Source organism: Triticum aestivum, chromosome 2D, assembly GCF_018294505.1.
Source record: "Triticum aestivum cultivar Chinese Spring chromosome 2D, IWGSC CS RefSeq v2.1, whole genome shotgun sequence".
NCBI classification, from domain to species: Eukaryota; Viridiplantae; Streptophyta; class Magnoliopsida; order Poales; family Poaceae; genus Triticum; species Triticum aestivum.
The window spans coordinates 341,333,231-341,405,319 of record NC_057799.1 but is presented as its reverse complement, the minus strand read 5'-3'; positions in this window follow the sequence as shown (position 1 = coordinate 341,405,319).

The following is a 72,089-nucleotide window of genomic DNA, read 5'->3' as shown; positions in this document are numbered from 1 at the left end:
CACTCTCTAACATGGTATTTTTCTCTTCTTTCTCTTTCTTTCTTGTGTAGAGTACTTCCCTGGCTACTCTACTGCCGCCAACCAGGTCGTCGAGGCCCACCGCGAGGCGGAAAGGCAGCTAGCGCTGAGATCGCACCGAACGCTCGCGGGTTGCTTGAGGAACAGCTCCTGGCGATTCAAGCCCGCCTCCAGCCGGCTCACCGCATGCTCCGCCGGCTTCAGCGTGTTGGGGCGCAGGTGCTGGCCGCTCTCTGGCCCGGCGAGGTGATTCCCCGCACCCCCAGTCGGACTGCCGACTGGCTGGAAGGCTTCTGCGGCTCGGTCAGGCGCCAGGCAGGCGCTGGAGTTTGTCAAAGCCTGGTATCCTGAGCTGAGCTTGGACCAGCTGGCCACCTGGCGGCAGGAGGCCGACACGGAGCTGGAGCCGGCGCGGCGGGCTATCATCCAGCATGCCTCGGCGATCGCCGACTACACCGACACAAGCGCCTTTGCTCCTGAGGTGGATGATAACGGTGTTGCCCAGCCGGAGGAGTGGTTTGGGCTGAACCCAGCAGATGGCGAGGACTCGGCGGAGGAGATGGACTCCAGCGACGAGGGCGAGGAGGAGGAGGAGGAGGGTGAAGACGCCGCGCCAGATGGTGGAGCAGCCGGCCAGCCTCAGCTTGACCGTGCCTCCAGCAACAAGGCACGTGCGAGCGCACCGCCTGCAGCCGGCGATGATCAAGCCGAGACTCGCCAGCCGGCCACTCCTCCAGCCGGCGCTGCCATCTCCACCAACCAGCCCGGCTACCCTGCTGCGCCCTTGGCCTAATCTGCCGCCTTTACTTTCCTGTTTTATTACTCTTTGAACAATATTTCATTAAGTTTGCGCAGTTCCACCCACTGGGGGTGTATTCAAACTATATTGACTGCCGGCCTGCTGAAGGCCTTATGTGTAAATATAATCATGCATGTGTTTGGCTTTCCATTGTTCTTGCTTTTCATCCTTTGGATGTTTCCTTTGCCGCCCTCCCTTGGTTGCCGCCTTCCCAGCCGGGACAGATGCTCTGCAGTCTGTGGCTGGAGAAGTGCTTGGCCGGTTGGGAGGGCAAGTACTCTAGCTTTCTTGGATTGTAGCGAAGTGACTGGGAAGCCGGCCAGCCGGCTGTTTTGACAGCCGGTAGGCGTGGTTGGAGGCCGGCTTGTGTTATATAAGTTCGTTAGTCCTTAGCCGTTTTTCGTGTGGGCATCCTTTCCTGCCTTTGGCTCTTGCCAGTCGGACAGTCGGTTCTTCGAGCTGTGACTTACAACAAGAGAGGGCTCGGGTGCTGTCACACTACCTGTCTGACTTCAGGTAGAACTTTTAATATAACTCAGGGCGGCCAGTCCCCGGGCCGACTAGTCGAACCCGGTGCCAGATAGAGAATCAAATGTAATAGTACATTCATGGGTATGACACTCGTCATTCACAGATAAAGGAGGGCAGTCCCCGAGTGCGCCTCGGGGGGCCCGTTGTCTTGTACTTAATACAAAAAGGTAGCATGGTACATACTGCTTTTAACTGTAAAATCTTCTCAGGAGATTGGCATTCCATGGTCGTTCCGACTCCTTGCCGGAATCATCCCTCTTGCGTGCCCTCGGCTTCTGTGCGTCGATCAGGTAGTAGGAGTCATTGCCTAGGGCCTTGCTGATGACGAAAGGGCCTTCCCAAGGGGCTGAGAGCTTGTGCTGGCCGGCTGTTCGCTGGATCAGCCGGAGCACAAGATTGCCTTCTTGGAAGGATCTTGGCTTGACCTTCCGGTTGTGGTAACGGTGCAAACCCTGTTGGTAGATAGCAGACCGGCTGAGTGCTAACAACCGGCCTTCTTCCAGCAGGTCGACGCCATCTTCTCGCGCTTCCTTGGCATCCGCCTCCGTGTACATGGTGACCCGAGGCGAGTCAAACTCGATGTCAGTTGGGATGACAACCTCGGCACCATATACAAGGAAGAAAGGAGTGAAGCCGCTTGACTTGTTCGGGGTAGTACGCAGACTCCAGAGGACAGCCGGCAGCTCATCGAGCCAGCAGCCGGCCGAACGCTCCAGTGGTACGACCAGTCGGGGCTTGATGCCGAAGAGGATGAGGCCGTTTGCTCGCTCGACCTGGCCGTTTGACTGCGGGTGGGCAACGGACGCTAAGTCTAGTCGGATGCCCTGTGTCGCGCAGAAACGTGCCAGTGCTCCCTTGGCAAAATTCGTGCTGTTGTCGGTGATGATGCTGTGTGGTACACTATACCGAGTAGTGATGTCTGCGATGAATGTCACGGCAGTCGGCCCGTTCAGCTTCTTGATTGACTTTGCTTCAATCCACTTGGTGAATTTGTCCATGGCGACAAGCAGATGTGTCATGCCGCCGCGGGCTGTCTTGAATGGGCCCACCATGTCCAGCCCCCAAACGGCAAAGGGCCAGGCGAGGGGGATGGTCTTGAGTGCAGAAGCCGGCAGGTGTTGCTTGGAGCTGAAGACTTGGCATCCTTTGCAGCATTTGACTAATTCCTTGGTGTCTTCCAAAGCAGTCGGCCAGAAGAAACCATGGCGGAAAGCTTTGGCGACAAGTGATCTTGAGGCCGCGTGGTGGCCGCATTCGCCTTGGTGGATATCCTTGAGGATTGCTATGCCCTTCTCTGGCTCGACGCAGCACTGGAAGACTCCAGTGACGCTATGCTTAACAAGTTCTCAGTTTATTATTGTGTATGCTCCGGCTCGGCGTTGAACTAGTCTTGCGAGATCTCATCAGTCGGCAGCTCTCTGTTTACTAGGAAGTTGAGGATGGGCTGGTACCATGACGGAGCTGTGACTTCTTCTGTTGTCAGTACGGCTACTGTGACCTGGGTGGGTGGGTTGGGTGGTGGAGAGTTGGAGTCGGCCACCGCCTGTTGTGTCGTCGCAGTCCCCAGGCCGATTGCTGGAGTCCCCGGGCCGACTGCTGTAGTCCCCGGGCCGGGTTCTGAAGTCCCTGAGCCGGGTGCGACTACGGCAGTCCCCGGGCCGCTTGTCGAAGTCCCCGAGCCGCCTGCTGGGTTCCCCCAGTCGGATCCGACTGCATCAGGGGCAGGCGGTACGAAGATAGGGTCCGATTCTGGAGACGGCTTGATAGACGGTTTGAGGAGGCGCTGGAGAGAGACACCGGTTCGTATAGCTTGTCGGGTGGAGCCGATCCGTGCCAGGGCATCTGCTTGCTCGTTGTCGGCCCGTGGCACGTGGAGGAACTCACACCCTTCAAAGTATCCGCTGATTTGCTGGACGAGGAATCGATAGCTCGCCATGTTTGCGTCCTTGGCGTCCCAGTCAGCAGATGACTGCTGGACCACCAAATCCGAGTCGCCATAACACAAGATCCGGCGTATGCCGAGCTCTTCGGCTAGCCGGAGCCCGTGTATGAGCACCTCATACTCATCCACATTGTTGGAGGCGGCAAAATGGATTTGCAATGTGTATCTGAGTTGGTCGCCCTTGGGAGAGGTGAGGACGATGCCGGCTCCCAAGCCGGTGCGCATCTTGGATCCGTCGAAGTGCATCCGCCAATGAGTGGAGTCGGGAGCCGGCAATAGGTACTGGGTCTCGGCCCAGTCGACAAGGAAGTCGACCAATGCTTGGGACTTGATGGCGGTGCGGGGCTGGTAGAAGATCGTGTAAGGAGCCAGCGCAATGGCCCACTTAGCCACCCGGCTGGATGCATCCTGGCTGCCTATGATCTCGGCAAGCGGGGCGGTGCATACGACCGTGATGGGATGCTCTTGAAAATAGGGCTTCAGCTTCTTGGCGGCGAAGTACACTCCATAGCACATCTTCTGGTAATGCGGGTAGTTTTGCTTCGAGGTGGACAGTACTTCGCTTAAATAATATACCGGCCTCTGGACTAACTGAGCTTGGCCTTCTTCTGGGCGCTGGACCATGATGACTGTACTGACCACTTGGCTAGTCGCAGCAATGTAAAGGAGCATGGGCTCTTTCTCAGTCGGCGCTGCCAGGACAGGTGGTGTGGTCAGCATCTTCTTCCACTTGTGGAAAGCTTGGTCTACTTGGTCGTTCCACTCGAAGTGGGTGGACTTCTTCATGAGTTGGTACAGGGGGAGAGCCTTCTCCCCTAGCCGGCTGATAAAGCGGTTTAGGGAGGCCAAGCACCCGGTAAACTTCTGAACGTCTCGCAACTTGGTGGGAATCTCCATTCTCTCTATGGCCTTGATCTTCACTGGGTTGCACTCAATGCCGCGTTCGGAGACCAAAAAGCCTAGAAGCTGGCCGACTGGTACTCCGAACACGCATTTCTCGAGGTTGAGCTTGATCTGGAATCAGCGCAAGTTGGCAAATGTTTGTCTGAGGTGTTCCAGCAGGGTGCCGCACTTCTCCGTCTTCACCACAATATCGTCTACATAGACGTGGGCATTTCTGCCGAGTTGCTTGAGGAGGCATTTCTGCATGCAACGCTGAAAAGTGGCACCGGCATTTCTCAAGCCGAATGTCATAGTCAGGTAGCAGAAAGTTCTGAATGGTGTGATGAAGGCGGTCTTTAGGCGGTCGGCTGGGTCCAACTTGATCTGGTGGTATCATGAGTAAGCATCCAAGAAACTCAACAGCTCGCATCCGGCTGTGGAGTCTATCACTTGATCGATCCGTGGTAGGGCAAACGGATCTTTGGGGCAGGCTTTGTTGAGGTTGGTGTAATCTATACACATACGCCATTTGTTGTTATTCTTCAACACCAAGACCGGGTTGGCAAGCCACTCTGGAAAAAACACCTCCATAATGAAGCCGGCGGCCAAGAGCCAGGCTATCTCTTCTCCTACGATCCTTCTTTTCTCCTCCGACAGTCGGCGGAGAGGCTGCTTGACTGGTTTCGCGTCCGCTCGGACGTGTAGCTTGTGCTCGGCGAAATCCTTCGGAACACCCGGCATGTCCTTTGGGGACCATGAAAAGATGTCCCAATTCTCACGGAGGAAGTCGACGAGCTCGCCTTCCTATTTACTGTCCAGGTTTGCACCAATGACAGCAAACTTCTCCGGGTTCTCCGGGTCCAGAGGTATCTTCTTTGTCTCCTTGGTCGGCTGGAAGGAGCCCTAAGCATCATATTCCTTGGGGTTGGGGGATAGGGCCGGCTGCTTGCCGGCCATGGCCACGAATCAGTCCAGCATCTTCTTCTCTTCAGCAACCACGAGGGACTCGGCCAGTCGGTTGCTGGCCGCAGCGCACTCGATGGACTTCTTGTAGTCTCCGGCTATAGTGATGATCCCCTTCAAACTCGGCATCTTCATCTTGAGGTAGGCGTAGTGGGGCACAACCATGAACTTGGCCAGGGCAGGTCGGCCAAGCAAGGCGTGGTAAGGGCTCTCTAGATGCACTACTTCAAACCAGATCGCTTCTCGGCGAAAGTGATCCTTGTCTCCGAAGAGAACATCCATCTTGATCTTGCCGATTGGGGAACAGGACAGGCCGGGTACGATGCCATGGAACACAGTCCGGCTTGGCATGAGCTGCTTCGCCTTGAGGTTCAACTTCTCCATGGTGTCGCGGTATAGTATGTTGATGCTGCTTCCACCATCAATCAGCACGCGGGAGAAACGCGCAGCTCGCCTTTCTGTCGCGAGGGTGACGTCCAACACCAATGCGTAGGAGCCGGGAGACGGCATCACCTCTGGGTGATCGGCCCGGCTCCAGCTGATAGGCCTTTCAGACCAATGCATGAACTCGGGGTTGCTGGAGGGACCGCGTTGACTTCTTGGTGCTGTCGGCGCCGACTGCGCTTGTCTTCAATTTGGCTCGTGAAGACGACGTAGGCGGCGTGCTCATCTGGGAACTCATCCTGAATGGCTCCGACTGCTGGTCGAACAGCCGGCTGCTGAGGGGTTGGAGGCGGCGGGCCGGGAGGCGGAGGCGGCACCAGCCCCTCGCCCTTGGAGATCCGCGTGAGCCAATGGCACTTCCGGGTCGTGTGGTTGGACGGCTTCGCGCCACTGTGGAACTTGCAGGGGGCATCGAGAGTTTGCTCGTAGGAGAAGGCCGGCTGCCAAGCCGGCCTGCCGCCCTTCTTCTTGGGAGCGGGCCGCTCTTCTGGCTGCTCGTCTTCGACGGTGGCCACCTGCCAACTGGTGGAAGGCGGCATAGGGGCCTTGCGCTTGTGGTCGTTCTGGTAGGGGCGTGGATTGGAGTCACCAGCCGGCGTCTTGGGAGCCGGAGCGAGCACCTTTCCAGAGGCGTCCACTCGGAGTTCGATCTTCATAGAGGAGTCGGCCATGGCGTACTTGTCTGCTATGATCAGCAGCTCGTCGAGGGTAGTCGGCTCGTCGCAAAGGAGTCGGTGCTTGAGGAGGGTGCCCTCTCGGCACCCGGCGGTGAAGTATTCTATGGCTTGAACCTCGTGCACCCCCTCGCAGGAGTCGCGGAGCTCGGCCCAACGCGTCAGGTAGTCGCGAGTCGATTCGCTGGGCCCTTGGACGCATAAGGAGAGCTGGCGGGGCTTGGGAGGCCGCTTGTATGTGCTGGTGAAGTTGCGTACGAAGACTTCCGTGAAGTCTAGCCAGATGTTGACGCTGTAGGGCTTGAGGTTGTTCAGCCAGGTGCGTGTCGTGCCTTGAAGCATGAGAGGGACGTACTTCACGGCAACGCGCCTGTTGCCGTTTGCTATGCTAACTGCGGTAGAGTAGTCGATCAGCAAATCTTCCGGCTTCACTGAGCCGCTGTACTTTGGCGTGTCTCTGGGGAGTGAGAACCCTTTGGGGAAGGGCTCGTCGCAGATGCAGGGACCAAACCAAGGCGGGCCGACATCATCTTCTTCTTCTAGTGCCAGTGATCGCGCTAGGCGGTCGATCCGGTGGCGGGCATCATTCTCGCCGACTCCTTCGCGGTGGCCTAGTCGGCCACCGAGAGTCGGGCGCGTGACAGGCGACGGGGTGGGATATCTCTCCCCACGAGGCGGGGGGGAGGCGGATTGCCTTGTCGTTCCACCGCTCGGGGGCGGCCTTCTGCGTCGCGCTCAATGGTGATCCGAGTGCGGATGCGGCTAGCAGCCGGCTCCTTGTCTTTCCTAGCGCGAGCGCCGCTTGCAGTCGGCGTCTGGGATGTCGCGGCGTGTTCTCGGCGTGGGGGAGGACTCTCAGCGCGGGCGCCGGTTTCATGCCGTTCTGCGGCCGCGTCGATCAGCTGTTGGATGCATCTAGTCATGTAGGGGAGCTCATCAGCCCCCAGCCCGTTCAGCTCTTTTGCGGCCGCCTGAGCGGCACGCAGGTTCTCGAGTGGCGTGGCGTAGACTGGGCGGTCTGCTCCCAGCATGCTGGCGATGGCCGTGCCGCTTTTTGACGAGGCCGGCTCGGCTCGGCCCGCCAGGAGGCAGCGTACTAAAGGCGGCACGGTCGACTTTGCGCTGGTGAGCCTCAGTAAGGCCTCTCATGGATGCTATCTTCTGGCCCTCCGTGATGAGGGCGAGGCGGCGTGCCTCCAGAGTCTCGGCGTCGGCGTCGGCCAGGATGGGGACGGACAAGTCGTGCAGCGCCGCTTGTAGGGCGTCGTGGGCGTTCTCGCCCGAGACTACGCCATGGCTGATGACTAGCACCTCAGTGACAGCGCTGCTACCACTGTCGGCTCAAGGGAGAGGGTCGTCGATGATTACCACATCGGTGGGGAAGGCGTCAAGCGATGCCGTGTCGGAGTCGACAAGCATCGGGTTGGTGGAGCCGACCGACTCCAAGTCCACAGCAAGCTCGCTGGAGACGTGAAGCTGGTCGAGGAGGCTGACGAGGCAGCTCTCGGGGTAGTCTGTGCCCGCGTCGGACGCGGGCTCGTCGGAGATGCGAGTCTCGCCAAGAAGGTCGGCGAGGTAGCTCGCCGCGTAGGCGTCGTCAACGCCTTGCCGCGCGTCAGGGTAAGCGCCATCGGGCGTAGCGGGCTGGCTACGCTCCGCGCGTCAGGGCAAGCGCCATCGGGCGTAGCGGGCTGGCTATGCTCGCGGGGGAGGAAAAGGGTTCCCGTCCAGAACAGTTCTCCGGACGACGGTGCACCTGGCCCCACGGTGGGCGCCAAATGTCGGGTGGTAGGCGCAACATATGCCAACGGGTGGCTTATCATTGTGCGAGCCAGTAAGACATCGCCAGTGCCTGGAAACGGGATAAGGCGAAGACATGCACGCCGGCAGATCTTACCCAGGTTCGGGGCTCTCCGTGGAGATAACACCCCTAGTCCTGCTCTGCGGGGTCTCCGCATGATCACTAGATCAACACAAGTAGCTACAAGTGCTCCTTGAGCTGTGTGGCTAGGGCAAGAAGAAGGGCAAGGCTAGCTCTCCTTGTTTCTCTATGTGGTGTGTAAAACTCTATGAGATCAACCCTTTGCATGGGTGTCCCGGGGGATTTATATAGGCCTACCCCCTAGGGGTACAATGGTAATCTGGCTGGGCGCGGGTCCCAGCCGTCAGTGTCTGTGCTCGCCGGCTTCTCCGCCGGCCGTTAGGGCCCACCGACTGGTGGGTCCCGCCGGCTACCGGCTGCTTGGCCGACAGGCCGGCCCCACCGCCAGGGGGCCTTGTCGGCGGCTGGTTAATGTTGCCTCGCCCCTGATGACGAGGGCTTTGTTGAGGTAAGCGTGGCTACAGTGCCACCGCCTTGCGGGCTCTCACTGTAGCCTCACCTCGTCTTGTCTCCTTAATGATGCACATGTTTCGAGGGAGGGAGGTAGCCGGCTATTGGGAGCCGGCTACACCCCAGGCCGACTTGGGGGGGCACCTTCGAGCGTCTCTCTAGCTAAAGGGGCCCGCCGCCCACAGGCCGTACTGGCTCCTGTCGTGGGTGACGTCGAGGTCAACATGGCTACAGTGCCGCGCCGGACGGGGGATGGCTGACCCATACGGCGCCCTGTGGCCAAGCATGCTCCGGGATTCGGGGGTGGTAGGCTGTACTGCGGCCACGCCTCGTCTTATCACCGTTATGTGGGTGCAGTCTTGGCCGGCTTCTGGGGGTCGGCCATCTTCATGGCTGGCTTCTGGGAGTCGGCCATCTCGTAGCTTTCTTCAGGAAGGTTTTTGAGGCCGGGTCACCTTCTGGTAGTCGGCCCTAGGGATAGCCGGCCAGAGGAAGGCGGCCCCATGCTCTGGATGCTTGAAGGCTCGATTGGCCTGATTAATTTTCAAAGAGCCAGGGGGAGTCTGTTAGGCTACCCGTGGCCATTTACTCTGACAGCGAGCAACCACGTGGTCAACCATCTGCCATCAATAAATTTTGACCTTGTTTCTCGTCACATTGTTGATTACAACAAAATAAGTAATTGCAAATCTGTTCACACCTATCAAACTAATATGTGTTCACACTTAGCACCGGGCTATAAAAACTACCCACTCGAAAATTACTTCACAATTCCTCTCCTCATCAGCCCCAAAACTGGTTTTTTTGTCAAGTCATTCCGCCATGACCCGTAGGAGGAGTTTAGGGAGGACATATAACCAGGCAGCAAAGATCAAGGCCGCAGAAGCACTGGAGAGGTCCCGCCGTGAAGCCGCAGCCGCAACAGAGATGTCCCGGCGCGCCGCGGAGCCCTCGAATGAGCTCTCACGGGCACGCGAGGGCTCTCACAAGCGCATTCGCGGCGTCGGCCATCGCAACGAGCCGGCATTCCTGAAGTCCTTCGCCGGCGACGACGACATTCTCGCTGGCGTCAGTACGCAGCAGGAGCTGGTCGACGACTTGATGAAGCTGCTCAAGATCAGCGATGCCTCGGTTGACAAGGCGACGGTCCTCGTCGGCAACTCATGTATGACAATGCCAAGCTCCTCAAGTTGGTCGCCGAGAAGGAGGAGGAGGCCGCCGGCTGGAAGATGCTGCATGAGCAGAGTAGTGCCTCGGAGATGACGCTGAAAGCGGTCGTCGAGGAACTGATGGGTGGCTTGAGGAAGCTCCGGATCAAGCGCGAGCAGGTGGTGGAGGAATCCGTGGCTGCTTTCAAGCAAAGTCGTGAGGAATTGAAGAACGAGCTGGAGGATTTCGCCGACCGGCGATCCATCGGCGAGTAGAGACAGTAGCGCCCCAGATTGTTGTCTGCAATTTCCTTCTTCTCTTGCCCCCGTGTCTTCCGGGCTTTGCCGCATGTGGCATTTTAAATTATCCGGAATATGTAAGACAATTATTATCTACGCCATTGTAAATTTGTCATCGTATTATCCGTTGCCATTTTATTTGTGGTCGTATTATCCGTTGCCCTATGTGGCAATTTAAATTAGGGCGGAATACGAGTTGAAAACATGAACAAAGCAGCCATGGGATCACAAGCAAACACCCTCCATCCAAGTGCTTTAATTAACCCATTAATGGAGAAGTTGTGAGCGAGGCGGGCAACGGCTGGTGCATGGAGGTCAAAGAGCTCGCTTCCAGGTGAGCATCGGTGGCCTTGCTGCTCGCACATGTCTCGTCGATCCTGCGAGGTGGACAGGATGCATGCGTCCCGTCCAGCCTGCGCGGTGGACTGCTCGTACGCGTTCCGTCGAGCCTGCACGGCGGACTTCTCGCGCTCGTCCCCTCTAATCAAACAGCTGCATGCACGCCACCGAGTATGGTTAAATTTCAACACGGTAAATATAATACAACCATTTGTGTCGTGGAATTGTCACGGCAGATGTCCTCAAGCTAGGACTTAGTCGTGGAGCCATCGCAGCTAGGAAGCCTGAAGGGGTTATGCGGGACAAGGAACTCGAGGGTTTATACTGGTTCGGCCCCTTACGGTGAAGGTAAAAGCCTACGTCCAGTTTGAGGTGATATTGATTAGGGTTACGATCGCCAGGGAGCTAAACAGCTATGCCCGGCTCTCGATGAGGTTGTTGTCGCCCCCGAACCGCTGCCGGGTCGTCCCTTTATATAGGGAGGCTGACGCCCAGCAGCTCTTAGAGTCCCGGCCCGGCTCATAAGAACGTCCGGCTCGGACTCTAAACCATACTTGCCTTATACTACAAGTCTACCATAATAATGATTGTAACTACAGGCCCTAAGCCATATCCGGGTCTCAGCCCATCTCTGGCCCATCGCCTTGAAACTTAGCTCCGGGCTTCTGGCAATGACCATCCAAAGAGTAACCCGGCCCCTCCTGGCGGGTGACTCTAAGGTCTACATCCTCAACATTAGGCCCCAGATTGACTTGAGCCGGCTCGCGTCAATCTTCAACTCTGCCGAAAGAAAAAATATCCGGCTTACCATTCATATGAAAGCCATAACCCGGAATGACATCATCCTCTGGACTCCGGATAATCCGCCGTGACATCATCCTCCATTAAGTCTGTTTTTTACTCCGCCAGATCCGCAACGGATCTTTGCTTTTACTGTCATTCCGAAAATCGAGGCGCCGTGAGGGGGAGATAATCACGCCGTGGTCTCCTTGAATCTCGCGCCTACTTATGTCTCTGCCTTATAAATAGGCCGGCCCAACGCTTTCTTCTCACGCTCTCCTTCTTCCTCCTTGCGCCGTCGCTCCTCTGCCCGAGCTCCGCCACTGCCGCCGCCGTCGCGCCCCTGGTCTTCATCAACCCGGCCGCCGCATCACCCTGATTCGGACCAGATTCACGGCAGCGACCTCCGCTCTTTCCAACTCCGGTGAGTCTCCTTTGCCCTGTCAGATAGATCTACTGTAAGGTTCATCTTGTGTTCTTCGCGTTCATCACCATTGCCGCAAACCTCAGTAGCTCTTGTAGTCACTGCACTCGGTTGATCTTTAACCCCACATAGAGTCAATGCGGTAGATGTTTGAGATCCATTTCACCTGCAAAAAACCCTCTTTTTGCTGCATAAGAACCATGTTCCACCTCAAGAACTTCTCCTGCCTCTGTTTTTTAGGTCTAGAAAATTTTCATTTCACCCGACCATTTTGATCCGAAAAAGTTACTGCAATATGTGAAATCTGTTTTACCACACTTAGTAAAAACTGCAGCCCTTGAATCTTGGCGGCTTATATTTCCGACTTAAAGAAAACACGCGCCGTAGAACTTTCCGGTTTAAAGAGAACCATGCTCTGTAGAATCCTCCGGCTTAACTGCGGTAAGCTGTAGATGACCAACTTATTCTGAATGCCCCTACAGCTTAGATAACCCACCGTATCTGAATATATATCATTAGTCCCTTTCATAAGCCGCCATTGTAGTTTGAATAATAATCTCCGGCTTTACAATTAACCCTGACACTTTTCTCTTTACCATAGACCACCAACCTTCACCATGCCTCCCAAGGCTCCCATCACTTGCAACTGGATGAGATCCAACGTTACTGACGACACCCTGGCCAACTTCGTTAAGTCCGGATATCTGCCCAAGAAGGAAGTGATGTCCTACCGTGCCCCTGATCCGTCCGAAGAAAGACCACAGCCGAGGGACGGGGAGGTAGTGATCTTTGCGGACCATATGAGCCGGGGCTTCGCACCGCCCGGCTCAAAATTCTTCCAGGACGTGCTCAACTTCTTTGACCTTCGGCCTCAGGATATAGGACCCAACTCCGTATCCAACATCTGCAACTTCCAAGTCTTTTGCAAAGTGTACCTGGGAGAGGAGCCCAGTTTGCTGCTTTTCAGAGAACTGTTCTACTTAAACCGCCAAAACGAGTGTGCGAACGGGCCAAGTCTGGAATTAGGCGGCATCTCCATCCAACGGCGCAGGGACTGTCTATTCCCTTACGCAGAGCCACCAAGCCACCCCAAGGACTGGAATATGACTTGGTTCTACTGCCAAGATACGTCCCCGGCTGACGAGAACCCGCTGCCCGGCTTTCGCCCAACATGCCTAGACCCGACTCATCCACTATCCGACAAACTGACTGCCGCGGAACGCGAGCCTCTGCTTCCAACGATCAACAAGATCAAGGCCCTACTAGGCAACGGTCTGAACGGAATAGACCTGGTCCGGGTCTGGATCTCATGGCGGGTGATCCCATTGAGCCGCCGCCCCGGCTTAATGTGTGAGTACACCGGGCGAAAGGATGACCCGCAGAGGCACAGTCGCAATGATCTTCCAGAAGATGTTGCTGAAGAAGAGACCAAGGCTCTGTTAAACGAGAGCCTGGCAGACTGTGGAAGAACCGGGCTAGCCCCGTTCTGCAAGACCAATCCAGCCCCAGCGGTAAGCCGCTGACTTTAACCTTTCAACTTATTTTGCATGTCACCTTGCTCTGAACCATTTTAAGAATTCATTACTGTATTTCTCAGGCTGATGACAAATTCTGGCGGGTCAAGTATGACCATGAGGCAGCCAAGAAGGCCAGGAAGGCGAAGAAAGCCGCCCCTCGCAAAAAGGGAAGCAGACCCACTGCTTCGGAGCTACTGCAATTAAGCGACAGCTCCGAGTCAGAGGTAACCCTTAAACCTTTGAACTCTTGCCATATTTGTTGTTTGTTGCCGTCCGCCTTATCAACCTTTTGCTTATTGACAGGATGACACCGGCGCCAGTAACCCGGTGGTTGAAGAGGTAATGTCACTTTCCTCCGACTCGGAGCCTTTGCCACAGCTGAAAGTCCGAAGAGTAACCCGGAAAGTAAGCTTTTCACATCCATTAGCTCATCCGGGCCCGCAAGGACACCGACCTCTCTGCCGGGTTACCCGACGCAACAAGGAAGCGTCGCACTGAGGTTTTTTCTCACCTGTACCCTTTTCATCCGTTGGCGGGTGTCATCCGTCAGCCACTCAACTCTTCTGACTCCAATTATCAGGAGACCTCCCCCTCTTTGGGTGACTCCATGCAGTCAAGTCTGCCGGCCTTCAAGACTGCACCCGGGTAATAACAATCTCCTTACATTATCTGTCTGTACTTACTCCTTGTGCGCCTAACACTTCTGCCTTTTCAGTGCCCAGGCAAAGCTCAACAAGAGAGCAAAGAAGACCAGGTCAGCCGGAGTGTCGGACTTGCCTGAGCCGGAGGCGACGGCTCAAGAGCCGCCAGCTGCCTCCGAGGCCACCATTCCCATGGACACGGCACCTGAAGCCCCTGCCCCGGCTACCAAGACAACGACCGAAGTGTCGGTTAACCTGGAGGCCTCCGGCTCAGCCCCACCAGCTGACGACCCGGACGTGGTAATTACCCGGACGGAGTATGTTGAGCCGGGGCGGCCGACCGTGCTGGCCAAATGCTTTGCGAAGGGGGAGTTGCTGCAGCCCCACCGGGTGAATCTGGACCTCTCCAGCTACACCGACTTGAGCATTGGAGAGCTCGTCTCTGGCTACATCAACCAAGTTCACAAGAGCCGGGACGCCGAGATCGCCATGGTCAACCAGATCCAACAAAAATCTGAGGTATCCTTCTGCTGTCTTCTTATTTTCTGCATAGTGACCCTTGTCATGCTAGCCCCCAAGTCGACAACTTATACTTGAATATGTTGTAGACTTAGGCCCCGGCTTACTCAACTAAGCCGGCAGTACGTAGATAGATACGTTCAATATGCATTAGCCCCCAAGTGCCAAGTGTCTTTGCATGGAAAGCGCTTGGGACTTATAGAATGAATGTTAATAACCCGGAAATATATGCAGGCTGTTGGCAAGAAATTAGAGTCGGACCTTGCGGATCTCAAGAGCCGGCTAAAGACACAAGAGATGGAGACCCGGAAGGCAAACGCCAAGTTTGTCTCCAGCATCGCCGCTCAAGAGAAGCTGAAGACCGAATTTGATGCTGAGCGGAAGGCCTGGGCTGAGGAGAAAGCCGCACTGGTGACCCGGGCAGAACAGGCGGAGAAGGCCCTCACTGAGAAGACCGCTGAGCTCTCCGGCCTAAAGCGCCAGGTTTCCCAAATGGTGGCTGCTATCTTTGGTAAGTCGCCTCGCCGGCTTTCATCAAGTCTGTATATGTTATGATTCATCCTTGTCACCGGCTTATCTGATCTTTATTAAACAGGTCCCAGGAGTGCCAACCTCAACCAGAGCGTGGTCACCAAGTTAAAGGCCGTGTACACTCTGGTGGAACAACTCTACACCGGGTCACAGCGCGCCTTAGCTGTGGTGGCCCTATCCAACGAGGTGCCAACCCATCTGGCCGAAGTCCTGCGCCGGCTCGCTGTTCTGCCACAGCGGATCCAGGAGCTACGCCGAGCCTCCGCAAGAGCCGGAGCAATTGCCGCGCTGAGCCAGGCCAAAGCATTCCTGCCGGAGCTAGACCCGGCAGACATCGCCCTGGGTTACCCAAGCCTGAAGGAAGACGGCTCAGCCTTCGACCAGAAGGACTTCGCGGCATGTGTGAAGGCTGTACGCCCGGTGGCCACCATCATCGGGAATGACACCGACTTAACCAAGTATCAGCCGGGGTACAACGCGGAGAATCAGAGGATTCCAACCCCTCGCTATGAAGCTCTCAATCTGATTCCTCCGGCTCGTCAGCACACCTTCGCCCCGGAGATTGACCCGGCCGGGTTAATTGACGAAGAAGCCTAGTTCGAAGCTCTCAGCGGCATCAACTGGAAGTCGTCAACCTTCGAGGCCTTGGGATCAGCCGGAGCAGAAGACAGGAATGAGCCGGGGACTTCGACTCAACAAGCATCATAAAGCGGCTGGCGGTTCACCGAACAACGCTCCATCCTTGAGACTTGATGAATTTTGTAACAGAATAGGTGCAACAATTTATCTCTGCCGTGCCATCGTGCATGTAATGAATGCTGAAATCCCTTGAAGTTATCCTTTTGGTGTTCCTCCGGGTCATAATTATCCCTTTGTCCTTCTCAACCTTAAAAGGTGCCCTTAAATATCTGCATAGAAAGGCAAATCACAAGTCTCAAGGCGGCTTACCACCCTGAGAAGCAGGTGTTTGAGATGGATAACCCGGAATATGAATCAAAAAGGACTGGTCCTTAGTGACACTCTGAACATAGCCGTGATAACACACTTAACGGCCTGTAAGCATACTTCCGGATTAAATAACCCGGGTAGCACGGTTGGTATCTTAACCCTAATTGACTTGCCTTGATGATATCCATGATGCTCAATTAACAAGATAAACCCAAAATTAACCCGGCAGGTGAAACTCGGCCATGCACACTTTGTCATAATCAGAGTAAACTTGTGATAAATCAGAACTTAGGGGCTTCCAGTTCGAATACGACCAGAGACCCGGCCCAAAAGTGGTTAAGCCAAGATTCGGATACGATCATATAGCCCCCAGTGGGTGTGGCGATGCCAATCAAGAGGGTACCGACAGCTATGTTCTCTTTGGTTCGAATACGACCCATGTTTGAACAGGAAGCCCCCAAGTGATTCTTAAAATTGTTTAACGACGCTGATTCGAATAAGATCCACGTCGGTTCTCAGAGGGGTTAAACTCTGATTCAAATATGATCAAAGTTAACTTCCCAATGAGCTCGGCACTTTGCCAATCAAGTGGGTATCGACAGCTATGTTCTCTTTGGTTCGAATACGACCCATGTTTGAACAGGAAGCCCCCCAAGTGACCTTACTGCTTACGGCTAGACTCAAATACGATCATAAGCCGGATCCTCCTTTAAATCAGCATGTAAAAAATAACACACGCATAATTGGGGGAGAAAAAAGGACAGAGGCCCTGCTTTATTACTTATCATAATATATACATGTCTGAGATAAATATATACACCACGAGAGCCGGCAGCTCAAGTGTAGTAAGGCCGAAGCTGAGCTATATTCCACGGCCGACGGGTCTCCTCCTCAGATTTACGCGAATCTTTATGTTCCCGAATATCAATGAGGTAATATGACCCGTTGTGCAAGTTCTTACTGACCACAAAAGGCCCTTCCCAAGGTGGGGATAACTTGTGTGCATCTGTTTGATCCTGGATGAGCCGGAGCACAAGGTCGCCTTCCTGGAAGACCCGGGATTTGACCCGGCGGCTATGATAACGGCGCAGGTCTTGTTGGTAAATCGCTGAACGGGCTGCTGCCACCTCACGCTGTTCGTCCAACAAGTCCAAAGCATCTTGGCGCGCCTGTTCATTATCCGTCTCAACATAAGCCGCCACACGAGGTGAATCGTGACGGATGTCGCTGGGGAGGACTGCTTCTGCTCCATAAACCATGAAGAAAGGCGTGAAGCCTGTAGACCTGTTAGGAGTAGTGTTGATGCTCCATAAGACGGAGGGCAACTCCTCCACCCAACAACCCGGCGTCCGTTGCAAAGGGACCAAAAGCCGGGACTTGATGCCCTTCAGAATCTCCTGGTTAGCTCTCTCAGCTTGACCATTGGATTGGGGATGAGCCACTGAGGAAACATCAAGTCGGATATGCTCTTGTTGACAAAATTCTTCCATAGCGCCCTTGGATAAATTGGTGCCATTGTCAGTTATGATGCTGTGCAGAAAGCCGAAATAGAAAATCACCTTTTTCATAAATTGAACCGCCGTGGCTGCATCGCACTTGCTAACTGGCTCAGCCTCCACCCACTTCGTAAATTTGTCAACGGCCACCAAGAGGTGGGTCTTCTTATCCTTGGACCGTTTAAAAGGCCCAACCATATCAAGCCCCCAGACCGCAAAGGGCCAAGTGATTGGGATCATCCTCAACTCCTGAGCCGGCACATGAGCCCGTCGTGAGAACCTTTGGCAACCATCACATTTACTGACCAAGTCCTCTGCATCAGCGTGAGCCGTCAGCCAATAAAAACCATGACGGAAAGCCTTGGCCACAAGAGATTTTGAACCAGCATGATGGCCACAATCCCCTTCATGGATCTCGCGCAAGATCTCTTGACCTTCCTCAGGGGAGATTCAACGCTGAAATGTCCCTGAAACACTGCGATGATGCAACTCGCCATCGATGACGATCATTGACTTAGCCCGCCGGGTGATTTGTCTGGCCAAAGTTTCATCCTCGGGCAACTCTCCCCGGGTTATATAAGCCAGATATGGCATTGTCCAGTCTGGTATGACGTGAAGAGCCGCCACCAGTCGTGCCTCCGGGTCAAGGATAGCCAAGTCCTCCTCTGTAGGCAACCGAACCGACGGGTTATATAGGACATCCAAGAAAGTGTTAGGCGGCACCGGTCTTCGCTGGGAGCCTAGCCGGCTTAAAGTATCAGCCGCCTCGTTCTTCCTGCGATCAATGTGCTCCACTTGGTATCCCTGAAAGTGCCCAGCAACGGCATCAACCTCGCGGCGATAAGCCGCCATGAGAGGATCCTTAGAGTCCCAGGTGCCTGATACTTGTTGAGCCACCAAGTCTGAGTCACCAAAGCACCTTACCCAGCTTAAGCTCATCTCCTTAGCCACCCGAAGACCGTGGAGCAAAGCCTCGTATTCAGCCGCATTGTTAGTGTAAGGAAACATCAACCGTAGCACGTAATGGAATTTGTCACCTTTAGGGGAAGCCAATACAACACCAGCCCCCGAGCCCTCCAACTGTCTGGACCCATCAAAGTGGATAGTCCAATAAGTGTTATCCGGCTTTTGCTCAGGCACTTGTGACTCTGTCCAATCATTGATGAAATCCACCAAAGCCTGAGATTTAACAGCAGTGCGTGGCATATATTTGAGACCATGAGGTCCAAGTTCTATAGCCCACTTAGCAATTCTCCCTGTGGCCTCTCTGTTCTGGATAATATCGCCAAGAGGGGCAGAACTGACCACAGTGATGGGATGACCCTGAAAATAATGCTTAAGCTTCCGGCTCGCCATGAACACACCATACACAAGCTTCTGCCAATGCGGGTATCGCTGCTTGGATTCAATGAGCACTTCGCTGACATAATAAACCGGCCGCTGAACTGGATGCTCCTTACCCGCCTCCTTGCGCTCCACCACAATAGCCACGCTGACGGCCCGTGCGTTTGCCGCCACATACAGTAGCAAGGGCTCCTTATCAACCGGAGCAGCAAGGACGGGGGGCTCTGCCAGTTGCTTTTTCAAATCCTCAAAAGCGGTATTAGCTGCATCATTCCAGACAAAGGTATCAGTTTTCTTCATCAGCTGATATAAAGGCATAGCCTTCTCACCCAAACGGCTTATAAACCGGCTTAAAGCAGCGATGCGACCCGCCAAACGCTGAACGTCATTTATACACGCTGGCTTAGCCAGGGAAGTGATGGCCTTGATCTTCTCCGGGTTAGCCTCAATGCCTCTGTCAGAAACCAAAAAGCCCAATAGTTTGCCTGCAGGAACACCAAAAACACACTTGGCCGGGTTAAGCATCATCTTGTAGACCCGGAGATTATCGAAGGTTTCCCTTAAGTCATCTATTAGGGTTTCCTCCTTGATGGATTTAACCACAATATCGTCCACGTAAGCGTGAACATTGCGCCCGATCTGTTTATGAAGACAATTCTGTACACAACGCTGGTAAGTCGCCTGTGCACACTTGAGTCCAAAGGGCATAGACACATAGCAGAAGGCTCCGAAGGGAGTGATGAACGCCGTCTTCTCCTGGTCCTTAACTGCCATCTTAATCTGATGATACCCGGAATAAGCATCCAAGAAACTTAAGCGTGCGCAACCTGCCGTAGCATCAATGATTTGATCAATACGGGGGAGGGCAAAAGGATCAGCCGGACACGCCTTGTTCAAATCCGTGTAGTCCACACACATCCGCCAGGTGCCGTTCTTCTTGAGCACGAGCACCGGGTTAGCCAACCACTCTGGGTGAAAGACTTCAACGATAAACCCGGCCGCCAAGAGCCGGGCTACTTCTTCACCAATAGCTTTTCGCCTCTCTTCATTAAACCGCCGAAGGAACTGTCTGACCGGCTTAAATTTTGGATCAACATTGAGAGTGTGCTCAGCAAGTTCTCTTGCTACACCTGGCATGTCAGAAGGTTTCCATGCGAAGATGTCCCTATTCTCACGGATGAACTCGATGAGCGCGCTTTCCTATTTCGGGTCCAGATTTGCACTGATGCTAAACTGCTGAGACGAGTCACCTGGAACAAAATCAACAAGTTTAGTCTCGTCAGCTGACTTAAATTTCATTGCCGGTTCATTCTCCGTGGTTGGCTTTTTCAGAGAGGTCATATCTGTTGGGTCAACATTGTCTTTATAAAACTTCAACTCCTTTGTGGCGCAAACGGACTCTGCATAAGCTGCATCACCTTCCTCACACTCCAGAGCCACTTTCCGGCTGCCGTGAACCGTAATGGTCCCATTGTGACCCGGCATCTTGAGCTGTAAGTACACATAACACGGTCGTGCCATGAACTTGGCGTAAGCCGGCCGTCCAAATATAGCATGGTACGGACTTCTTATCTTGACCACCTCAAAGGTCAACTTCTCCACCCTGTAGTTGTTCTCATCACCAAAAGCCACTTCCAATTCGATCTTGCCGACCGGATAAGCCGGCTTACCGGGTACCACACCATGGAAGATAGTGTTTGACTGGCTAAGGTTCTTATCAACCAATCCCATACGGCGAAAAGTCTCATAATAGAGGATATTGATGCTGCTGCCTCCATCCATGAGTACCTTTGTGAACTTATAGCCTCCCACCTGAGGAGCCACCACTAAGGCCAAGTGGCCCGGGTTATCCACCCGGGGAGGGTGATCCTCCCTACTCCACACGATAGGCTGCTCAGACCACCGTAAGTAGCGTGGAACTGCCGGCTCAACAGCATGAACAGCTCTCTTGTGAAGCTTCTGATCCCGTTTGCACAAACTGGTGGTGAACACATGATACTGTCCACCGCTAAGCTGCTTTGGGTTGGTCTGATAACCCCCCTGCTACTGTTGATGACCCTGACCAGACTGTTGATTAAAGCCCCCTTGACCGTTCTGAGGACCGGAATTTGATCCGCCGCCTGGGCCATGAAAGCCGCCGGCTCCTGAGCCGCCGCCCGGGCCATTGTAGCTCTTAAAGGCCTTCATGATCGCGCAATCCTTCCACAGGTGAGTCGCTGGCTTCTCTCTAGAGCCGTGCCTTGGACACGGTTCATTCAACAGCTGCTCCAGCGTTGGACCTGACCCGCCGCCTCGGGGAGGGGGCCTCCCCTTGCGTCGCTGGTTATTACCTTGGGAGTTGGCGTTGGCTACAAACTCTAGGCTGCCATCGGCCTTACGCTTGCCTCCTCCTTGGTTCCCCAGGTTAAACTGAGGACCCTTGCCGTTGCCATTCTTCTTTCCCTTCCCTGCCCTTTCATCATCTGAAGGGGGATCCTTGGTACCATCGGAATCGGCGTACTTGACAAGAGCCGCCATTAGGGTACCCATATCGGTGCAGTCGCGCTTGAGCCGCCCGAGCTTCATCTTAAGGGGCACAAAGCGACAGTTCTGTTCCAACATTAAGACTGCAGAGCCGGCATCCATCTTATCTGATGAATGTATGATCTCCTTGACCCGGCGAACCCAATGGGTCGTGGACTCACCCTCCTGCTGCTTACAGTTAGTCAAATCCACAATTGACATAGATTGCCTGCAGGTATCTTTGAAGTTTTGAATGAACCGGGCTTTCAGCTCAGCCCAAGACCCAATGGAGTTCGGCGGTAACCCTTTCAACCACGTGCGGGCAGTTCCATCTAACATCATGGTGAAATATTTGGCCATGGCCGCCTCACTGACCTCCAGCAATTCCATAGCCATCTCATAACTCTCAATCCAGGCTGCAGGCTGTAAGTCCGCTGTATAGTTAGGCACCTTCCTAGGGCCCTTGAAGTCCTTAGGTAGACGTTCATTACGGATGGCTGGTACCAAACAAGGGACACCCCCGGTCCTGGTAGAAATTCCCACATCAACGGACGTCATCGGATAAGCCAGGGGGTATGATAAGCCGTCAATTGAGGCGCCTGCTCCGCCTCTTGCCGCGGTTGGTCTATTGCGTAGAAGGCTCCATTATGAGCCGGGCCATAGCCAGGGGGCGGGTCATGGCGTCGTACATTACTTGAACCGGTTGCTGAGACCATGTGCCGGCTGTAACTCGGGCTCTGGCCTGGACGAGGGGTCGAGTGGATCCTATCGTGGCTATAGGAGTACGCCTCTTGCTGCGCTAGTGCCGTCTGCAGGAGTTCCCTGACCCGGCGGGTTTCGATGGCCGCTGGAGAATCGCCGTCAACGGGGAGAGCCGCCAGCCGTGCTGCCGCAGCTACCATGTTCTCTAACGGGTTATCATAATGACCCGGGGGTATTGGCACATACTGAGGCGGGGCAGGGGGCACCTGGGGAGGCCCCATCACTCGTGGCAGAATAAGGGGTCCAGACCCGGGCGCAATGACCCCTGGCGGGTTACTAGACCCTGCACCCGGCGTGTTGAAGAGATTGCGTAGATCGTAAACCGGTGGGAGTCGAGACTGGGCCTTCTGATGCCTCCTTCTCATGACCTCGTTGGCCGCGTTCTGATCCATCGTGAGTTGGAAGGACTGTGCCTGAATCAGCTGAGTCCGGGCGTCGAGAGCCGCCCGCTCCGCAGCCAGCCTGATCCCTTCCGCTGCGAGATCCTCTTTAGCTTTTATCAGATCCAATTTTAGCTGTGCCACCTCCGCATCATGCCGAGCTTGATCCGCCGGGTCAACCGTGGCGGTTAACAGGGCCGTCATCTTGTCCGTGAGATCTATTAGCACCTGAGCCGGAGAAGGCACCGGGTTTCCCGCTCCAGCAGTAGGGTTCTGAACAGGCTGCGCACCAGCCATAAAAACTCCAACCTGACTTCGTGGCTCAAAAAGTTCCGGAATACTGTCACCGTCGGAACAACCCATGAGCCTGCCATCTTGAAGTTGGTACAATGAGTTTGACTCATCAGTGGCCGACTCGCCGTCAGAGCCGGCGGCCGCCTCATCACCTGACCCGGATGGATCAGAGGGCCCTCCATGGATGCATCCCACAAAAGCGCGCCTTAAGGCAGGCCGGGCCCGGGCGGGTTGTGCGCGCTGAGCCGTTTCAATGAGGTCAGCGTAGAGATCCGGCTCGGGGCCCGGCTCACCAATCTTGCCAATGAAGACATGAATTGCGCCAAAGGGGACCCGGTATCCGTACTCAATTGAGCCGGCATCGGGGCCCCAGTCTGCATCGTCGATGTAGAGCTTGCCGTGACGACTCTTGGTCATCCGGCCCACAGCATATCCCTTGAGCCCTTCGAAGCTGCCCTTCAAGAACTCAAATCCACCGTGCGCTGGCCCCACGGTGGGCGCCAATTGTCGTGGAATTGTCACGGCAGATGTCCTCAAGCTAGGACTTAGTCGTGGAGCCATCGCAGCTAGGAAGCCTGAAGGGGTTATGCGGGACAAGGAACTCGAGGGTTTATACTGGTTCGGCCCCTTACGGTGAAGGTAAAAGCCTATGTCCAGTTTGAGGTGATATTGATTAGGGTTACGATCGCCAGGGAGCTAAACAGCTATGCCCGGCTCTCGATGAGGTTGTTGTCGCCCCCGAACCGCTGCCGGGTCGTCCCTTTATATAGGGAGGCTGACGCCCAGCAGCTCTTAGAGTCCCGGCCCGGCTCATAAGAACGTCCGGCTCGGACTCTAAACCATATTTGCCTTATACTACAAGTCTACCATAATAATGATTGTAACTACAGGCCCTAAGCCATATCCGGGTCTCAGCCCATCTCTGGCCCATCGCCTTGAAACTTGGCTCCGGGCTTCTAGCAATGACCATCCAAAGAGTAACCAGGCCCCTCCTGGCGGGTGACTCTAAGGTCTACATCCTCAACAATTTGCGATATTAACGTGTCAGCTTTTTATTTCAAAAAGGACTTCATTGGCTACTAATGTGTGCGCCTCTTCTCAAACTGGATGATTTTTTTTACCACGGCATATATGTGCCATGTCATGAAACCATGCCAAGTTTCATGTTTTTTGGGTGACTTTTTGATTTACTAGGATTTAAAAACCGAGATTCTCATTGTTTCAGGACGATAAAATTTTGTAATTCATCCTCATTCCTTAAACGAGACCTAAACATGCACCCAATGACACATGTATGATTTCCCACCCATTTTGCTTCACTGGAGCATGTGGCTGTAGTTCAAATTTGAATTATGGACTGCATTAAATGCATAGAAAACTTAGCAATTAGTAACATATATACAATGGCCAAACGAACCCTGAACAGTTTCAAATTTCAGCCTGGCACTCCTGTTATTCTATGTTGCCTGTAGAAAACAAAGTTCAAGGCGAGAAGAAGCATTGATTATCGTTTCGCCCACAAGAGAGGCATGTTTCCCTACAGGAACCACGAGGGTTGCGATAGGCTCCGGTTTGTAAAAGGCTTGTAATATAGCTTCGCCCAAATTGGACAATTATATGTACCATGTAGTGACACCATGCCAAGTTTCATGATTTCCTGGCGAGTTTTGGATTTACAGACATTTAAAAACCAAGATTCGCAATGTTTGTGGCGAAGCCAGGACAGCGAGACGGTTCAATTCGTTCCCATTCGTTCCATGGGACCTAAACACGCACCCCAAGGAAACATGTACATTTTTTCTAGCCATTTTGGTGCACTGGAGCATGTATTTGTAGTTTGGATTTGAATGATGGACATTAAATGCCTAGAAAACTCAAATGATGAATAAAAAAGGTCAAACGAACCCTGAATAATTTCAAAGTTCAGCGCGAATCTCCAGTTGTTCTGTGTCGCGTGTAGAAGAAAATACGAGGCTAGAAGAGGGAGTGATTATCCTTTGGCCCACAAGGGGACACGTTTCCCTATTGAAACCACGAGGGTTCTTGCGACAAGCTCCGGTTTGTAAGAGGTTTGTAATAAAGCTTGGCCCAAATTGGCAATGTTTTTACCATGACATATATGTGCCATGACGTGACACCATGCCACCTTTGATGACTTTCTGGTGAGTTTAGGATTTATGGGGACTTAAAAACCGAGATTCGAAATGTTTGAGGACGAGCCAGGACACCGGTACGGTTGTAATTCGTTCCCATTCCTGGCATGAGACCTAAACATGCACCCAAGGACACATGTATAATTTTTCTAGCCATTTTGGTGAACTGGAGCATGTATTTGTAGTTCAGATTTGAATTATGGACATTAAATGCCTAGGAAACTTAATTAGTGTATAAAAAGGCCAAACGAACCCTGAATAAGTTTAAATTTCAGCACGGATATCCTATTGTTCCATGTTGCCCGTGGAAGAAAATACAAGGCGAAAAGAGTCGGTGATTACGTTTCGCCCACAAGGGGAGCACGTTTCTCTATCAGAACCACGAGGCTTCTTTGGGAGAAGCTCCAGTTTTTGTAAGAGGTTTGTAACAAAGCTTGGCCCAAATTGGACAATGTTTTTACCACGACATATATGTGACATGACGTGACACCATGCCACCTTTGATGACTTTCTGGTGAGTTTAGGATTTATGGGGACTTAAAAGCCGAGATTCAAAATGTTTGAGGACGAGCCATGACACCGGTACGGTTGTAATTCGTTCCCATTCCTGGCATGGGACCTAAACATGCACCCAAGGACACATGTATAATTTTGCTAGCCATTTTGGTGAACTGGAGCATGTATTTGTAGTTCAGATTTGAATTATGGACATTAAATGCCTAGGAAACTCAATTAATGTATAAAAAGGCCAAACGAACCCTGAATAAGTTTAAATTTCAGCACGGATATCATGTCGTTCCATGTTGCCCGTAGAAGAAAATAAAAGGCGAAAAGAGGCAGTGATTACGTTTCGCCAACAAGGGGGACATGTTTCCCTATCAGAACCACGAGGCTTCTTTGAGAGAAGCTCCAGTTTGTAAGAGGCTTGTAATAAAACTTGCGCCACAATAGACAAAAAAATTCCTCGACATATAAGTGCGATGTCGTGACACCATGGCAGGTTTCACGATCTTCAGCTTAGTTTTGGATTTACGGGGATTTAAAAACCGAGATTCTTCTCACGAAATGTTTTCAAATAGCATATGGTTCACTCATGAAAGCCGGTATTCAATGAAAACTTCGTGGAAACCATATTTTAAAGTTTCATAAAAATCTGAAAAAATGTGGGATGTTAAGAAGGTGATGTTTTATTATGACACAAAATTTCAAGTTGAAAAACATTACGAGATGTGAGCTATGAAAAAGACAAATTCTGCCCTGAATAGTGACATTACTATTCGGCACTATTCAACACTGATTTTGTCTTTTTCATAGCTCACGTCTTGTAATGTGTTTCAACTTGAAATTTTGTGTGGCAATAAAACATCATCCTCTTAACATCCCGCATTTTTTTGAAACTTCAAAACATCTTTTTCTCATGGTTTTCACCGGTTTCCACCGAATGTTGGTTTCCATATGATATCCCCCCTACCCCCGCTGCGCGCGCGATCTGAGTCCTGCGTTCTGACTGGCCAGAACCCAAACCCCACGGACCATACATGCACACTGTTGGATGCTACCAGATCGAATGGCAACCCTGAGCCCTTTTGACAGCACATGTAGTACATGGATAAGCACTGTGTGCAGGCGTCGTGTAGCTCATGCTTCCTTCTCTACTAGGTTTTCATTCAAAACAGGCTACCGTTTCTCGCCACTCCTCTCATAGGTTTCCTGCCTCTTCGCCCAGATATGCATGATGTAGATGTTCGTTTAATTCTTATAGTTCATCTCATCCAAAATCAATTGTGCATTGTAAAGGTAAAAACAAAAAGTGACAATTCATTTAGGAAAAAAGGTTTGGGCAATTAAGATATGGAAGATTCTAGAGAACAAAGGAGAAGTGCTTGTGTTTTTAGGTTTGTGCATTATGCTTAAGTTCAACCATGGAGTCTTCTATATTGTACATGTGGCAGAATCTGGTGGAATGTAGATGATATCCAAGGGCCAGTAGTGCTCAGATTTGCCATCTCTGTACCGTCGGATTGGCTTCATCCAACAAGCAACTTTCAAAGTTATTCATCCCATGCTAGACAAAATAAAGTTTGAGTGCATGCATTGGGCGACCCCCCTCCTCCCGCCGCCTCGAAGTTGGGAAACTGACAACATAGGTATTGAACCAGGCTTGGAGTCGGGTACGGTGTTAGGTTTGTAATGTAGTTGGCGTGGCCCATCGAAGTTGTGCATTTGGGATTTAAAAACATCATACACCATCGTACCCATACATATTTTTGGGCCGCATGCAGTGTATACGGGGTCTTCTGATCGACCACGTCTCCCTTGTGCGGTTTTTTGTGACAACACAGATATCTGTGGGCTCCCCAGGTGTATATATATCATCCCTTTGACCGATAATGAGGGGTATGTGTTGGCCATGAATGGATTCCTCCTAGTTCATGTTAGGGCCGGTCACCGCCAAATGTCGGTCAACCAAAGCTCGAGCTCATGCATTGTCAGGATTCCCTCCCAGATGCTCAGATTGCTGGGTTCGACCTACATCAAACCCTGCGTACGTATCTCGTCCTTAACTACCTTGCCGTCATGGTTGTTGTCTGTATCGAGAGGTAGGCACCACATATAAATTGTACATTATTCTATATTGAAAACACACATCACCCCTTCCCAACGCACATCATTTTGGGCCGTAAGCAAGAGGTGCTGGTTTTGTGGTCCCTCTCATGCGATTTTTATGATGTTTCAATCTATTGGCCTAGGCGGTTTATCGACAACAACAACTATCATTTGATCAAACGAAAGATTCATTGATCCGTCTTATGGTAGGTCATGGCGACATGCATGTATGACCAAAGTATCGATCATTACGTGCATCCGCCCCGCTGACATGAAGTGGGAGGTGGTGGGCCAAGCATCCTAGCTAGGTACGACATTATTTCATTATATATGTCCTAGCTAGGTGGTCGTTAGGGTGCTTTCGGGTTTGCGAGGCAGGTGCCACCAAAGTTATGCATTGTGTCTTTAAAGTTTTAAACATCCCCAATATTCGTACATATATTTGGCCAGTTCCAGGTGGTTCTTGACTTCTGGCCCCTCTCATCGATCTTCAATGACGCGCCCAACTGTGGGCCCGCGGGGTCAAAGTTGTGCATTGGAATTTGAACATCACGGACCACCCTTTTCACTCATATATATTTGGGCCACATGCTGGTGTAGTTGTCTTTTGACCCTCTCTAACGTTATTTTTTGCTGCAAAGACTCTGATGACCCTCAACGGACACGGGGTATAATATCTTAACCGTGTGCGGTACAAGTGCGATGTGAATCACCACAACCGCGCAAGCACGTGCAAATTAAGGTGGAGGTACTGGCTCAACCGTGTGCGATGCAAGGGCGCTGAGATCACCACGACCGTGCAAGCGAGAGCAAATTAAGGTGGAGGTACTGGCTCAACCGTGTGCGATGCAAGTGCGCTAAACTCACCACAACCGCACAAGCGCGAGCAAAGGGTGGAGGTACTGGCTCAACCGTGTGCGATGCAAGTGCGCTGAAATCACCATGACCGCGCAAGCGCGAGCAAAGGGTGGAGGTACTGGCTTAACCGTGTGCGATGCAAGTGCGCTGTAAAACCACCACCTGTGCAAGCTAAAGGCGGTTAAGTTTATTTGGAAATTAGGACAAACCGTGTGCGATAGACCAGCTAGCTAGAAATATAAAAAAAAACGAACCATCTTCCTTGAGCGTTGCAAAAATCAGCGGATCCGCGCCACTTTTCCTTATTATCATACACGCATATTATTATTGGACCGTGCGCGATCTTGGGCACTCCCGCCCCGCATCAATTCCTTTACCCAAATTTTAGTAGCCGCTGTACTTCAACCGTCGCCCACACTCCTCCAGCACCGACCTTATAGTAAAATTGCAGTAGCCGAGGCATTTGAACCGTCGCCCTCCCTCGTCCACCACCATCTCCACCCACCATTACTAAAATTTTCAGTAGCCGTGGCGTATCCTCAAACACCCCCCCTCAACAGTCCCCCACCCGCACCCTCCGCCCCTTCGAACCCTAGATCGCGGCCGCCGCCGGCGCTACCGCCAACCCTGCCGATCTGCCTGTTCCTCCTAGCTTAGATAATAAAGTTTAGGTTATCCAGCGATTCCCATACCTTCGCCCCACTCCCCTGAGTTTTTAGATGAGGCTTGCGGTGTCCCTCCCCGCCAGATCCACATCCCCTGCTCCAGAATGTCGCAGCCTAAGCTCGACCACGTATCCCGGGGAGCCCGACGAGCATTCGGCCAAGAAGAGGTTTATCATGGCCTCTCCGGCGAACATTGGCGAGGTGGCCGCCGTTCGCCCCGACTTGTTGATCCCGGAGCAACACGTCGCCGCGGAAGCCGGCGAAGACGTTGACTACGTTCCCATGCCGAAGGCTTCATGTTAGTGGGCTCGCATATTACTGTATCTTGGGAAAGCTGGCTACAACATCAAGCTCGTCCACACCGACGGCTTCACGCGGGCCACGTCACAGGTTAAGTGGTCCATCCCCAACCCCTCTGATTCAACCACCGTCGATCTCTTCGACGGCCCTGCCGCTGATCTCCTCCGCCATGCGGTCAAGGATTTTCGAGCTTTATACGCCATCGAGCCCATTTTGTCACTTCTGAAGGACATGTTCTACGGCGACGGCTTGGGATCCTCAATTGCCAAGTCAGATCTCATCGACCATGACCACGACCATGAGGAGGGCACCCACGAAGGTTCTTCCAAGGTGAAACAGCCCATCTGTGACATCAGAGAGCGCACCATGGGTCTATGCTCTTCCAACTGGAAGGATCCCGTCCATGAAATGTGAGGCAACATTCTATCAGCAAATCTTACCTTTTCTAGCTTGCCAATCCGTACCCTTTGTTGTAGTAGCATTTGCCGTGCGGTGCTTTAACTGTGTCATGTTTAATTATTTCAGTTATGCAAAAATGTATTGTTCAATAGGTCTATGTGATGTTTAAGTATGAATTGTCCACTTTAGTTTCACGAATGGCTATATTTGGTTGTTTATTGTGAGTAGATGCCTTGTTTATCTGTATTTGGTTGTTAGGTTGGTTGGAGTGAGCATTTTTCCAGTTATCGAGCAGATGCCTTGTTTATCTGTATTTGGTTCTTACTTTGGTTGCAGTGAGTATTTGTCCAGTTATCAAGCAGATGCCTTGTTTATCTGTATTTGGTTGTTAGGTTGCTTTTTTTAGTATTTGTCCAGTTATCGAGCAGATGCCTTGTTTATCTGTATTTGGTTGTTTGGTTGCTTTTTTAGCATTTGTCCAGTTATCAAGCAGATGCCTTGTTTATCTTTATCTGCTTGTTAGGTTGGTTGCAGTGAACATTTGTCCAGTTTTCAAGCATATGCCCTGTTTATCTGTATTTGCTTGTTAGGTTGGTTGCAGTGAGACTCTGTCCAGTTTTCAGTGGGTATATTTGGTAGTCATACTGGTCATTTATGCCTTGTTTATTTCAGTCATTCACAATGTGTTGTTCATTATGTGCAAGTCGGAACTGTGCCGCTCGACTACACCAATACCAGTTTGAACGGCTATATTTGGTTCCAGTTATTCCTCGTGCAGTTAACACATTCCCTTTATTTTAGTTTTACACATTTATCTAGTGTGATGTTTAAGCATTACCTACGTTCTATTCATTTTCAACAATACCAGTTTGAATTGCAATATTTGATGGCTGTTAAGCCTGCTGTCGGTAACATTGCCTTCTATTTTATATCTGCTTTAACAGCATGCTGAAACCAACACATTCAAGCTATCATTTGGAGATGATGTTGTTTACCTTTGCTATATTTGTTTGATGTTAAGATTGTTGTACTTATCATGCCTTTCCACTACTTATGCAGGACAACAACGGGAGTGGCCGCCATTTTCCGCCGAGGTTTGCTTCATCCCTCGGCTTGTACTCCCCCCGTCGTTCCATAATGTAGTGCATATAGATCCAGGCCTGGACACTAGTTAGCTTCTAATATTGACTTGTTGCTTGTAGGTAGATATGCCCTTGGCAAGGATCCACGCATCGACCCTTTTTGTGTATGGGGCAATGAGATATTGATGAACAAGCATCAAGTGAGGAAACTGATAAGGATTATTAGCAAAAAGATATGAATGGTGGCAAGAAAATTCTTTGTTTATGATCTATCCAACACAACAGTGAGCTGTAGGATGGTAACTACAAACTCTGGAGCCTTCTCTTTTTACTGCCCATAATGAGTTGTTAGACAACAATGTCTGAATCTTCTTCGTTCCCAGTGGTTCCCGAAGCAGTTCACTCAAGATTACCTCCCAAAGTACATGATTGGTGGACACGCAATGAAGGTTAAAGTATTTCATCCAGACTACAATGAGCATCGAGAAGTCCTAATGAAGACAGTAAAGGATGGGCGGGCAGCCATCACAAGGGGTTGGCCTAGAGTCCTGCGCGCCTTACGCATGGAGGAGGGCACAATATGGGCATTCCGCTTCACCTTCTCCAGCAACCAGAATGTCTTTTGCCTCTCTCTTTACAGTCTTTAGTACAACTGTGGTTCATCATTCTTTACTTGGCGCTTCTGTAGTTCTTCAGTATATGTACCTGTGCATCAAATTATGGATTCGTGGTTGAACCTATATTTGTAATAAACCTGGTTGGATATGAAATAAGTGATTGCCTACTTTAAAATTCAAAACATGTGATTTTTAAATTAGGGATTAATTGGATTAATTAGGGATTAATTGGATTAATTAGGGATTACACTGCACACGGTTTGCGAAAGCAAAACATCTGCGATATACGTGGAGATCAGAAACGTTTCTAGGATCCACTACATGTGCGATCAATCTCCACTGCACACACGACTTCCTCTTGAAAACTGTTTGCGTTAGGCCACCTTGTGCAAATGTTTACCACATAAAAAGTGTGTGTGATGGACAGCCTTTGCCACATGGTTTCTTCTATGCACCATGTGTGATGCATTCAATAAAGCAAACAATAAAATTATTAATATCGTGTGCAATGGCAACACTATCACAAACGATTTAACGGGAAAAATTGTGTGTGATGTACCTGTGCACGGAAACATTTTCCTTGGAGCGACTGTATGGGATGTACATACGAATGGAAACATTTAGCGGGGACTGACTGTGTGGGGTGTACTTGCGATCGGAAACAATTTCGCCATATAATTGTATTTTTTAGCTCTACTACACATATTTTCGTATTTGAGCGCTCGCCGGTCGCACACGACCTCATTTTGCCAAGCGTGTGTGCCAGGAGGGCATATTCCCGACGGTTTCTAGGTCGTGTGGGAAGGACCCCCCTATCGCCCACACTCACTTAGCGATGGTTCCAAATGCCGTCGCGGAAAGGGGTTAAAAACCGTTTGTTTAGGACTGACGCGCACCAGTGTCGGGATTCAGACGATGAGATGGAGGAATCTGCAAAGCCCTTCAATGAAATGTTGGAGTCTTCAAAACGTCCTCTCCACGAGCACACTGAGCTTTGTCAGCTGGATGCCATCGCACAAGTAATGGATCTGAAGGCTCAATTCAACTTGGGCAGAGAATGCTACGACGCGATGATGACAATATTTGGATGCTTTCTACCCGAAGGCCATGTAATGCATGCAAACCTGTACCAGTCGGACAAAATCCTTCAGGCACTTAAGATGCCTTATGAGAAGATAGATGCCTGTGAGAAAGGATGTGCCTTATTTAGGCTTGAGTATGCGGACTTGAACTATTGTCCCATTTGCAGGTCTTCCAGGTATGTTGTGGTAGACAACGGTATGGGTGAGAAGAGGAAGACCAAAATCCCCGTTAATGTTCTTCGATATATGCCAATCGTACCAAGACTCCAACGTCTTTTCATGGTTGAAGAGACGGCCAGACAGATGACATGGTACAAAATGGGTAAAAGAACCGAACTAGATGCAAATGGGAATCAGATGATGGTACACACATTGGATGGTTCTGCGTGGAAGCACTTCAATGCATCACATGAGAAAAAAGTGGCAGACCCAAGGCATCCTCGAGTCGCCATCAGCATGGATGGGTTTAATGTGTTTGGTCTGACAGCAACCCAATACAGTTGTTGGCCTGTGTATTTGTCATTCCACTCAATCTCCCCCTCAGACAGATTATGCAAAGAAAGAACATTTTCCTGACGCTGATAATTCCAGGGCACAACTATCCGGGGAAGAATATGAACATGCAGCCGCTTAAGGATGAATTGCAAGAAGCTTGGAATAATGGGTTCAAGAGATACAACACCGCTAGCAAAGAAAACGTCATAATGCGTGTCTAGTACATGTACTTGATGCATGACTTGCCAGCGTATGCGCTATTCGTTGGCTGGTGTGTGCATGGAAGGTTCCTGTGCCCCACATGCAAGGCAGCTCTTCAGTTTTGTTGGCTACAGGCGGGTCGCAAGTTTTCTTGCTCTGACTTGCATAGATAGTTCTTGGATCCTTGCCATAAGTTCAGAAAGACAAGAAGAACTTCATCAAAGGTAGAGTTGTCAAAAACTCTGCACCACCTGCGTTGACAGGATAACAGACCCTGGATCAGTTAAACGCTCTCAAGCCTGATCCAGAGCGTCCAGTGTATTTCAAGGGGTACAATTCAGAACACGCCTGGACTCACAAGACATGCTTGTGGGATCTGCCTTACTTCAAAGACCTCCTTTTCCCACACAACATCGACGTGATGCACACTGAAGGAATATCGCTGAGGCCCTTTTTGGTACACTGTTCGGCATAGAGGGGAAGTCAAAGGATAATACAAAGGCTAGAGTCGGTCAGGAGGCTCTATGTGATAGACCGTTACAAAACATGCAAGAACCAAAAGGAAAGCAGAACTGGACAAAGCCAAAGGCATGGTTCAATCTTGGAAGGCCAACTATGAGGGAAATTATCTTGTGGGTGAAAATGCACTTGATGTTCCCCGATGGGTACATATGGCTTGAGCGGGTAATGCCGGTGATGTTACGTGGCTTTATCCCTAAGGTTGAATGGCTAGTACTAGAAGAGCTGAGCTATTTCTTTCGTGTTCTTTTTGCGAAAGAAGTGTCGCCTGGCGTGCTAGATGAAATGGAAGAGTTGGCGCTGAAGTTGATCTGCAAGTTAGAGAAGATCTTTCCACCAGGCTTCTTTAATCCAATGCAGCATTTGATTTTGCATCTCCTGACCGAGGCCAGATTGGGGGGCGTGCAAAATCGTTGGTGCTATGCAACCAAGAGGATGCAGAAGATGCTTTGAGCAAAATGTAAAAATAAAAGTAGAATTCAAGCATCGATGGCCGAGGCATTCATTACTAAGGAGGCGGCAAACTTCGTGATAGCACACTACGAAGCCAAATATCGTCATTTGCATAATCCGAAGCCTCGGTACAACGCTGGCGACCCTAAAAAAGGTGGATCCAACCTCAGCCTGTTCAAAGGGATGCTCGCACCAGCCGGTGCTTCGAAATAAATAGCATTGGATGTCGAAGAATGGCAGACCATTTCGTTGTATATCTTCAACAACCTAACAGAAGTGCGGTCGTACATCGAGTAAGTTCTCGGTACATTGTTTCGCAACTTCTAATTCCTTTGAACTACTCTTATTCCCGGATATTTGATATAGTAGATACATCGCCAAATTCTCGGATGGAGCGGTGAACCAAAAGGATTTCATCGAAGAGTATGAGCTTCTGGCAAAGCATGGAAGCGGCTATCCCGGTTTCATCTCTTGGTTCAAACAAAAGGTAATTTCCATTAGAACATTTCATTTCTTCGTCTAATTTGCAGCAATTTCCACAATCCTTTCGTATTAAACTTGTAGGCTAATTTAGAGTCTATGGACGCCGAATTGAGACAAGTCGCTAATGGTTTTGACTATAAGGTCCATTCATTTGACAAATACGAAATCAACGGGTATCGCTTTTGTACCTTTGGCAAAGAGCTACCTATGGACGAGCAAAAGTCTCCAAATTTTTGTTTCTCTGCTATCGATGAAGGAGGTACCGAGTATTATGGAAGAGTTGAAGCAATTTCTGAGCTTCTATTCTATGGTGAAAACCCACCAAACGTCGTAGTCTTCAAATGTTATTGGTTCCAGCCGAAGGAGGCTAGAAGGACCCATGAACATTTAGGGCTAGTCGAAATCAAATAAAGCACCCATTTAGATGACCCCGATGTCTATATTACGGCTCAACAGGCGACCCAAGTTTTCTATCTACCTTGGACCTACCAAACTGATCCAAATCTGAATGGTTGGGATGTCGTTTATGAAGTGTTGATGCGTCTCCAACGCATCTATAATTTTTGATTGTTCCATGCTATTATATTATCATTCTTGGATGTTTTACAATCATTTTATAGCAACTTTATATCATTTTCTGGGACAAACCTATTGACATAGTGCCCAGTGCCACTTGCTGTTTTTTGCTTGTTTTTTACTTCGCAGGAAATCAATACCAAACGGAGTCCAAACGCAGCAAAACTTTTTGGAGAATTTTTCTAGGCCAGAATACACAAGATGGGCCAAAGAAGTCCTAAAGGGGTGCCCCGAGGGGGGCACAACCCACCTGGGCGCGCCTGGGGGCCCAGGCGCACCTGGTAGGTGTGCCCACCTTGGTGGCTTCCCGCACCGCCTCTTTGCTCTATAAATACCCCAATATTCCAAAAACCCTAGGAGAGTCGACGAAAATCAATTCCAGCCGCCGCAAGTTCCAGAACCACCAGATCCAATCTAGACACCATCAAGGAGGGGTTCATCATCCTCATTGGTGCCTCTCCGATGATGCGTGAGTAGTTCATGTAGACCTACGGGTCCGTAGTTAGTAGCTAGATGGCCTCCTCTCTCTGATTCTCAATACAATGGTCTCTTGGAGATCTATTTAATGTAACTGTTTTTGCGGTGTGTTTGTTGGGATTTGATGAACTTTGAGTTTATGATCAGATCTATCTGTTTATCCATGATTTGAGTCTTTTGATCTCTTATATGCATGATTACTTATAGCCTCATATTTGTTCTTCGAAGCTTTGGTTTAGTTAGGCCAACTAGATCGATTTTTCTTGACATGGGAAGAGGTGCTTTGTGATGGGTTCGATCTTACGGTGCTTGATCCCGGTGATAGAAGGGGAAACGACACATATGTATCATTGCTATTAAGGATAATAAGACGGGGTCAATTTCTACATATATAGATCTTGTCTACATCATGTCGTCATTCTTATTGCATTACTCCGTTACTCCATGAACTTAATACACTAGATGCATGCTGGATATCGGTCGATGTGTGGAGTAATAGTAGTAGATGCAGGCAGGAGTCGGTCTACTAATCTTGGACGTGATGCCTATATAATGATCATTCCCTGGATATCGCCATGATTATTTGAAGTTCTATCAATTGCCCAACAGTAATTTGTTTACCCATCGTATGATATTTTCTCGAGAGAAGCCACTAGTGAAATCTACGGCCCCTGGGTCTTTTCTTTATCATATTTTCTTTCGAGATTTATTTCTATTCGCTTTTATTTTCAGATCTACATTTCCAAAAACTTAAAAATAGTTTGCTTCACTTTATTTTATTTTGCGATCTATTTATCCAATCTATTATATTTTTATCCCGTCAACTCGATAATTTCTAGCACCCTTATCCGAATGGGATTGACAATCCCTTTAACATGTCGGGTTGCAAGTATTTGTTCTTTGTGTGCAGGTACCGTTTACACTGTGTTGCGTGATTCTCCTACTGGTTCGATAACCTTGGTCTCATCACTGAGGGAAATGCCTACCGTCGTTGTGCTGCATCATCCCTTCCTCTTTGGCGAAATACCAACGTACTTCAAGCCGCATCAAAAGGGATTTCTAGCGCCGTTGCCGGGGAGACATCATCAACATCTACCAAGTTCCTAATCACAAATCTCATCTCCTTGCAATTTACATTATTTTCCATTTGCCTCTCGTTTTCATCTCCCCACTTCACAAAAAAAAATCCGTTTTATTCGCCCTATTTTTCGTTCGTCGTTTTTCTCGTCAGATATGTTTTTTAATGCAATCTTGTTGCGTAGTCACAGTGACTCAAGAGAACACCAAGTTGTGTGATTTTTCCAATACCAGCAACAATGATTTTATTAGCACTCTGATTGCTCCACCCTCCACTAGTGCGGAGTCTTGTGATATTAATGCCGCTTTGTTGAATCTCGTTATGAAAGATCAATTTTCCGGTACTCCTAGTGAGGATGTGGCATCCCATCTTAACACATTCATGGAATTATGTCATATAAAAAAGAAAAAAGTTGTGGCCAATGATATTGTGAACTTGAAATTATTCCCGTTTTCTTTGCGAGATCGTGCAAAAATATGGTTTTCTTCTTTGCCTCGCGATAGTATCAATTCTTGGGATAAGTGCAAGGATGCTTTTATTACTAAGTATTTTCCGCCCGCAAAAATTATTTCTCTTAGGACACAAATCATGATTTTAAGCAACTTGAGCATGAACATGTTGCGCAATCTTGGGAACAAATGAAATTGATGCTAAGAAATTGTCCTACTCATGGTTTAAATCTTTGGATGATCATACAAATTTTTTATGCGGGATTGAATTTTGTTTCTAGAAATCTTTTAGATTCCGTTGCGGGTGGTACTTTTATGGAAATTACTTTGGGTGAAGCTACTAAATTGCTTGATAATATTATGGCAGATTATTCACAATGGCATACCGAAAGGGCTCCTACTAGTAAAAAGGTTAATTCGGTAGAAGATATAAATTCTTTGAGTGATAAAGTTGATGCTCTTATGAAGTTGGTTGCTAATAAAAATGCTCCAATTGATCTTAATGATGTGCCTTTGTCTACTTTGATTGCGCAAAATAGTGATGCCATAGATGTGTATTTTGTTTCGCGAAACAATTTTAATAACAATGCTTATAGAGGTAATTTTAATCCTAGACCTTTTCTGGGAAATTCCTCTAATAATTATGGTAATCCTTCTTATAATAATAGGAACACCTCTGATCTTGAGAATAATATTAAAGAATTTATCAATGCTCAAAAGAATTTTAATACTATGATAGAAGAAAAGTTGAGTAAGATTGATGATATGTCTAGAAGCATTGACATAATTTCTCATGATGTGGAAAATCTCAAGATGAAAATTTTGTGCCTAAGGTTGAAGAATCAATTAAAGCTTTATATGTTTCTATGGATGAAATTAAGAGAAGTACCGCTATGCTTAGAGCTAGAAGAGAATTTTTAGAAAAGGCGTTTTCTAGTGACTGCTTTCATAAAAATGATGAAGATCTTAAAATGATTGGTGTTTTCTTCTATTAGTTATTTGTTTAGTAAAATTAATATTGATGAAAAAGGGACTGATGAAGAGTCAACTTTAGCTAGAAGGCGTCCTGATAATTTGAAGGGTGAAAATCTTGTTGAGAAAATTGATAAAAGTGGGTTTGGAGAGGTCAAAAATTTAACTAGTGATGTGCCCACTCTTTTGGATTACAAAGACTTTAATTATGATAATTGCTCTTTGATTGATTGTATTTGTTTGTTGCAATCCATGGTAAATTCACCCCATGCTTATGAACAAAATAAAGCTTTTACTAAACATATTGTTGATGCTATGATGAGAGCTTTGGAAGAAAAGTTGGAATTAGAGATTTCAATTCCTAGAAAATTATATGATGAATGGGAACCTACTATCAAAGTCAAGATTAAAAATTACGAGTGTTTTGCTTTGTGTGACTTGGGTGCTAGTGTTTCTACAATTCTGAAATCTTTATGTGATGTGCTTGGTCTTACCGATATTGAAGAATGTTCTTTAAACTTGCACTTGGCGGATTCCACTATTAAAAAGCCTATGGGAAGAATTAATGATGTTCTTATTCCTGCAAATAGGAATTATGTGCCCATAGATTTTATTGTTCTTGATATTGATTGCAATCCTTTGTCGGTGGAAACGACACCTATGGGATCACGGGGAATCCCTTCTACGGTCAGCGGGCGCGGGGCTGTGGAAAGAGCGGGTTTGAGGGATCAACACGGGAGATTTATCTAGGTTCGGGCCGCAAGTGATGCGTAATACCCTACTCCAGCTGGCTTGTGTTTATCTGGTGTTCTTGGACTAGCTACAAAGCGTGCAGGGTCCAAAAAGTCTGAATCCTCTCTCAGTACGCCGTGGGCCTCCTTTTATAGTCAAAAGGGGCTGCCACATTGGCACACAGGAGGTGGAAAGTTGTACACTGGTCGATTTTATCGCCTGACATCACAGGACAAAACGCATTAAATGCGCTACTTAGGTGTCCTCTTGCTTTATCGGGGTTGGTAACGAAGCCCGTCCCGTCCGTCGCCGCTTCACCTCGCTCTAACACGTGTCCAGGCTGACTAGGCGCGCAGCACCACGCTGGCTAGCTGGCTGCTGAGTTGGCGCGGTGGCAGAGTCTTCACGATGATCTGCATGCCACCACGCAGGTGCTGGCTGAGTTGGCCTAGAAGCTGCACGTCGCCATGCAGGCGCTTGCCTTATTGGCGGGTTGATCGCTGTGTTGGAACAGCGATGGAGCCTTGGCAGGTGGGGGCCTGGCTGCGGCCCCGCAGATTTCCCCGGCAAGGGTCTTGCTGGGGCCCCAGCAAGGGCCTTGCCGGGGCCTCATAGGTGTCTCCGGCAAGGATCTTGTTGGGGGTCTCCGTCTTCTGGTCCTCATCTAGCATTGTATGTTCTTGGTCTTCACCAAGATCTGCATGCCACCATGGAGGCGCCTCCCGAGCCTTGGTTCCAATGTGGTTGAGGATGTCGGAACTCTCAGGCTCAAGGGTGGCGGCTCCGCTGGTGTTGGGCAAGTTGCCCCGGCAAGGCTCTTGCCGGGGCTATGAAGGCCGCCCCGGCAAGGACCTTGCCGGGGCTATGAAGGCCGCCCCGGCAAGGACCTTGCCGGGGGTGTTTCACCTTGCCCCTCAGCTCTTCATGCTTCTAGTCTTGAGCATGGCTTTGGTAGTCTATGCTTCCTCTGCCCCGCCAAGCGTGGTTGCGGGTGTGTGGCTGCGACTGCCTGCGCACAAGTAAAGGGGTACAAAAATGGACCCCTACTTTTATACACCGATAGGAGCCCCCGGGCCTGGGCCACATATAAGCACGGGGCGTTATTGGGCCAGGCCCAGAACAGTGCGCCGGCGCGCGCGCGCCGGAGTTTTTACTGCAGTAACTCCCTTGCTCGTTGCGCTTCCCCACGACCCATGTTGAATGCGTGACATGGGGGTCGTGCGTGGGGCGGTTGCAGCATGCCTGCATCACATCATGGTAAAGAGGCGGCCCACGCCTTCCCCATAAAAAGAGGAAAACGCAGGGGTGCGCCTCATTTACTAAGTGGACTCGAGTCATGGCCTTCAAGGCGCCCGCTCCCCACGATCATGCATGGGGTGGAAAACAGTCGCTTCACTTGTCTTCTTGATTTTGGCTTGCTCGCCACGTGTCCCCCATGCCCCGAAGATGGTAGGCGGTGGACACGGAGGGCACGGGCCTTAATGGCGAGGCGGGAAACTGGGTCGTCCCTGATTGGAGCAGCGGGTCGGTCCCGATCCCCTGCGCCCCTGGCGGCCGGATTGGTTAAGTGGGGCGGCCGAGCCCTGGCCCCGCCCTTTTATAAGAAGGGGAGGGGGATGGCACCCCTCAATCCTTCAACATTCATCTCCTTCCACCTTGACTCCTTCCTTCCCTTTCCTATGGCGAGAGGGCGCGCCGGCACTCCGATGGCGGCGACGAGGGTCTCTGCTCGACGGCGTGCCCCTCCTTCCCAAGAGCTCGTGGTGGCGGAGCCGGCCGTGAGAGGAAGGGGGAGGGGGCGAGGCCGAGGCCGCCGTGGCGCTCAGGGAAGAGGAGGACGGGGCGGCGCACCGGCCTCGCCTTCGCCAGCGGCCCCTCCCCCAATGGAGGGCCATGTCGGAGACCAGCCCCGCGAATTCTTCATTAGGCTGCACAAGCCAGTGCACCGTCGTCTTCGTCTCCCTACTCCGTTTGCTCGAGGGACGGATCTCGACCCGCCACAGGCTTTGAGGCTGCATATGAGGGGCTGCGGGAATGGCAGCATGCGGGTCGACGTCGACTTCCCCGCCCCCCACGTTATGTATCTTCGTCGTGGATGGAAAACCTTCACTCGTGCCCATAGCCTGTCGGAGGGGCTCGTTCTCCACTTCAAATTGATGGAGAACAACCTGCTCTCCATCAAGGTTTTTGGGCACTTGGAAACTCGCCTAAGGTGTTGCATGGAGAGCTCCTCCGATGATGAAGACTCCTCCTCGAGCGGGAGTGACGAGGAGGACAGCGACAGCGACGACGAGGGCATCAAGCGGGAGGACACCGACTCCGACTGACCGCGCCACCCTCCTCCCTCAGCCACGCGCCCTGCCGAGGGTCTTCCTCGTCAAGCTCTCCATCGGCGTGTTCCCCGTCGCCTCCTTTTGGCCTTCACCTGCTGCACCTGGGAGGAAAGAGGCAAGAACGGGGATCACGGGGCACTTATCTTTTTAAGTTTTTAAGCCTGCGGGCACTTGTCATATTTAAACCTTGTAATCCCCTTGCTCGCGTTTACATTCCGTACGAATTGAAATTGTTTGGAACGTATTAATGAAAAAGGGTGCTTGTCGGGTTCTTTGTGCATGAGCGAGGCCCATGCCAAGGAATGAATCCTTGTTATTCCTAAGATAAACATTGTTGCCCGGGAACAGGCCTCGCCGTCCCCTCACTGCACGACCATACTCACGTTCTTGGCGGAGGCAGGGGCGAAGTAGGATTAGGCCTTCGTCTATTTCCTTGTCACCGCAACTACAACCAAGTTCCAGCCTAGAGAATAGTTCTTGGGCACAGGAAAGGGGGAGCACGGTGGCCCAGGAATAAACGAGGTTTCATACATCCCAGTTCCATACGGAAATGCATAACAGGGGATAAAAGACTTATTTGAATCTGCAGCCCCCGGCAACCTTGGCTTGCCATGGTTGGATACTTGAATCTGCAGCCCTCGGCAATGGCTTGCCGGGGTCGAGGATGTCGGTCCGTCTCCCTGCTCTTAAATGGCTTGGCAGGAATGCCTATGCAGCCTGCAAACCAAAGAAAGAACTAGAAAGGACGGAAAGACACACACTCGACCTCTATGCTAGGGGTTAGTTGCCACTGAGCACTATCAACCCTACCAAAGAGAGAGACTCAACATAGCATGCATGCAAAAACTTAGGGCGCCAGCGCTTCATTTATTTATGCTCAGGGTCTGCGCCTGGCTCTATACAAAGGGTTACATGCCTTGTCAGCAAGGCTTGTACAAAAGGTGGTTTGCCGGGAGGCCCGGCAACCGCGCCTCATGGGTAAAACTTACGAAGATGTTCGATGTTCCAAGAGTTGCTCACTGGGATACCATCTTCAGTCTCCAGGCGGACTGCGCCAGGCCTGGTGACTCGTTTTACCCGATAAGGGCCTTCCCACTTTGGCGTCAACTTGTTGGAATTCTTGGCCGACTGAACGTGCCGAAGAACAAGGTCGCCTTCCTCAAAACTTCGGGCATGAACCTCGCGGCTATGGTAGCGGCGCAAGGCTTGCTGGTAGGATGCAGCTCGCACAGCCGCCCGAAGACGATCTTCCTAAAGGAGCGTCGCGTCATCTTGCCGCAACTGCTCTTGCTCAAGCTCATCATAAGCGAGCACTCGAGGTGACCCGTATGTGAGTTCCGTGGGGAGAACTGCTTCTGCCCGGTATACCAGGGCAAAAGGTGTCTGGCCGGTGGCTCGATTTGGCTTCGTTCTGATCGACCAAAGAACCACCGGCAACTCATCAATCCAGCGCCTCCCACACTTGTGCAGCCTGTCAAAAGTCTTTGTCCTCAGGCCTCGCAGTACTTCAGCATTTTCCCTCTCCGCCTGGCCATTGCTCCGTGGGTGTGCTACTGAAGTGAAACAGACCTTGTTGCCGAGGTCCTGGATGTATTACATGAAGGGGCGGCTTGTGAACTACGTGCCGTTGTCGGTGATGACCCTGTTTGGCACACCAAAACGGAAAACTAACCCCTTGAAGAACTTGACGGCTGACTGTGCTGTCACCTTCCTCACTGCTTCCACTTCGGGCCACTTTGTGAACTTGTCGATTATGACATACAAGTACTCAAAGCCCCCGACAGCATAGGGGAAGGGGCCCAGTATGTCGAGCCCCCAGACCGAAAATGGCCAGGAGAGAGGGATTGTTTGAAGGGCTTGAGCTAGTTGATGAAGCTTCTTCGAATGGAACTGACACGCTTCACACTTGGTTACTAACACAGCTGTATCCTGGAGGGCTGTGGGCCAGAAAAAACCTTGCCGGAATGCCTTACCAGCAAGGGCTCTTGACCCTATCTGGGAGCCACACACACCTCCATTTATCTCTGCCAACAGCTCTAGTCCGTCCTCTTGAGGAATGCACTTCAGCCTGACACCATTTGGTCTCTTTCTGTACAGGGTATCATCCACAAACTGGTACATGTTGGACCGACGGGCTACTCTTTCTGCTTCTTCCTGCTCCTCAGGGAGATCCCCTGTTTGGAGGAAACGGACGGTGTGTTGTGCCCACCTCGGGGCCTGGGGCTCGATGGCGAGGACTAAAGGCTCATCTTCGGCCGTAGGGGCGGACGCCTCTACGGTCAGGGCTTGGGGCCCTGCCGGAGGTGGTTGCCCCACGGCAAGCTTGGGGTACCCGGCAACCTCCTTGCCGGCGGCTCCGGGGTGCTCGGCGGGAAGGTACTTGCTGGGGCTTGTCTTCCTTCGCTTGTTCTGCCCTGCTGACGGCTCTACGGATGGCTGAGTTAACTGAAGTACAAAGGTACCTGGTTCCACAGGCAACTTGAGGGCAGCGCGTTTCGACAGGTGTCGGAGTAATTGGCCACGGATACCCCGAAGACGGCGAGACAATAATTCAAGACATCGGGGCTAGCAAAGCCCCTGAGTCCGACTGCCCGGCTGCTCCTGCCGGCTCCCCGTCCGACTGCACCAACCAGCCGGCTGTCGACTGCAGCCCGACCCGACACCGACAAGACCCCGACGAGACGGCCATACCGCGGACGAGAGAGCTGTACCACGACGCCATCATGTACAGTGACACTAGTCCCTGGGCACTATTTATGAAGTGACCCAGGGGACAAGTGTGACACGCCACCATGCCTAGCCCATGCCACTACCAAGCTTACATCCTAAGCTACCTCACACTATAAAAGAAGGCCTCATCCATCCATCCAGGATGATGGACTCTCACGCACACACACACACACACACACAAGCAAGCTAGCTAGCGAGAGAGCTAGCTAGCCATCCATCCATCCATCCACCCTCACATGCACTCACGCATGAGCACACACATGCTCACGGCCATGAGCCATGAGCATGGCCGGCCACTAGAGCATGCCACATATGAGACATATACAAAGCCAGATGCATATGGCACTGAGCTTAGGTACAGCTCCAGGAGCAACTCTATACCAAATATACCACATATACTCAGACATGCAGGAGTAGGGGTGTTATCTCTCCGGAGAGCCCTGAACCTGGGTAAACTAGCGCGTGCTACTCTCATACCCGCTCCCGGGCCTATAAGCAGCAGTCTTACCCTCACACTAAGCCCTTGTGGCATCTGTCGACTCGCAAGCCCCCCATGAGAATACCACGACAGTTGGCGCCCACCGTGGTGTGGTACTACTACTATGCTACCACGCTGCTGCTGGTTTCGCAATCCGGGCGGGACCCTCTTTGCCATCACCGCCGCGGTGTCGCGCCGTCTCTCCGGTGGCGCTCGGGGGCTCGACTTCGACCCGCCCCCGGAGCGGCCGCGCGGGACGGCGCGTCCTCGTCGTCGGCCTCGCCGCCTTCGTCACCACCGTTGCGACGCCGGCCGTCCATCCGCGTGCGCGCCACACGCGGCGCCTCTCTTCAGTCGGCCGTGTCCATCCACACGCCGCTCGCATCTGTTCCCCTCCGCGCTGCATCTTGCTTCGGCTGGAACGCGCGTTTGCTATTCCATTTATCGTCTATACAAGCTAGCTAGATACAAGTCAATGGTCAAACCATCCATACACTACGCAAAAAACGGCATGATTTGTTGTTAGCACCTACACTGCATCTTACCACGTGCATCTCCGGCCGCGTCAACGCTGCTGCGGCTTGCTGCCTCCTAGTAAAGACCCCGCACGGTCGCGCCCGCGCTGCTGCGGATGGCTACGTCCCCGTCCGGGCTCTTCCCCAGCGCCGCCTCAAGGTCGCGCGCCGGCGGGCTCCCTGCAGCTCCCGCGCACTGCTCCAGCCCCGGGTCCTCCTCCTCTGCGCCCGTAGAGCCGGCCCCGGCCTCCTGCGCCGCCTCCTCCACTCCGCGACCAGCTGCGTCGTCCGCGCATTCGCCCGCGTCGGCTCCGCGTCGCTGCCCCAGCCTCCGCCTCGCCTCGCCTCTGACTGCGCCTCGCGCGCGCATCCACGCCGGCCGCAGCCCCAGCCCGGCCCGGCAGACTGCGCCCCCGCCGGGCTCCCTCCCGCACCGCCTGCCGGCCATGCCGCCGGCCGCCTACTGGCTCTACGCCGACTTCCGCCCGCGTGCTGGCTGGCCAAGGCCGGCTCCGGCCCCTGCGCGCTCCATCCACATGCTGGCCTCCGCTCTGCCTAGTCCGGCGTCCGTGCCGACTCTGCCCGCGCCTCCCGCGCCGGGTCCGGGTGGTCGCTGCATGCCCGGCCGTGTCCCGTCGCCGCCCGCTGCGCCGCTCCGCCACCCGGCCCCGCCCTGTGGCCGGCTCCCGCTCGCCCCGCGCCGGCAAGCGAGTCCGCGTACCTGCTTCCGCTCCGCCACCCACCCCCGCCCCGTGGCCAGCTCCTACTCGCCGCGCGGCCGGCTCTCCGCGCCTGGGCCGCCTGCTTCGCACCGGCTTCTCCTCCTCCCGAGCCGGGTTCGGGTACACGCCCCGTGACCGGCCGCGTTCCGCTCTCCGCCGCCTCCGACTTGCGACGGCCAGGTCCGCCCCGCCTTCCCCGCAACCCGGGCGCCGGCTGCTGCCGCACCCCGGACGCCGGCTGCTCCGCCTCCCGCCGCGCCCGACTGCATCCCGCGGGTTCCCTGGCCGGCTGGAGAAAAGATGAAGAAAGAAAGAGAAGGGGCTGACTGCCTCGTAGCCGGCTGGGAAAAGTGGGCTGACTGCCCAAGAAAAGTCAAGGGCCGACTGCCCAAAGCCGCCAAAAAAAAGTGGCCGGCTGAAGATAAGTCGGAGTAGACTGCTGCAAAGAAGAAAAAGAAGAGAAAGGAAGTGCACCGATGGGTGCACTGTGTACGTGCATGTCTGGCCGGGGGCAATATGTACGTGCGCCCATGCACGGCCTGGCCGGCTGCCAACTACACTGGTGGAGCGCCCTACACCCGGCGGGTGCAATGACGCGCCCCCGCGAAAAAGAAGACAAAGTAGTCGCCGAGAGATCCAGCCCGACTGCTCAGCAGTCGGCCCGAATCTCGGGGGATACTCCCAGCGGGTGCGCTGACGCGCCCCCGCGAAGAAGAAGAAAAAGTAGTCGCCGGGAAATCCGGCCCGACTGCTCAGCAGTCGGCCCGAATCTCGGGGGCTACACCCAGCGGGTGCGCTGACGCGCCCCCGCGAAAAAGAAGATAAAGTAGTCGCCGGGAGATACGGCCCGACTGCTCAGTAGTCGGCCCGAATCTCGGGGGCTACACCCGGCGGGTGCGCTGACGCGCCCCCGCGAAAAAGAAGACAAAGTAGTCACCAGGAGATCTGGCCCGACTGCTCAGCAGTTGTCCCGAATCTCGGGGGCTACACCCAGCGGGTGCGCTGACGCGACCCCGCAAAGAAGAAGACAAAGTAGTTGCCGGGAGATCCGGCCCGACTGCTCAGCAGTCGGCCCGAATCTCGGGGGCTACACCCAGTGGCTGCGCTGGCGCGCCCCCACGGAAGATTGCACACAAGAGAAGAGTTATGTCCGGCTCCTAGCAGCCGGTAGAAGAGAAAAGAAAGAAAAGGGCGCTGCCAGACGCCTCGCCGCCTGGCCGGCTGTGCCAGGCCGGCTCGGCTGCGTTCTGCTTGCCGCCTGGCCGGTCAGGCCCGACCGGCTGGACCCTCCTCGAGCACCTAGAGGCTCGAGGGCTACACCCAGTGGGTGCGCCGATGCGCTCCGCCAGCGCCGAGCCGCGCCGGCTGTCTTCGACGACCTCCGCCTCGGCTACACGAAAATCAATGTGAGCTCCTCACCCGCATATTTTTTCACTGCGAGAGCACAGATAATCCCGAGCGATGCTCGGGGGCTATCCCCGCATTTTATTACAGTTGCACTGTTCGCCCCGGTGCCAGCCAGAGTTGGCCCGGGGGCTGGCCGCTTGGCATGAGACGTTTGTTCCCGCAGACGGCTTAGTAGCGTGCGCGGTACCAAAGGCCCACTCTTAGTCACAGACCGCAGAGCGGCTGTCCGGCTAGCAAGAGTGAACGCTAGAGGCCACCCACGCGAAAAACGTCCGGGACGAAAAACGGTTCGGGCGACCCGGCCGTTTTCTTTGTGAGTATCTGCTTGGTTAAATTCGCTCCCAGAGTCTGAGTATTGTACACTCCACTCCGCGGCCCACTCTCAGCCACAGACCGTAGAGCGGCTGTCCGGCAAGCGAGAGCACAAGCCAAAGAGCGGAGGGAACACGAAAAAGATTGAAGGGGGCTTGTTGAGAATATAGCTACTGGTGTAACCCGCCGTAGATGGGCCGGGTTACGTTGCGACAGCTCTTCGTTCAGAAGCCCAAGGACAGGTTAAGGATGGCGGTTTAGTAATAGGTCTAAGGCCCAGAGGTGGCTTAAGGCCCATAGTAGTAAACCGCCGTTGTGGCATGACTTGTAGTGTAAGGCAAGAATAGTTAAGAGTCCGAGCCGGACACAGTTTATGAGCCGGCCGGGACTCTGAGAGCCGCTGGGCGTTAACCTTTCTATATAAAGGGACGACCCTGCGGCGGTTCAGGACAAGTAAGATCAGATCGATAGCCAGGCAGAGCGGTTTAGCTCCTGGTCATCGAAACCCTAAGTAATTCCACCTCAACTGGTGTAGGCTTTCACCTTCAACGCAAGGGGCCGAACCAGTATAATCCTCGTGTCCTTTCTCCCGTTTAACCCCTTTAAGCTTCCTAGCTACGATGGCTCCACGACTAAGTCCTTGCACGAGGACATCTGCCGTGACTATTCCACGACAGTTGGCGCCCACCGTGCGGCCAGCGCATGGTGGATTTGAGTTCTTGAAGGGCAGCTTTGAAGGGCTCAAGGGATACGCTTTGGGCCGGATGAGCAAGAGTCGTCGCGGCAAGCTCTACATCGACGATGCAAGCTGGGGCCCCGACGCCGGCTCAATCGAGTACGGGTACCGGGTCCCCTTCGGCGGAATCCACGTTTTCATTGGCAAGATTGGCGAGCCGGGCCCTGAGCCAGACCTCTGCGCTGACCTCATCGAGGCGGATCAGCGTGCAAGACCCGCCCGAACTCTGCCTGCCTTGAAGCGTGCTTTCGTGGGATGCGTCCATGGAGGACTCTCTGAAGGATCCGGATCTGGCGATGAGACGGCCGCTCGCTCTGACGGCGAATCGTCCACAGATGAGACCAACTTGTTATATCAACTTCAAGATGGCAGGCTCAGGGGTTGTTCCGATGGCGACAGTATTCCGGACCCCTTTGAGCCGCCCAGCCGGGTTGGAATCTTCATGGCCGGCGCACAACCTATTCAAAACCCCGCCGCTGGGGCAGGGGGCCCTGCGCACTCGCCGGCTCAGGTGCTAATGGATCTCACAGATAAGATGACGGCCCTGTTAACCGCTACGGTCGTCCCAGTGGATCAAGCTCAACATGATGCAGAGGTGGCACAGTTAAAGCTGGATATAGCAAGAGCCAAGGAAGATCTGGCAGCGGAAGGGATCAGGATGGCTGCAGAGCGAGCGGCTCTCGACGCCCAGACTCAGCTGATTCAGGCGCAGTCTTTCCGGCTCACGATGGATCAGAACGCATCCAATGAGATCATGAGAAGGAGGCATCAGAAGGCTCAATCTCGACTCCCTCCGGTTTACGATCCTCGAAACCTCTTCAATACGCCTGGTGCAGGGCCCAGTAACCCGCCAGAGATCACGGCACCCGGGGCTGGAACGCCGATTCAGCCGCAAGTGATGGGGCCTCCCCGTGTGAACACTATCCCGCCTCAGTACGTGCCAATACCACCGGGTCATTATGCCAACCCGTTGGAAAACATGGTCGCCGCGGCGGCACGACTGGCGGCTCTCCCAATCGAGGGCGACTCTCCAACGGCGGTCGAAACCCGCCGGGTCAGAGAACTTCTTCAGACGGCTCTGGCGCAACAGGAGGCATATTCATATAGCCGGGACAGGATTCATTCAACCCCTCGTCCAGGCCGGAGCCCAAGTTATAGCAGACACATGGTTTCAGCGACCGGCTCAAGCAACGTCCGGCGCCGTGACTTGCCAGCTGGCCACGGCCCGGCACATAATGGAGCCTTTAACGCGGTAGACCAAGACAGAGCACGGCAAGAGGCGGAGCAGGCGCCTCAGTTGACGGCTTACCAGCCCCTCCCGGTTTATCCGACGGCTTCTATCGAGGCGGGTATACCTACGAGGACCGGAGGTGTCCCTTGTCTGGTGCCGGCTCTCCGTAATGAACGTCTGCCCAAGGATTTCAAAGGACCTAGGAAGGTACCTAATTATACGGCTGATTTACAACCCGGAGCATGGATCGAGAGCTACGAGATGGCTATGGAGTTGCTAGAGGTCAGCGAAGCGGCAATGGCCAAATACTTCACCATGATGTTGGATGGGACCGCCCGCACTTGGTTGAAAGGACTGCCGCCTAATTCTATCGGGTCATGGGCAGAGCTAAAAGCCCGGTTCATCCAAAACTTCAAAGATACATGTAGGCAATCTATGTCAATTGTGGATTTGACTAACTGCAAGCAGCAAGAGGGCGAGTCTACAACCCATTGGGTTCGCCGGGTCAAAGAGATAATACATTCGTCTGATAAGATGGATGCCGGCTCTGCAGTCTTAATGTTGGAGCAAAATTGTCGTTTTGCGCCCCTGAAGATGAAGCTCGGGCGGCTCAAGCGCGATTGCAATGATATGGGTACGCTGATGGCGGCTCTGGTCAAGTACGCCGACTCTGATAGTACCAAGGATCCCGCGTCTGATGATGAAAGGACAGGGAAGGGAAAGAAGAATGGCAATGGCAAGGGCCCTCAGCATAACCCGGCGAACCAGGGAGGTAACAAACGTAAGGCTGATGGCAGTATGGAGTTTGTGGCCAACGCCAATGCGCAGGGTAACAACCACCGACATAAGGGGAGACCACCTCCCCGAGCTGGCGGGTCAGGACCGACGCTTGAGCAGTTGTTGAATGAGCCCTGTCCAAGGCATGGCTCTAGGGAGAAGCCGGCCACTCATCTATGGAAAGACTGCGCAATCATGAAAGCCTTCAAGAATTCCAACGCTTTTAATGGCAACAATGGGCAGGGCGGCGGCTCAGGCGGCGGCGGCTTTCATGGCCCGGGCGGTGGCTCAAATTCCAATTCTCAGAACTTTCAAGGTAATCAAGGAGGTTTTAATCAGCAATCTGGCCAGGGTAATCAGCAGCAGCAGCAGGGGGATACCAGACCAATCCAAAGCAGCTCAATGGTAGACAGTATCATGTGTTTACTACCAGTCTGTGCAAGCGAGATCAGAAGCTTCATAAAAGGGCTGTGAATGCTGTTGAGCCGGCGGTTCCACGCTATTTAAGATGGTCTGAGCAGCCTATTGTATGGAGTAGGGAAGATCATCCTCCCCGGGTTGATAATCCGGGTCACCTGGCCTTGGTGGTGGCTCCTCAGGTCGGGGGGTATAAATTCACTAAGGTGCTCATGGACGGAGGCAGTAGCATCAACATCCTCTATTATGAGACCTTCCGTCGTATGGGGTTAACTGATAAAAACCTCAGCCAGTCCAACACTGTTTTCCATGGGGTGGTGCCCGGTAAGTCGGCGTATCCAGTCGGTAAGATCGAGCTGGAAGTAGCCTTTGGAGATGAGTACAACTACAGGGCGGAAAAACTGACTTTTGAGGTGGTTAAAATAAGAAGCCCGTACCATGCTTTATTTGGGCGGCCGGCTTACGCCAAGTTCATGGCACGGCCGTGTTACGTGTATTTGCAGCTCAAGATGCCGGGTCACAATGGGACCATTACGGTTCATGGCAGCCGAAAGATAGCCTTGGAGTGTGAGGAAGGTGACGCTGCTTACGCTGAATCTGTTTGTGCGACAGAGGAATTGAAGTTTTACAAGGATAATGTTGACCCGGCAGATATGACGTCTTTGAAAAAGCCAACCACGGAGCATGAGCCGGTAATGAAATTTAAGTCAGCTGATGAGACTAAACTTGTTGACTTTGTTCCAGGTGACTCATCTAAGCAGTTCAGCATCAGTGCCAATCTGGATCCGAAATAGGAAGGCGCGCTCATCGAGTTCATCCGTGAGAACAGGGACATCTTTGCATGGAAACCTTCTGACATGCCGGGTGTACCAAGAGAACTCGCTGAGCACACTCTTAATATTGATCCGAAATTTAAGCCAGTCAGGCAATTCCTCCGGCGGTTTAATGAGGAGAGGCGGAAAGCCATTGGTGAGGAGGTAGCCCGGCTCTTGGCGGCCGGGTTTATCGTTGAAGTCTTTCATCCAGAGTGGTTAGCTAACCCGGTGCTCGTGCTCAAGAAGAACGGCACCTGGCGTATGTGCGTGGATTATACGGATTTAAACAAGGCTTGTCCGGCTGATCCTTTCGCTCTCCCTCGTATTGATCAAATTATTGATGCTACGGCGGGTTGTGAGCGTTTGAGTTTTTTGGATGCGTACTCTGGTTACCATCAGATCAAAATGGCTGTTAAGGACCAAGAGAAGACGGCGTTCATTACTCCTTTTGGAGCCTTCTGTTATGTGTCTATGCCTTTTGGGCTCAAGAGTGCACAGGCGACTTACCAGCGTTGCGTGCAGAATTGTCTTCATAATCAGATTGGGCGCAACGTTCATGCCTATGTGGATGATATCGTGGTCAAATCCAGAGAGAAGGAGACCTTGATAGATGATCTGAGAGAGACCTTTGATAATCTCCGGGTCTACAAGATGATGCTTAACCCGGCCAAGTGTGTTTTTGGTGTTCCTGCAGGCAAGCTCTTGGGTTTTCTGGTTTCTCACAGAGGCATTGAAGCTAACCCGGAGAAGATCAAGGCAATCACCTCTCTGGCTAAGCCGGCGTGCATAAATGACGTCCAGCGTCTGGCGGGTCGCATCGCTGCTTTGAGTCGGTTTATAAGCCGGTTGGGTGAAAAGGCCATGCCACTGTATCAGATGATGAAGAAAACAGATGACTTTGTCTGGAATGATGCTGCTAATGCTGCTTTTGAGGATTTGAAAAGACAGCTAGCTGAGCCGCCAGTCCTTGCTGCTCCTGTCGACAAGGAGCCTTTATTGTTGTATGTAGCCGCTAACACACGAGCCGTCAGTGTGGCTGTGGTGGTGGAGCGTAAGGAAGCGGGTAAGGAACATCCGGTTCAGCGGCCGGTTTACTACGTCAGCGAAGTACTCATTGAGTCCAAACAACGGTATCCACATTGGCAGAAGCTTGTTTATGGGGTGTTCATGGCAAGCCGGAAGCTTAAGCATTATTTCCAGGGCCACCCTATCACTGTGGTCAGTTCTGCTCCCCTAGGAGATATCATCCAAAACAGAGAAGCCACAGGAAGAGTTGCTAAGTGGGCTATAGAACTTGGGCCTCATGGTCTAAAGTACGTGCCACGCACTGCTATCAAATCTCAAGCATTGGTGGATTTCATCAACGATTGGACAGAGCTGCAGGTGCCTGAAGAGAAACCGGATAATACATACTGGACTATTCACTTTGACGGGTCCAGGCAATTGGAGGGCTCGGGGGCTGGAGTTGTGTTAGCTTCCCCTCGAGGTGACAAGTTTTGTTATGTACTACGGTTGATGTTTCCCTGTACTAACAATGCAGCTGAGTACGAGGCCTTGCTCCATGGTCTTCGGATGGCTAAGGAGATGAGCTTAAGCCGGGTAAGGTGCTTTGGCGACTCAGATTTAGTGGCCCAACAAGTATCAGGCAAGTGGGATTCCAAGGACCCCCTCATGGCGGCTTATCGCCGCGAAGTTGATGCCATTGCTGGACATTTTCAGGGTTACCAAGTAGAGCACATCGATCGCAGAAAGAACGAGGCGGCTGATGCATTAAGCCGGCTGGGCTCTCAGCGAAAGCCGGTGCCGCCTAATACTTTCTTGGATATTCTGCATAACCCTTCTGTCAAGTTGCCTACAGAGGAAGACTTGGCTGTTCCTGACCCAGAAGCACAGTTGGTGGCGGCTCTCCACGTTATCCCAGATTGGACAGTGCCATACTTGGCTTACATGACCCGGGGAGAATTGCCTGAGGATGAAACTTTGGCCAGACAAATAACCCGGCGGTCTAAGTCAATGATAATTATCAATGGCGAGCTGCATCATCGCAGTGTCACTGGAGCTTTTCAGCGTTGTGTTTCCTCTGAGGAAGGTCAAGAAATTTTACGTGAGATTCACGAGGGGGATTGTGGCCATCATGCCGGCTCAAAATCCCTTGTGGCCAAGGCTTTTCGTCATGGTTTTTATTGGCTGACGGCTCATGCTGATGCAGAGGACTTGGTCAGTAAATGTGACGGTTGTCAGAAGTTCTCAAGACGGGCTCACGTGCCGGCTCAAGAGTTGAGGATGATTCCAATCACTTGGCCGTTTGCAGTCTGGGGGCTTGATATGGTTGGGCCTTTCAAAAGGTCCAAAGATAAGAAGACCCACCTCTTGGTGGCGGTTGACAAGTTCACAAAGTGGGTTGAGGCAGAGCCAGTTAGTAAGTGTGACGCAGCCACGGCGGTTCCAGTTCATGAAAAAGGTGATATTTCGCTTTGGTTTTCCACACAGCATTATAACTGACGATGGTACCAATCTGTCTAAAGGCGCCATGAAGGAATTTTGTCAACGAGAGCATATTCGGCTTGATGTTTCATCAGTGGCTCACCCTCAATCCAATGGTCAAGCTGAGAGAGCCAATCAGGAAATCTTGAAGGGCATCAAGCCCCGGCTTTTGGTCCCTTTGCAACGGACGCCGGGTTGTTGGGTGGAGGAGTTACCCTCCGTATTATGGAGCATCAATACTACTCCTAACAGGTCTACGGGTTACACGCCTTTCTTCATGGTTTATGGAGCTGAGGCGGTCCTCCCTAGCGACATCCGTCATGATTCGCCTCGAGTGGCGGCTTACGTCGAGGCGGATAATGAGCAAGCGCGTCAAGATGCTCTTGACTTGTTGGACGAACAGCGTGACATAGCAGCAGCTCGCTCGGCGATTTACCAACAAGACCTGCGCCGCTATCACAGCCGCCGGGTTAAGTCCAGGGTCTTTCAGGAAGGTGATTTGGTGCTCCGGCTCATCCAGGATCAAACAGACGCACACAAGTTATCCCCGCCTTGGGAAGGGCCCTTTGTGGTCAGCAAGAACTTGCACAACGGGTCATACTACCTTATCGATGTTCGGGAGCACAAAGATTCACGTAAGTCGGAGGAGGAGACCCGCCGGCCGTGGAACATAGCTCAGCTTCGGCCTTATTACACTTGAGCCACCGGCTCTCATAATGTACATATTTCTATAGCCATGTATATATTGTGATAAATAATAAAGCAGGACCTCTGTCCTTTTTTCCTCCAAAGGTAATATATCATTGTTATTCCATTGTATTTACATGTAATATTACATGGTCACTTGGAGGTTGATCCGGCTTATGATCGTATTCGAATCTAGCCGTTAAAAATATGATCACTTGGGGGCTTCCTGTTCAAACATAGGTCGTATTCGAACCAAAGAGAACATAGCTGTCGATACCCACTTGATTGGCATATTGCCGAGCTCATTGGGGAGTTTCTTGATCATATTTGAATCATAGCTCAACCCCCTTTGGGAACCGACGTGGATCGTATTCGAATCAGCGTCGTTAAACAACTCTCAAGGTCATTTGGGGGCTTCCTGTTCAAACATAGGTCGTATTCGAACCAAAGAGAACATAGCTGTCGGTACCCTCTTGATCGGCAACGCCAAAGCCATTGGGGGCTATATGATCGTATTCGAATCTTAGCTTAACCCCTTTGGGACGGTTCTCTGGTCGTATTCGAATCAGAAGCCTCCAAATTTTTGAAATCTTTTTGTTGCAAACAAGTTCTTTTGATCATATCAAAAGTATTCAAGGGTGGTTCTTATTCCACCGGCTTAACCTTGATTAATAATGTTGATGGCACATAATAAGCATTATATGTGCTGGTGAACCGGAGTTGAGTTCTCAACCTCATTATTCGGGTGACATAAACCGTAAGTATACTTGAATGCTCGCATGTATGCTTTTATGATTATCTCGAAGATATAATTCAGAGCCGGTTTATTATGACTTTGATACATATTCCGGGTTATATGTAAAATATATGACTCTCCATGCGGTAAGCCGCCTAGAGACTTGTGGTTTGTTTTCTATGCAGGACAATTAAAGACAGCTCTTTAAACATAAGGAAAACAGAGGATCAAGCATAACCCGGAAGAATATAAAAGGGCAGCTTAAATAAGAGTTGAGCACTACACACGTGCGCGATGGCACGGCAAAATTAAGTGTTCGTCCTATTCTATTATAGGACTCCCCGAGTCCAAAAGGTGAGGCATTGTTTTTGAGACATAACCATGAGCCGCCTAAGAGATCAAAGGTGCTTGTTGGGCTGAAGCTTCCGGCTCATCCCTCTCCGCTCCTCCGGCTGTTTCCATGTCCTGGAAGGTTGATGATTTCCAGTCAATGCCACTCAAGGCTTCAAATTGAGCTTCATCATCAATTAACCCAGCCGGGTCAACTTCAGGGGCGAAGGTATGCTTACGAGTCAGAGGAATCAGGCTGACTGCTTCATAGCGTGGTGTTGGGATCCTCTGATTCTCCACGTCATAGCCCGGTTGATATTTGGTAAGGTCTGTGTCATTACCAATCAAGGTGGCCACCGGGCGTACGCTCTTCACACAGGCGGCGAAGTCTTTCTGGTCAAAGGGAGTGCCATCTTCCTTCAAGCTAGGATACCCAAGGGCGATGTCGGCGGGGTCTAGCTCTGGTAGAAACGCTTTGGCCCGGCTTAGGGCGGCTATGGCTCCGGCTCTTGCAGAAGCTCGTCTTAACTCTTGGAAGCGTTGAGGAAGCACGGGCCTGAGTACATCCGCCAGATGAGTGGGAACTTTGTTTGACAGAGCCACAACGGCTAAGGAACATTGTGACCTGGTGTAAAGTTGTTCTACAAAGGTGTAAACCGCCTTCAGCTTGGTCAGCACGTTCTGGTTGAGATTGGAACTCCTGGGACCTGCATTACAAGGTCAGGTGAGCTGATGGCAATTGAGATACTTATGGGAAATGAACGATGTAAACTAGTTAGAAACTTACAGAGTAACTTAGCAAAGATTGCGGAGACCATCTGAGATACATGGCGTTTTAAGCCGGATAGCTCGGCGGTTCTTTCAGTAAGAGTGGCCTCCGCTTGTTTGGCCCAGCTGAGCAAAGCAGTTTTTTCATCCGCCCAGGCTTTTCTTTCTGCTTCAAATTTTTCTTCAGTTTCTCTTGTGCAGATACACTGAATTCAAATTTGGAGTTGGCCTTTTGAGTTTCACTTTCCTGAGTCTTCAGGCGGTTCTTCAGATCAGAGATTTCCGATTCAAATTTCTTACAGGCAGCCTGTACAAATTCCGGGTTACAGTTAGGGTGATTATAATACAACATCAAGTCCCAAGCACTTTGCAAGCAAAGACACTTGGCACTTGGGGGCTAATGTATGCTGAAAAGCTCTATTTACAGTACTGGTTCATGAAAGTAAGTCCCAAGCACTTTGCAGGCAAAGGTACTTGGCACTTGGGGGCTAATGCATAAGGTTGCTCAACTACTTGATTAAATAAGGTAAGGACCGGTTCAACTATGCTGTTTAAACCGGCCCTTGAGTGTTACCAGGTAAGCCGTTTTTCTTGCAGTGATTATTAAGCCGGTATTAAGTCTACATGGCATGGTAAGGATGACTATGGAATAAGCAAGAGAGTCATACCTCAGATTTTGCTGTATTTGCTTCACCATATCAATTTCCAGGTCCCGGCTGTTGTGCACTTGATTAATATAGCCAGAGACAATATCTCCAATGCTCAGATTAGCATAATCAGTGATGTCCAGCCTGGCCCTGCGGCGTTCCAGAAGTTCTTCCTTGGCAGAGCACCTAGCCAACACGGTGGGTCTTCCCGGTTCAACAAACTCGGTCCGGGTGATTACAACGTCCGGATCATCTGGATGAGCCGGGCTGGGGATCTCCGGGTTATCAGAACCTTCCATAACTTGCTCATCAGATGGAGCAGTGGTGGTTTCAGGAGCTGGTGCAGACGGCGGCTCATGAGCAGAAGCATCAGGTTCAGTCAGGACCGGCTCTTCGGCCGGCTTATTTTTCTTCGCCCTCTTGCTGGGCTTTACTTGTACACTGAAAGTCAAAGGGTTAGTGCAAAAACATGAGTAAGATAAGCACAAAATAAGCTGATCATCATTACCCGGGTGCGGTCTTGAAGGCCGGCAAGCTAGACTGCATTGAGTCGCCGGAGGAAGGTGAAGTTCCCTGGTAGTTTGAATCAGAAGAATTGAGTGGTTGACGAGTGACGCCCGCCAAAGGATGAAAAGGATATAAGTCGGAGATAACCTCAGTCCGGCGCTTCCTTGATGCTTCGGGTAAGCCGGAGGAGAGGTCTGCATCTTTGCTGGTCCGGGTCTGCCTCCGGCTCTCATAAATCTGTCGCTTCAAAAGAAATTGAGGATCTTGATAAGCTAAAGGATGTGAAAATCTTACTTTCCGGGTTACTCTTCGAACCTTCCGTCTCGGCAAAGGCTCGGAGTCGGATGAAATTATAGTTACCTCTTCATTCACTTCATGACTTGTTCCAGTGTCCTCCTGCTGATAATCCGTGTCAATAAGATGGTTAAAAAAGGAGCCTAAAGAGTCAAGAGCTACCTCTGACTCGGAGGTGTCTTCCAGACGAAGCAGGTCTGAGGCGCTAGGTTTACTCCCCTTCTTACGGGGAGCGGCTTTCCTGGCGGCTTTTTTAACTTTCCTGGCTTTTTTGGCAGCTTCGTGGTCATACTTGACCTTCCATAATTTATCATTAGCCTGTAAAATACAACAAAGGTTAGTGAGTTAAGACAAAATCGTTAAAATGGAAGGTGAAGCATTCAGGTCAATTGCTTACCGCTGGAGCCGGGTTAGTCTTGCAGAAAGGGCTTAAGCCCACTCTCCTGCAATCTGCCAGGCTCTCGTTCAGAAGCGACTTGGTTGTATCATCACTGACGTCCTCAGGTAAGTCGTCTGGACTGTGTCGTAGAGGATCATCTTTCTGGCCTGTGTAATCACACATCAAGCCGGGGCGGCAGCTTAAAGGAATCACCCGCCAGGCAACCTAGACCCGGACCAGATCAATACCATTTAAGCCGTTCCCCAGAAGAGCTTTGATTTTGTTGATGGTGGGTGTAAGTGGTCGACGTTCAACTTGAGATAATTTGTCTGGCAAGGGGTGATTTCACTCCAGACGCAGGGCGGGAAAGCTGGGCAGAGGGTTCTCATCAGCCGGAGAAGTGTCCTGGCAGTAGAACCATGTCTGGTTCCAATCTTTCGGGTGGCTTGGCGGCTCAGCATAAGGAAAGAGACAATCTCTCCGTCGTTGGATTGAAATTCCACCAAGTTCCAAGCTAGGCCCGTTGGCACATTCATTCTGGCGGTTCAGGTAAAATAACTCCCTAAAGAGCAGCAAGCTGGGTTCTTCTCCGAGGTACACCTCACAGAACACTTGGAAGTTGCAGATGTTTGACACGGAATTGGGTCCGATGTCTTGAGGTCGCAGATCAAAGAAGTGCAGGACATCTCTGAAGAATTTTGAGCCGGGAGGAGCAAAGCCCCGGTTCATGTGATCAGTAAATATGACAACTTCCCCATCCTTGGGTTGAGGCCTCTCTTCTGACGGGTCAGGAGCACGATAGGACATGACCTCTTTCTTTGGCAGGTAACCCGTTTTCACGAAATTAGCTAAGGTGTTGTCGGTGACGTTGGATCTAACCCAGTTGCATGTGATGGGTGCTTTGGGAGCCTTAGGCGGCATTGTGAAAGATGGAAGCCTATGACAAAATAAAGTTTCCGGTTCAAATTTAAGCCGGAGGAAAATTTCAGTTCAGTATTCAAGATGGCGGCTTATGAAAGGGCCTAATGATATATGGTTAATTGTGTCAGGTTATTTAAGCCGCCGTGGATATCATGAGCAATTAAGTTATTTAACTCTATTATGAATGATCCAGAAATTTCACAAAGCATGGCCTCTTTTAAGCCGGCGATATGACCCGCCATGGTTAACAGATGCAGTTTTTGCCTAAGTGTTGCACAAACAAGTTTCACAGATTACAGGGATTATTTTGGATCAAACGATCGTCCAGAAAAGAAAAATTTCTAGACCTAAAAACTAATACGGAGAAGTTCATAAGCTCTAAATGAGGTCTTTTTGCAAGCAAAAGGGATCTGCTAGTATTGAAAATGGGCGTGAAACGACTACCGCCGAAGTTATGCATTACTCTTGGATCAAAGGGGGCCGTTGTGGAAGAACTGCGAAGGAATCGCGAGGAACCACGAAGAACACAGAAGAACTTGCGAACCCTAATGTGGATCTAGTATACGGGACGGCGAGGACTTACTGGTGCTGATGAGCACCGGAGATGCGTCGCGGTTCTCTGGTCAAGACAGGTCGATGCAGCGGCCTTGGTTGGTGCAGACGGGATGCGCGACGGCGGCGGCAGAGCTCGGGCTCTGGGGTGTCGAGAGGAGGAAGATGACAGAAAGGGAAGAGTGACGACGACCTGAGGGTCGGGCCTATTTATAAGGGACGGCTGTTAAGTGGGCGCGAGAAACGAGGAGGCTGAAGACATGATTATCCAGCTGCAGAGGCGCCTCGATTTTCGGGATAGTTATTAAGATAAGGATCCGATGAGATACGTTGGACGGAACGTGCATTAATGGCGGATGACGTCACGGCGGGTTACCACGAATCCAGAAGATGACGTCATGGCGGGTTATAACCTTCGCGCAAACAGAAGCCGGAAGATTTTCTCTTAAGGTATTGAAGATTGACATGAACCGGTTCAAATCAATCTGGGGCCTAATGTTGAGGATATAGCTACTGGTGTAACCCGCCGTAGATGGGCCGGGTTACGTTGCGACAGCTCTTCATTCAGAAGCCCAAGGACAGGTTAAGGATGGCGGTTTAGTAATAGGTCTAAGGCCCAGAGGCGGCCTAAGGCCCGTAGTAGTAAACCGCCATTGTGGCATGACTTATAGTGTAAGGCAAGAATAGTTAAGAGTCTGAGCCGGACACAGTTTATGAGCCGGCCGGGACTCTGAGAACCGCTGGGCGTTAACCTTTCTATATAAAGGGAGGACCCGGCGGCGGTTCAGGACAAGTAAGATCAGATCGATAGCCAGGCAGAGCGGTTTAGCTCCTGGTCATCAAAACCCTAAGTAATTCCACCTCAACTGGAGTAGGCTTTCACCTTCAACGAAAGGGGCCAAACCAGTATAATCCTCGTGTCCTTTGTCCCGTTTAACCCCTTTAAGCTTCCTAGCTGCAATGGCTCCACGACTAAGTCCTCGCACGAGGACATCTGCCGTGACAATTCCACGACAGGGCTCGGACGAAACCGAGTCGGCACCCTCCGCATAAAACATGCAATGCTAAAAGCAATCATTTGATATACCTGCGTGACCTAACTTTGTCTTTTTGCATGATCATTTCCATGAACACCCGCCAAAAAACCTCCGCCCAACTTTGCCAAGTTGCCCGGAGGCTTGGGGGCTACTGTCGGAGTAATTGGCCACGGATACCCCGAAGACGGCGAGACAATAATTCAAGACATGGGGCTAGCAAAGCCCCTCAGTCCGACTGCCCTCCTGCTCCTGCCGGCTCCCCGTCCGACTGCGCCAACCAGCCTTCCGCCGACTGCAGCCCGACCCGACACTGACAAGACCCCGACGAGACGGCCATACCGCGGACGAGACAGCTGTACCACGACGCCATCATGTACAGTGACACTTGTCCCTGGGCACTATTTATGACGTGACCCAGGGGACAAGTGTGACACCCCACCATGCCTAGCCCATGCCACTACCTAGCTTACATCCTAAGCTACCTCACACTATAAAAGGAGGCCTCATCCATCCATCCAGGATGATGGACTCTCACGCACACACCCACAAGCAAGCTAGCTAGCGAGCTAGCTAGCCATCCATCCATCCATCCACCCTCACATGCACTCACGCATGAGCACACACATGCTCATGGCCACGAGCCATGAGCATGGCCGGCCACTAGAGCATGCCACATATGATACATATACAAAGCCAGATGCATATGGCACTGAGCTTAGATACAGCTCCAGGAGCAACTCTGTACCAGATATACCACATATACTCAGACATGCAGGAGTAGGGGTGTTATCTCTCCGGAGAGCCCTGAACCTGGGTAAACTAGCGCGTGCTACTCGTATACCCGCTCCCGAGCCTATCAGCAACAGTCTTACCCTCACACTAAGCCCTTGTGGCATCTGTCGACTCGCAAGCCCCCCGTGAGAATACCACGACAACAGGTCGTTGGCAATGCTGTTCCCCGCTCAGGGAACATGTTCTGCCTATAGGCCGTTGAAACATTCTTCCAACTTCCTCACTTCATTCACGTAGGCCTCCATCAACGGGCTCTGGTAATCCTTGTTAACTTGCTAGACAACGAGCTGCGAATCACCTCTGATGATGAGCTTCTTGATTCCGAGGTCTGCCGCGATCCTGAGATCGGCAAGCAACCCCTCGTACTCCGCCATATTGTTCGTTGATTTTTCCCGGGGAAAGTGCATCTGGATTACATACTTGAGGTGCTCTTCGGTGGGTGCGACGAGTAGTACACTGGCACCAGCACCTTGGAGTCAGAAAGCTCCATCAAAGTACATAATCCACTCACTGCTCATCTCCTTGCCGGGAAGGGTGGTCTCTTGAATCTCCTCGTCGGGCGTTGCGGTCCATTCTGTTATGAACTCTACCAAGGCTCGGCTCTTGATCGTTGAAGTACTTTCAAACCTGAGGCCAAAGATCGACAGCTCCAATGCCCACTCCACAATCATTCCTGTCGCATCTGGGTTGTGCAAAATCCGTTGCAAAGGGAGGCGGGTGATGACGGTGATCTCATGCACTTGGAAATAGTGACGCAACTTTCTCGAGGCCATGAGGAGGCCGAAAAGCAGCTTCTGCATTCCAGAATATCTTGACCTAGCCACCTGAAAGAGGGAACTGACAAAATACACTAGGTGCTGCACCATCTTCTTCTTCTATCCCACTTCGCCCATCCATTCAGACTCTGCCTCGCCGGGACCGGGCCTTGCTGGGGGTTCTGGTTTGCCGGCGTCAGGCTCTGCCGGGGAGGGCCCCGGCCCGCCATCCGACGGCTCTGCTGCTACTGCTGCTTCTTCCTCAAGTTCCCTCTGCGCCACCAGCGCAGCACTGACCACTTGATTCATTGCTACTGAGTATAGCAGCAACGGCTCTTGTGGCTTAGGCACGACTAGTATCGGCGTGGAGGAGAGGTACCTCTTCAAATCTTGCAATGCTGCATCTGCCTCCGGAGTCCACTTTACTGGACCCTCCTTTTTCAAAACTTTGGAAAAGGGGAGGGTGCGCTCAGCAGATTTGGAGATGAACCTACTCAGGGTAGCAACGCAGCCGGCGAGCCTACAGACGTCTTTGACCCATTTCGGTGCCTCAATCTGATCGATCGCCTTGATCTTGTCGGGATTTGCTTCGATTCCGCGTTGAGACACAAAGAAGCCAAGAAGTTTGCTGGAGGGGACACCGAACACGCACTTCTCTGGGTTGAGCTTGAGGTTGATCTTGCGCAGATTCGCGAATGTTTCTTCTAAATCTTGCACGAGCATGGCCCTGTCCTTGGTTTTGACCACTATGTCATCCATATAAGCTTCCATAGTATCTGCGGCTCAAAACCAATCTGGACTGCTCGGGCAAATGTTGAACCAACGCTCTTCAACCCAAAAGGCATTCGTACCAAACAGTACGTACCAGATGGGGTGATGAACGCGGTCTTCTTTTTGTCTTCCTTCATCATGAAGATCTGGTGGTATCCTGAATAGGCATCGAGGAATGACAGCAGGTCACACCCGGCAGTGGAGTCTACAATCTGGTCGATGCGTGGCATAGGGAAAGGATCCTTTGGACAGGCCTTATTAATGTCTGTGTAGTCAATACACAGCCTCCACTTCCCATTCGCCTTACGCACCACCACTGGATTGTCCAACAACATGGCGTGGAGTACTCCTCTTACCAGGCCTGTCGCCTCCAACTTCCTGATCTCTTCAATGATGAACTCTTGTCGCTCCAAAGCTTGCTTCCTGACCTTCTGCTTGATGGGCCGCGCGTGAGGACAGACAGCAAGATGGTGCTCAATCGCCTCCCAGGGAACGTCGGGGATGTCAGATGCTTGCCATGCGAATACATCGACATTCGCCAGAAGGAAGGCGACGATCATGCTTTCCTATTTGCTGTCGAGGGTGGAGCTTATAGTGAAAGCCCGCCCGTGCCGTCCTCCTTGACGGACACCTTCTTGGTTTCTGGTGGTGCAGCCTTGGACTTCTTGCTCTTGTCGGTGGAGCTCTCTGGCACGTCCTCAACGGGATCACATCACTCCGAAGAGGTGCACTTGCCGGAGTGGGTGCAAGAGGTCTTGCCAGCCTTCTTCCTTCCTAGGGCTTCAGCGGTAGGAGCAAGTGCCCTGGCGGCAGTTGCTGCAACTGCCTGTCAGTAGAGTTGGTCGGCGCAGATGAGCATGTCTTTCTTGTCAGAGGGGACGGTGATGATGGTCAGCGGCCCCGGCATCTTCAATGTGTTGTAGGTGTAGTGTGATGCCGCCATGAACTTGGCCAGCGCCGGGCGGCCAAGGATCCCGTTGGGAGCGGCTCGTCTTTGTTGGCGAAGCTGACAAAGCTTCGGATGGTGGCCCTCCACTCGTCGAGCTTCTCCGCAGCAGGGGGGAAGTCGAGGAGCAGTTGCACGCGCGCCAGCGCTTCTGCTGGCGTGGGCGGCGGCGAGAGCTGCGTGGACCGTGCCGCACTCTGACTTCTAACCGGGTTAGAAGGGGCTCTGTCACAGTCTCGCGGTCGCACGCCGCCACCACCGGCGTCCGAGCGCGCACGCCGGCCTAGTGCATCCTGCGAGTGGCGCACAGGGCTCTTTCCGCGGCGGTGCCCGGGGGCTCCGGCATCACGGTGATGCTCATCTCGCGCGGCCTGGGAAGGGTGCGGCGTGGGTGCCAGCTGGGGTGCTGTAGAGGCTGCCGCGCCGCCCGTGGGTAGCACGGCCCCGCCCCGGACCCAGCGGTGTGTGGCTCATCGTCTCGGACTCGGACGACGCCGCTCGCCTGGCTCCGATCGCCAGAATGTCATGGATGCTCCCGGGCCACGTCTCCGGCCCCATTCGTGGCCACCCGGCCGCCTGCTCGCGCTGGCGCGGACGGGCCGGCTCCGGACGAGCCGATCGCAGCTAACCTTCAAACCGTATTTTCACTTGGTGGCCATGGACCCACGTCTTCCCCATAAAAAGGAGGAAACCGCAGGGGCGCTGCTCATTTACCCTCTGTGCCCTTTCCAATCTTGGAACTATCGTTCCACGTTTCCCACCATGCCCGCCTTTTTTGCCACGTACGCTGCATGCATGGTGTAGGGTAGGTGGCGAACGTGCAGGGTATGGGAAGGCGTGCCATGGTCGATACCCATGCGCCTTTGATTGGCGCGGGGAGGGCGGTCAATGACCTCGCTCGTTACCAACGAGTTTATTGAGTCGGACTTGAAAGGGCTCTTCAGAGGTGTAGAGCCAGTCTTCAGCCTTCTTTGCTTGGCTATAAAAAGGGGTTCAGGAGGAGGAGGAGAGGCATCCTCTCGTGTCTTCTCTTCTTCTCCATTCTTCATCCACCACCATGCCGAGAGGGTGCGGCTGCGGCTGTCCTTCTGCGGAGGCAACTAGATCTTCCTCCCGCCAGAGAGCTGCGGCGGTTAAGGAAGAGCCAGACGCTCAAGGTGGAGCCGCCGGACGGGGTCGCGGTCGGCGAGGTGGTCGACGCAGAGGTGGGCGCGGAAGGGGGACACCCGCGATGCCACTGTTTCCGCCATCATCTCCTAGTGCCTCATCGAGCGGCCATGTCGGAGGCACGGCACTGGAGTTCATCTTACAGTTGCGTGAGCCGCCGCGTAGCCGCCTTCGCCTTCCCCAGGCGTTCGCAAGGGTGCTGGAGATTGACCAGCCGCTGAGGCTGAGGCTTCACATGAAGGGGTGTTGCAATGGCGACATGTGGGCGAACACAAGGTTCCCCGTCCCTCATGTAATGCTTCTTCGTCGAGGTTGGAAAACCTTCGCAAGCGCCCACTGCTTGATGAAGGGGCATGTTATCCACTTCAAACTAGTGGAGAGCGACCTGCTCTCCGTCAAGGTCTTCGGGTGCTCGGGAATCAGGTTAGGGTGCTGCGCGGAGAGCTCGACCGACGATGAGAGCTCCTCCTTGAGCGACGTCGACGAGGAGGGGACCAGTGGGGAGGACAACGGGGACGGGTCCGACTAGACGTGGACGCCCCGTCCCTAGGCGATGCCGGCCGCAGCACCATCTGCCCCTGGCCTTCTCCACGGCAAAGTGATTTGCCCGGGGGTAGTTCCTAGTGGCGGCTCCTCGAGCCAGCTCCTTGAACTTCTCGGGGTCGTTGCTTCTGGCGGCTGGCGCTAGAAGGCCGGAGAAGGCGAAAAAGGCGGGTGGCGGGCCGTCAAGTTGGAGTACGATGGCATCGACGCCTTTGTCTCGTATTGCCGGCCCGCTGCCTCATCTTTCGGCTCCTCCCCGGGCACTGTCATCACCAGCCCTATTCCGGGCGGCCGCCGGGACGTTCTCTTGGTGTCTTCTGCTGCTCGTACCTCGCCTAGGCACTCCTTTTGCCATCCTGCTATCCTGATCCGCTTCCTGAGGAGAGGGACAAGAAAGGGATTATGGGCACCTTATCTTTTCTTTTAAATCTTAAGCCTGCGGGCACTTGTCGAATTTAGACTTGTAACCCCTTGCTCATGTTTACGTTCCAGCTGAATTGTACTTGTTTAATCAATGTATTAATGAAAAAGGGTGTTTGCCGGGTTCTTTTGTGCATGAGCGAGGCCCACACTAAGGAGCGAGTCCTTGTTATTTTAAGCAAACAACGTCGCCCGGCAAGAAACCTTGCCGTCCTCCCGCTTTATACCACGATTATACCCACCCTTGGCGGGAGTAGGGGCAAAGTAGGATCGGGCCCTTTGTTTGTTTCCCTTCCACCGCAACTACAACCAAATTCCAGCCTAAAAGGGATTTCGGGCATAGGAAGGAGGGAGCACGGTGGCATAGGAATGAACAAAGTTTCGTACGGTCAAGTTTCATATGGAAGCGCATAGCGCGGGAGAATAAACTTATCTGAATCTGCAGCCCCCGGCAACCTTGGCTTGCCGGGGTCGGGGGTGTCGATCCGTCTTCTTTCCATCAAACGGTTCAGCAGAAGCGCTTGTGCAACCTGCAAACCAAAAAGGACTATAAGAGACAGAAAGACATGCACTCGACCTCTATGCTAGGGGTTAGTTGCCGCCAAGCACTATCAACCCTACCAGAGAGGGAGACTCAACCTAGCATGCATGCTAATTTCTAGGGCGCCAGCGCTTCACTTATTTATCTGTTGCTCAGGGTCTGCGCCTGGCTTTGTACAAAGGGTTACCTGCCTTGCCGACAAGGCTTGTACAAAAAGTGGTCTACCGGGGGGCCCAACAACCGCGCCTTATGGGTAAAACTTGCGAAGATGTTTGATGTTCCAAGAGTTGCTCACTTGAATAGCATCTTCGGTCTCCAGGTGGACTACGCCGGGCCTGGTGACTCGTATTACCCGATAAGGGCCTTCCCACTTTGGCGTCAACTTGTTGGAATTCTTGGCGGATTGGACTCGCCGAAGAACAAGGTCGCCTTCCTCAAGGCTTCGGGCATGAACCTTGCGGCTATGGTAGCGGCGCAAGGCTTGCTGGTAGCGAGCGGCTCGCACAGCAGCCCGAAGACGATCTTCCTCAAGGAGTGTCACATCATCTTGGTGCAACTGCTGTTGATCAAGCTCATCATAAGCGAGCACTCGAGGTGACCCGTATATGAGTTCCGTGGGGAGAACTGCTTCTGCCCCATATACCGGGGCAAAGGGTGTCTGGCCAGTGGCTCGATTTAGCGTTGTTCTGATCAACCAAAGAACCGTTGGCAATTCATCAATCTAGTGCCTTCCGCACTTGTGCAACTTGTCAAAAGTTCTAGTCTTGAGGCCTCGCAGCACTTCTGCATTCGCCCTCTCAGCCTGGCCGTTCCTTCTGGGATGAGCAACAGAAGCGAAACAGACCTTGCTACTGAGGTCTTGAATGTACTGCATGAAGGTGCGGCTCGTGAACTGCGTGCCGTTGTCGGCGATGACTCTTTTCGGCACACCAAAACGACAGACTAGTCCCTTGAAGAACTTGACGGTTGACTGTGCTGTCACCTTTCTCACTAGTTCCACTTCCGGCCACTTTGTGAACTTGTCGATCGCGACGTACAAGTACTCAAAGCCCCCGACAGCACGGGGAAAGGGGCCCAGTATGTCGAGCCCCTAGACCGAAAATGGCCAAGAAAGAGGGATTGTCTGAAGAGCTTGGGCTGGTTGATGCAGCTTCTTTGAATGGAACTGGCACGCTTCACACTTGGTTACTAGGGTAGTTGCATCCTAGAGGGCGGTGGGCCAGAAGAAGCCTTGCCGGAATGCTTTGCCGACAAGGGCTCTCGACCCTATGTGGGAGCCACACATGCCTCCATGTATCTCTACCAACAGCCTCAGTCCATCTTCCCGAGAAATGCACTTCAACTTCACGCTGTTCGGTCTCCTTCTGTATAGGGCATCATCCACAAACTGGTACATGCTGGACCGACGGGCTACTTTCTCTGCTTCTTCTTGTTCCTCAGGAGGCTCCCCTGTTTGGAGGAAACGGACGGTATGGTGTGCCCATGCCGGAGCCTGAGGCTCGACGGCAAGGGCTAAAGGCACATCTTCAGCCGCAAGGGCAGCTGCCTCTACGGTCAGAGCTCGAGGCTTCGCCGGGGTTTGCTGCTCTCCAGCAAGCTTGGGGCACCCGGCAATGTCCTTGCCGGCGGCTCCTGGGAGCTCGGCGGGAAAGTACTTGCCAGGGCCTACCCTCCTTCGCTTGTTCTATCCTGCTGATGGCTTGACGGACGGTTGAGTTAATTGAAGCACAAAGGTACATGGTTCCACAGGCAACTTCAGGGCAGCGCGATTCGACAGGTTGTCAGCAATGACATTCTCCGCTCGGGGAACATGTTCTTCTTGCAATCCGTAAAAACGCTCTTCCAACTTCCTCACTTCATCCACGTAGGCCTCCATCAACGGGCTCTGGTAATCCTTGTCGACTTTCTTAACGACGAGCTGCGAATCACCTCTGATGATGAGCTTCTTGATTCCGAGGTCTGCCACGATCCTGAGACCGGCAAGCAATCCCTCGTACTCCGCCGTGTTGTTCGTTGATTTTTTTCCAGGGAAAGTGCATCTGCACTACGTACTTGAGGTGCTCTCCGGTGGGTGCGACGAGTAGCACGCCGGCACCAGCACCTTGAAGTGAGAAAGCACCATCAAAGTACATAACCCAATCGCGGCAGGTCTCCTTGCCGGGAAGGGTGGTTTCTTGAACCTCTTCGTCGGGCGTTGCGGTCAATTCCGCTATGAATTCTGCCAAGGCACGGCTCTTGATCGTTGAAGCACTTTCAAACTTGAGGCCAAAGCTCGACAGCTCCAATGCCCACTCCACAATCCTCCCTCTCGCATCTGGGTTGTGCAAAATCCCTTGCAAAGGGAGGCGGGTGACGACGGTGATCTCATGCGCATGGAAATAGTGACGCGGCTTTCTCGAGGCCATGAGGAGGCCGAAAAGTAGCTTCTGCATACCAGAATATCTTGATCGAGCCCCCTGCAAGAGGGAGCTAACAAAATAAACGGGGTGCTGCACCACCTTCTTCTTATGTCCCACTTCGCCCATCTGCTCATACTCTGCTTTTCTGGGATCGTGCCTTGCCGGGGGTTCCGCCTTGCCGGCGTCAGGCTCTGCCGGGGAGGGCCCCGGCCCGCCATCCGACGGCTCTGCTGCTACTGCTGCTTCTTCCTCAAGTTCCCTCTGCGCCACCAGCGCAGCACTGACCACTTGATTCGTTGCTGCTAAGTACAGCAACAACGGCTCTTGTGGTTTAGGCGCGACTAGTATTGGCGTGGAGGAGAGGTACCTCTTCAAATCTTGCAGCGCTGCCTCTGCCTCTAGAGTCCACTTTACTAGACCCGCCTTTTTCAAAACTTTGAAAAGGGCGAGGGCGCGCTCAGCAGATTTGGAGATGAACCTACTCAGGGCAGCAACGCAGCCGGCGAGCCTACGGACGTCTTTGACCCATTTTGGTGCCCCAGTCTGCTCGATTGCCTTCATCTTGTCGGGGTTTGCTTCGATTCCGTGTTGAGACACAAAGAACCCAAGAAGTTTGCCAGAGGGGACACCAAACACGCACTTCTCTGGGTTGAGCTTGAGGTTGATCTTGTGCAGATTTGCAAATGTTTCTTCTAAATCTTGCATGAGCATGGCCCTGTCCTTGGTTTTGACCACTATGTCGTCCATATAAGCTTCCATATTTCTATGCAGCTGGGGCTCAAAACCAATCTGGACCGCTCGGGCAAACGTTGAACCAGCGCTCTTCAACCCGAAAGGCATTCGTACAAAACAGTACGTACCACATGGGGTGATGAACGCGGTTTTTTCCTCGTCTTCCTTCATCATGAAGATCTGGTGGTATCCTGAATAAGCATCGAGGAATGACAGTAGGTCACACCCAGCAGTGGAGTCCACAATCTGGTCGATGCATGGCAGAGGGAAAGGATCCTTTGGACAAGCTTTATTGATATCTGTGTAGTCAATACACAGCCTCCATTTCCCATTTGACTTACGTACCACTACTGGATTGGCCACCCACGTAGGGTGGAGCACTCCTCTAACCAGGCATGCCGCCTCTAACTTCCTGATCTCCTCGATAATGAAATCTTATCGCTCCAAAGCTTGCTTCCTGACCTTCTGCTTGACGGGCCGTGCATGAGGACAGACAGCAAGATGGTGCTCAATCACCTCCCTGGGAACGCCGGGGATGTCGGATGCTTGCCATGCAAACACATCGACATTCACCCGCAGGAGGGCGATGAGCGCGCTATCCTATTTGCTGTCGAGGTTGGAGCTTATAGTGAAAGCACCGCCCGTGCCGTCCTCCTTGACGGACACCTTCTTGGTTTCTGGTGGTGCAGCCTTGCACTTCTTGCTCTTGCCGGTGGAGCTCTCCGGCACGTCCTCAATGGGAGCGCAACACTCCAAAGAGGCGCGCTTGCCGGAGTGGGTGCAAGGGGTCTTGCCGGAAGAGGTCTTGTTAGCCTTCTTCCTTCCCAGGGCCTCAGCGGCGGGAGCAAGTGCCTTGGCGGCAGTTGCTGCAAGTGCCTCTCGGTAGAGTTGGTCGATGAAGATGAGCACGTCTTTCTTGTCAGAGGGGACGATGATGATGGTTAGCGGCCCCGGCATCTTCAATGTGTTGTAGGCGTAGTGTGACGCTGCCATGAAGGCCAGCGCTGGGCGGCCAAGGATCCCATTGTATGGCAAGGGGATCTCGGCGACATCGAAAACGATCTTCTCCGTCCTATAGTTCAGCTCGCCCCCAAACGTAACAGGCAGCGTGATTTTGCCTTTTGGCTGGCTCCTTCCCGGGTTGACCCCTTGAAACGTGCCCGTCTCCTTGAGATCTCCATCAGGAATCTGCAGCCTCTTGATCACAGCGGGCGAGATTAAGTTCAAACCGGCCCCAACGTCAACCAACACTGTTGCCACCTTGAGGTTATGTATTGTTGGTGAAACCAACAACGACAAACACCTGATCGCAGTTGTGCGATCAGGGTGATCCTCTGTGTCAAAAATGATGGGCGTGCGGGACCACTTCAGTGGCTTCTGGGCATCGAACGATGGCTCTGCCGCAGTGACCTCACGCGCCCACTGCTTCAGTTGGCGGTGAGAGGTGTGCAGCGAGGCGCCACCGTCGAAGCACATGGCCTCTATAGCTTTCTGGAATTCGTGCTCGCCGGACTTGTTGTCCTCGTCATTATCATCATCTTCCACCTTCTTGTCGCGGCCCCGAGCGGACCTCTCTTGCTGATTATCCTTGCCGCGGGGACCTTCTTGGCCACCACGCTTCTTGTCGAGCCCCTCAGCACCATCCTGACCCTTCTCCTTGTCCCGCCTTTCATATTCTACTTTCTGCTTCTCTGGAAGCAGCTCAACCCGTCGGCAGTTCTGGAGGTCATGGCCCTTGGTGCGGTGGATCTTGCAGTACTGCTTGTCGGAGCCTCCTGGCTTGTCGGCGGCCGCCAAGGCCCGGCAGGCAGCGCACCCGGCAACCTCCTTGCCGGGGTCGTCAGCCTTGGCCTTCTTGGCGGTGTCGGGGTCGTCGGATCCCTCAACGGCAAGCACAGTCTTGCCCTTGCGCTTCCTGTTGCGGCGCCGGCCCTTCTTCGTCAGGGCAGCGGCGTCTTCGTCCGTGGAGTCGGTTTCCGCGCCGGCTTCCTCGTTGGGGTAATTCCTTCCTTCCTCAGCCCGAGCACATCTATCAGCCGGAACATAAAGTTCGGCTACATCCTTGACCTTGTTCATCGCTAGCTCTTCACGCATCTTACGGTTGCGTACGTTCTGATGGAACGCACTGATGACAGCGGCGGGATGAACATCTGGGATGGTGTACTGCACACGACTGAATCTTTGTATGTACTTAAACAGTGACTCGCCATCTTCTAGGGATAGCATGCAAGTCACTTGCCTGGCCAGGAGCTTGGTGGCCTCCGATAAAGGCGCCAACAAACTCGTGGCACAGATCCGACCAGGAAGAGATGGAATCCACTGGCAGGTGCATCAACCACGACATGATGTTGGGCTTAAGCGCCAACGGAAAGTAGCTGGTGAGCACCTTGTCATCGCGAGCCCCGGCGGCTTGCATCGCGATGGTGTAGATGCTGAGGACCTCCGACGGGTGAGTCTTGCCGTTGTACTTTTCCCCAACATCAGGCTTGAACGTGCGGTG